This window comes from Protomyctophum bolini (genome assembly GCF_963924005.1).
Source record: "Protomyctophum bolini genome assembly, chromosome: 7".
NCBI classification, from domain to species: Eukaryota; Metazoa; Chordata; class Actinopteri; order Myctophiformes; family Myctophidae; genus Protomyctophum; species Protomyctophum bolini.
Window position 1 is genome coordinate 3,306,419 of NC_137868.1, and position 72,089 is coordinate 3,378,507.

The 72,089-nt window shown below is 45.4% G+C and overlaps 2 protein-coding genes across 2 annotated transcripts; one reads left to right on the forward strand and one right to left on the reverse strand.

Annotated features, from left to right (window-relative positions):
- The first annotated feature begins 900 nt into the window (after positions 1 to 900).
- Positions 901 to 39,279, forward strand: LOC308317962 (uncharacterized protein). Its single transcript, XM_080767308.1, has 18 exons — positions 901 to 1,131; positions 7,276 to 7,500; positions 11,353 to 11,490; positions 15,557 to 15,608; positions 17,509 to 17,581; positions 17,916 to 18,049; positions 18,401 to 18,438; positions 18,611 to 18,781; positions 21,168 to 21,280; positions 23,689 to 23,980; positions 25,368 to 25,535; positions 26,750 to 26,843; positions 28,266 to 28,306; positions 29,726 to 29,836; positions 30,307 to 30,701; positions 34,191 to 34,580; positions 34,898 to 35,076; positions 37,066 to 39,279. The coding sequence occupies exons 1-18, from the start codon at positions 1,032 to 1,034 to the stop codon at positions 37,142 to 37,144; spliced, it is 2,793 nt and encodes a 930-aa protein (XP_080623434.1). The 5' UTR covers positions 901 to 1,031; the 3' UTR covers positions 37,145 to 39,279.
- Positions 39,280 to 50,785: 11,506 nt separating this feature from the next.
- On the reverse strand, positions 50,786 to 65,190 carry hcst (hematopoietic cell signal transducer). Its single transcript, XM_080768508.1, has 5 exons — positions 65,163 to 65,190; positions 62,280 to 62,352; positions 57,495 to 57,512; positions 51,627 to 51,758; positions 50,786 to 50,837 (listed from the first exon to the last, which is right to left on the reverse strand). Exons 2-5 carry the CDS (start codon positions 62,329 to 62,331, stop codon positions 50,794 to 50,796), a joined length of 246 nt encoding a protein of 81 aa, XP_080624634.1. The 5' UTR covers positions 62,332 to 62,352; positions 65,163 to 65,190; the 3' UTR covers positions 50,786 to 50,793.
- Positions 65,191 to 72,089: the final 6,899 nt, after the last annotated feature.

Genomic DNA, 72,089 nt, shown 5'->3' on the forward strand with positions numbered 1-72,089 from the left:
GGGTTGTCCAGTATTCAATTGAACATGGTGGACCCTGTTGTAAACAAGTGTAATGCTTAATTGGGTCGTCCACTCACAGTTAACAGTCTTTGTATTGAGTGTGTGCTTGAAATGTAATGTAATTGTAATTCTGAAAAACTGTTAATACATATTTCAATCAATCAATCAATTAATCAATCAGGTATACTAAATTTCACAATAAGCGTCTTTATTTCCTTTTATTTTCTGGAATTGTTTAGAGAAATAAAATAAAAAGGTTTAGCTCTGAAATGACGCAATTCTTTTTTGTGTGTTCTTCTATTATAATTATGTAAACATGGGAAATGTAGAAAATAAATATAAAAATCACACCCGTGTGAAGTGATCGGGGGCGCTCTTTTCATCTACGTCATCATCAACTCAATCTGGCCAATCATTAGTCTTTTAATATGTGTGTTACTGTTTACACAAACACTCAAAACTGGCCATGCATTAGCCTATATCAACGGCATTCAGTGTTCAAAATCAAATCAAATCTAAATCAAAAATAAAATAAGAATTGAATGTGACCGTGAGCCTACAAAATGGCCCCAAATATGGCCCCAAAATGGCCCCAAATATGGTCCCAAAATGGCCCCATATGGGTCCGCGACCCCTGCTTTGGGAACCAGTGCATTTTCACCAGCCCAGCTGAGCTGAGAGTCACCAGAGTCCCCGCCCCCCCACGTGACCCACCCCCCACCGGCGCTGCCCAAATATGGGAATGGAACGCGTGAAGAAAATGTGTGACTGACACGCGGGAGCAGCCAATCACAGCGCACAGCGGCATGTGGGCCGCGAAAGCCAATCACAGGCCAGCATGGGGGCAAGGAAGGAGCAACTTCTTGGGAGAGAGAAGAGATTCAAGAGCAACAACTTCTCTTCACTTCAGTGTGTGTGCGTGTGTGTGTGCGTGCATGGAGTCGTGCGTGTGAGCCAGAGGCGCGCACCTTGCGTCCAGGATAAAACCAATAACACTATTACATTATTTATTGGTGCATTTGTGTTCATTTATGATGGTGACGCACGCGCAGCAACAACACGAAGGTGTCACTGTGTGGATTCTCCTGCGTGTGTTTTCTACCGTAATGACCGTGGTCCACGGACAGCAGGGTAAGAAGATTCAATTAAAGATGTGGTGTTTATTCATTATAATGTATTGTAGCCTATATACCAACCACTTATTCTAGGTTCTCAAACGTATTATTATTTTTTTGTGTATTTTCCCGAAGCCTATATCCCTTAACTCAGAGAGAGTGCACACATGTTAAACTCTAGAAAGTGTAGCAAAATGTCATTTTGTTAGAAATTGTTACACAGATGTTTCAGACCCGTATGAAGGGTCCATTTGGTTCCATGTGTTACACTCTCAGAGTTACATACCTGTAAGGGTCCATTTGGTTCCATGTGTTACACTCTCAGAGTTACAGACCTGTAAGAGTCCATTTGGTTCCATGTGTTGTTACACTCTCAGAGTTACAGACCTGTAAGGGTCCATTTGGTTCCATCATGTGTTTTACACTCTCAGAGTCACAGACCTGTAAGGGTCCATTTGGTTCCATGTGTTGTTACACTCTCAGAGTTACAGACCTGTAAGGGTCCATTTGGTTCCATGTGTTTTACACTCTCAGAGTTACAGACCTGTAAGGGTCCATTTGGTTCCATCATGTGTTTTACACTCTCAGAGTCACAGACCTGTAAGGGTCCATTTGGTTCCATGTGTTGTTACACTCTCAGAGTTACAGACCTGTAAGGGTCCATTTGGTTCCATGTGTTGTTACACTCTCAGAGTTACAGACCTGTAAGGGTCCATTTGGTTCCATGTGTTGCACTCTCAGAGTTACAGACCTGTAAGGGTCCATTTGGTTCCATGTGTTGTTACACTCTCAGAGTCACAGACCTGTAAGGGTCCATTTGGTTCCATGTGTTACACTCTCAGAGTCACAGACCTGTAAGGGTCCATTTGGTTCCATGTGTTACACTCTCAGAGTTACAGACCTGTAAGGGTCCATTTGGTTCCATGTGTTACACTCTCAGAGTCACAGACCTGTAAGGGTCCATTTGGTTCCATGTGTTACACTCTCAGAGTTACAGACCTGTAAGGGTCCATTTGGTTCCATGTGTTGTTACACTCTCAGAGTTACAGACCTGTAAGGGTCCATTTGGTTCCATGTGTTGTTACACTCTCAGAGTTACAGACCTGTAAGGGTCCATTTGGTTCCATGTGTTGTTACACTCTCAGAGTTACAGACCTGTAAGGGTCCATTTGGTTCCATGTGTTGCACTCTCAGAGTTACAGACCTGTAAGGGTCCATTTGGTTCCATGTGTTGCACTCTCAGAGTTACAGACCTGTAAGGGTCCATTTGGTTCCATGTGTTACACTCTCAGAGTTACAGACCTGTAAGGGTCCATTTGGAACCCCCCCCTTAAAAAAATAGCAGATCTACAAGCTCGTAGATCTGCTATTTTCTTTGTGCTAAAAAGTTGCTAAACCTCCTTCTGGACAAATTTCTGACTTTTTGCAGCATCGCGGTTGTACAATATTACAGTATTAATCTGAACTTTGCGTGCTGAGTTTGTTAGGAACAGTAAAGGCCCTAGAAGACTATACAACAGTAAAGGCCCTAGACTACATTAGATCATTATTGACATGGTTTGCAAAATCGGGGGATAAAGTAAAAAAAAAAGAAGAAAAAAAAAGAGAGAAAAGAGGCGTTAAAATTGTAACCGCGATGCTGCATAAAGTCAGAAATTAGAGCTGCTATTTTTCTATTTTAAATTGTGAAAATGTGGCGCAGATTTTTGAACTATGTATCTTTTTTTTTCATTTTTAACCCATTCTGACCTGCACCCATTTTGGTGTTAGCATCATGTTATGCTTTAGCTATTGAAAAATAGCAGATCTACAAGCTCATATCGCGCCACCGAGTGGCGCGATACGAGCTTGTAGGTCTGCTATTTTTGAAAAATCGAAGAGCGACTGACATTTTTAGAATCTGATCTCAGGTCAGAATGGGTTAATCAGACCAGTGTGTGTCCAGTGGAAACCTCGTATGAATCTGATCTCAGGTCAGAATGGGTTAAGATTTGTTTTGGGGCTTTTTATATGCCTTTTTTTGAAAGTGGGCGTTTTCAGCATAAAAGCTCCCTCATCATGCTTGGCACTCTATAGCGCCTTTATTCTGAAAGATTCAGCGGCACCAGAAGTTTAATTTAACAAAAAAAAAAAAAATCACACCCATGTGAAGTGAGGGGCGCTAATAATATTAAAGTCAATAGAGGAGGCGAGAGGTCCTGAAAGGTTGACGCGTGCTGCAACAACTCCGTCTGCAGTGTTGGTTTAGGGCAGATTCATGGTATGGGACCCCCAGAAGAGGCTCTAGCAGTGATTCTCGACCCGTTTAATTTCAAGGACCCCCAGTTGGACATGCATTAGTCTACGGACCCCCCATTTAATGGCATTTCAATCTCTGGGGACCCCCAATTTATATTGTAAAATCAATGTTATTTGAACTCAGAGAGTGTATACACATGGAACCAAATGGATCCATTTGGTTCCATGTGTTACACTCTCTGAGGTCCCCGGACCCCACTTTGGGAACCACTGTTGTATACTGTGTTGTACTGTACTCAATACAACCCAGTAACTCAATAATAGTTTAATTAGTTAGCCCATTCTGACCGGGCACCCATTTTGGTGTTAGCATCATGTTATGCTTTAGCTATTGAAAAATAGCAGATCTACAAGCTCATATCGCGCCACCGAGTGGCGCGATACGAGCTTGTAGGTCTGCTATTTTTGAAAAATCGAAGAACGACTGACATTTTTAGAATCTGATCTCAGGTCAGAATGGGTTAATCAGACCATTGTGTGTCCAGTGGAAACCTGGTATGAATCTGATCTCAGGTCAGAATGGGTTAGAGAGCTGGCTGGCTGTCTCCTCTCCTCCTCTCCTCTCCTCTCCTCTCCTCTCCTCTCCTCTCCTCTCCTCTCCTCTCCTCTCCTCTCCTCTCCTCTCCCCTCCCCTCCTCTCCTCCCCTCTCCTCTCCTCCTCTCCTCCTCGCCCGCTGCTACCAGGCAGGAATGTGACAGCCCGATGCCCCTCAGACCCCAGTGTGGGGGGGGGTGTCCCCCCACCGGAAGGTGACACAGATCCGTGCTCCGTTGCCCGCGGTGACAGCGCGTTGCTGTGGCATTTCCATGGAATCCTCATGGGGGACACTGTGTGTGTGTGTGTGTGTGTGTGTGTGCGTGCGTGTGTGTGTGTGTGCGTGTGTGTGTGTGTGTGTGCTGGGGGGAATCTAGTCTGTGAGATTGCAGAGTACTTAGAGAGTCTAGTTTTAGAGTTCTACCCGACCCGACCTGTCTGTCTGTCTGTCTGTCTGTCTGTCTGTCTGTCTGTCTGTCTGTCTGTCTGTCTGTCTGTCTGTCTGTCTGTCTGTGTGCCGAAACCAGCTGATCTACAAGCTACAAAGTCAAAGTCGTCGTACGAGCTTGTAGATCAGCTGTTTTGACATTGATTTGTCTCACACGTTCTAGTTCTGTGCCGTGCCGCGCTCGGGATTCATTTGACTAGAACTTAAATGTTCATATTGAATACTTTTACGTTTTAATTCACTGACACAAAAAAAACAAAAAACCCCCTAAGCTATGATGACTAAAACTGTGGGCTATAAATATAACAATTTTGACAAAACAAACTATACACAAAAAATGTCAAGTCATTTCATTCTTGGTTGTGTGCGGGTGTCACTCTCCAAAACGCGTTGTGAGCTTGTAGATCGGCTATTTTACAGCTGGCATTTCAGCGTCAACTACGGTGCATGGGCCAAAAATGCACTTTTAGTCGACTATACATCAACTGTACATTATATTAATTCAGTTAACTAAAACCAAAACATGGTCGAGATGACCAAAAACCGAGATGACTAAAAAAACCGGAATCTAAATCAACAGGCTTGATATACACCGATTTGGTTGATTTCCTTCAGGGAAGGTGTGTGTGGAGCATTTCTCGGAATACCTCGAGCGTTTTCCCGGTGGGTTGTTTTTATTAGCGGAATTCTCTGTAGCGTGTTTAACCTCTGTGGCGGACATGACCCATCACGTCTGCGTGTGTGTGTGTGTGTGTGTGTGTGTGTGTGTGCGTGTGCGTGTGCGTGTGCGTGTGCGTGTGCGTGTGCGTGTGCGTGTGCGTGTGCGTGTGCGTGTGTGTGTGTGTGTGTGTGTGATGAATGGTGTTCCTCAGGGATCTGACTCAATGTCCCTTCAGAATGTAAAGTAAACTGTTGAGTCAAGGTTGACCTCACAGGGCGAGAAAACACTCTTAATATCGACCTACGTGGTCGGTTAAGACTGGGGTTAGGGTTATAGTGACCTACGTGGCCGGTTAAGACTGAGGTTAGGGTTACAGTGACCTACGTGGCTGGTTAAGACTGAGTTTTGGGTTATTGTGAAAATGTAGCGCAAATCTTTGAATATATATTCTTTCAGAGAGAACGTTTTTAACTCAAATCTTTGAATATATATTCTTTCAGAGAGAACGTTTTTAACTCAAATATTTGAACATATATTCTTTCAGAGAGAACGTTTTTAACTCAAATCTTTGAACATATATTCTTTCAGAGGGAACGTTTTTAACTCAAATCTTTGAACATATATTCTTTCAGAGGGAACGTTTTTAACTCAAATCTTTGAATATATATTCTTTCAGAGAGAACGTTTTTAACTCAAATATTTGAACATATATTCTTTCAGAGAGAACGTTTTTAACTCAAATCTTTGAACATATATTCTTTCAGAGGGAACGTTTTTAACTCAAATCTCTGCTTCTGGGGGGGGGGTCCTTGAAACAACATATTTTCCGATGGGGGTCGGAGGCCAGATACATACATACTAATTTTGGGGGTCCTTGACATGAAAATGTTTGAGAACCATGCACTCACATAATAGGAACATAGAAACATGAGAACCACTCACATAATAGGAACTCACGGACGGACGGACGGACAGACAGACAGAGAAAAAGATTAGAATAGAAAAAAGAAAAAGAAGAACAGACAGAGGGACAGACAGACAGACGGACATAGGGACAGACAGACAGAGGGACAGACAGACAGAGGGACAGACAGACAGACGGACATAGGGACAGACAGACAGAGGGAGGTGTGAGGACATCCTTGTCTGAATTTTGTTTTGGGTCATGTGGTGGTCATGAACCTCAGACTGTAAACACAGCCTGCGTTGCTATGCTCTCTCTCTCTCTCACACACACACACACACACACACACACACACACACACACACACACACACACAGACACACACACACAGAGCGGAGGCAGTGAAACCACAGTCTAAGTCCTAAACACTCCACTTATCCTGATAACATCACCGATGAGGAGGAGGAGGAGGAGGAGGCCTCCACTGTGGTCAATTAATTACCACCCTGTGTGTGCGTCTGTCTGTCTGTCTGTCTGTCTGTCTGTCTGTCTGTCTGCGTGTGTGTGTGTGTGTGCGTGTGTGTGTGCGTGCATGCGTGTGTGTGTGTGTGCGTGCGTATGTGTGTGCGTGTGTGCGTGGATGTTTTAGTCCTTGGTGTTCACATTCTCATGGACTCTGTCTCGTCTCTGTCTTTCTTTTTAGGGGTCAATATTAGAGCTGTCCCCGACTAAGGATTTGTATAGCCCAATATTGGTTGGTGAACATGGACTGAGAGGCTCGTCATTAGCCAGATTGAGCCACGGCAAATGAGATTGAGATTCTGGAGTCTTATCAGGCCAGCGCACTGTTAGCGATTCAAGTCACAGGCAGTGGCACATTGCCACACAGGCAGACACACTCCACATGCACAGTGGAGATTGATTAAAAACAGTCAGAAAGCATGTTCAAATGTGTTTATGACCCCCCACAGACCTTTAGTGGAACAATACGATAATATTTTGTATTTTTCTTTTTTTGGTGAACATCGACTGAGAGGTGGTCAGTCGACTGAGACCCGTTCCGATCGATTAGTCGACTATTGGACTAATCGAGGTCAGCCCTATAGTCAATATACATTTTATCCACTTACTTTTGTAAAAAAAAAAAGGGTTAGGAATGAATTCCCCTTTTTAAGCTGATCAATGACTACATTGTAAATTGTTGACGTGGACTCGCTTTGGGTGAACTCGACCACAACACTGTCCCAGAGGCCAGTGTCTGTTTTTTTTTTTTTTTTTCATTCATTCATTCATTCATTCCTTCCTTCCTTCCAGGCTCTGGCTGTGGACACACGGTCCTGGGCCCTCGAAGCGGTACCTTGGCGAGCCAGAACTACCCGGGCACCTACCCGTCGGACGCCCGCTGCGCGTGGCGCCTGCGGGTGCCCGCGGGCCGCACGCTGCGCCTGCTGTTCGGAGACTTCGACGTGGAGAGCAGCCCCGACTGCGGCACGGCGGGCTCTCTGACGCTCACGGCCGCCGACGGCACCACGGTCCTGGGTAAGAGAACCCTGAGTGGTACCACCATGGGTCAGAGTCCTGAGTGGTACCACCACAGCCCTGGGTCAGAGTCCTGAGTGGTACCACCACAGCCCTGGGTAAGAATCCTGAGTGGTACCACAGCCCTGGGTCAGAGTCCTGAGTGGTACCACCACAGCCCTGGGTCAGAGTCCTGGGTGGTACCACCACAGCCCTGGGTCAGAGTCCTGGGTGGTACCACCACAGCCCTGGGTCAGAGTCCTGGGTGGTACCACCACAGCCCTGGGTCAGAGTCCTGAGTGGTACCATCACAGTCCTGGGTCAGAGTCCTGAGTGGTACCACCACAGTCCTGGGTCAGAGTCCTGAGTGGTACCACCATGGGTAAGAGTCCTGAGCGGTACCGTTGTTGTTTTCGTCGACTAAAACTTAAGACGAAAAATGTTCGTTGACTATACCCTGTTTTTTTCCACTGACGAAAACTAAATGGAAACTAAATGAAAACTAAATGGAAACTAAATTAAAACTAATCTATGATGACTAAAACCGAGACAAAATATAATGACGATTTTCCGTCTACAAATAAAAACTGGACTAAAATGTTAGGAAGGGACTAGTGGAGAAGAGATCCAGTACAAGTCATTTTACGGCTGAACGTATGGAATCATATAGCTTCAAATTGACATAGTGGTTAATCTTTTCAGAAGATTTGAGTTAAAAAAAAAACGTTTGCTCTGAAAGAATATATATATTTTTTTTCCACGATTTAAAAACAAAATGGCAGATCTACGAGCTTGTAGATCTGCTATTTTTGAAAAAGGATCACAATCTGTTATCGGGAGCCCGGAGCACCCCTAATGTGACGATGTGTGAACGCACGCACACACACACACACACACACACACTTGCTTGCTTGCTTGTGGTTGTCCATCGTGTCTGATGATGACCATCTTCTCCTATCTGTGAGTCCTCTGGTGGCTGTATAGTCCGATCCTGGATCCGCAGTCACGGTTGCAGACCAGGCATATGAAAGCGGTACTGGAAGCGGTACTGGGGGGAACAGGGGTGGCTTTGCGGGCATGCCTCTTTGCACGCTTTGCTGCACGGTGTTGTGTGCGCTGGCTCTCTATATGCTGCACTCCCTGTGCGGAGCGAGAGCGCCAGAGGTCGCGACAGGATGCGAGTTCCTCTAGTGAAGAGGGGTTGATCTGGCCTCTCTTCAGTGTGGTCTTAATTTGGTCTTTGAACCGCTTCTTCTGCCCACCGGCACTGCGTTGACCAAGATGTAATTGGCCGTAGAGGACTTTGCGTGGGAGTCTATGGCTGGGCATACGGATGACATGACCCAGCCACCTGAGTTGGTGTTGGTTCAGGATAGACTCCATGCTGCAGCTGCCTGCACGTTCCAACACCTCTGTGTGTGGCACTCTGTCCTTCCAGGTGATGCTGAGGATCTTCTGGAGACATCTGACATGGAAGGCCTCCAGGCTTCTGAGATGGTGGCTGTAGATGGTCCATGCCTCACATCCATACAGTAGTGTGGGGACGCAAACTGCTTTGTACACCAGCACTTTGGTGTGGAGATTGATGTCTCTGTTCAAAAACACCCTTCTCCGTAGACGACCAAAAGATGTTGAGGCTTGTTTAAGGCGGTTTTGGATCTCGTCATCCATTGTGCAGTTGTCAGCCATTATGCTTCCCAGATATTTAAAAGTGGGAACTGTAAGCAGTTGTTGCCCTCCTGCTGTGAAGGTTGTTGGTTGGCATGGGAGGTCAGCACTCAACTGACAGATGATCTCTGTTTTCTGGGTGTTGATCGTTAAGCCCATTCTGCTGTATGCAGTTACAGCTGCAGAGAGAGTGCTCTGTAGGGCCTCTGGTGTGTGGGCTACAAGGGCACAGTCATCGGCATACTGCAATTCAATGATGTTTTCAGAGGTCAGCTTGGTGGTTGCCTGTAACCTCCTGATGTTGAACAGGTTACCATCTAGCCTGAAGTCAATGGTGACTCCAGCCTGTTCCTCCATCATCCTGTGTAACAGTGTGGTAACACAGACCAGGAAGATGTTGAACATGACTGGGGCGAGCACACAGCCCTGCCTTACTCCAGTCTGTACACCAAAGGGCTCAGAACTGTGCCTGCCCACTACCACGCTGGCCATCATCCCGGAATGAAATTGTTCAAGGATGGTGAGAAACTTGGGTGGACATCCAAATGTCTTCAGCACTTGCCACAGCAGGTCCCTGTTTACTGTGTCAAATGCTTTTGAGAGGTCCAAGAATGCAATGAACAAGTCCTTGTGCTGCTCCCTGCATTTCTCCTGGAGTTGACGTGTGACAAAGATCATGTCGACTGTCCCTCTTTCCTTTCTGAAACCGCACTGTGATTCTGGTGTGACCCGTTCGGCTATTGTTGATGTGAGTCTGCGGAGCATGACCTTGGCTAGGACTTTACCAGCGATGGCCAACAAGGAGATACCCCTACTGTTGGAGCAGATGGATTTGTCTCCTTTGTTTTTGTAGATGGTCACAATGTTCGCATCTTTCCACTGTTGGGGGACACACTCTCGTCTCCACACTTCCAAGATGTAGAGATGCAGTGTCCTCATACAGAGGAAGCCTCCTTCCTTGAGGATTTCAGCTGGGATGTTTATTATTCTAAAAGGTATATATTTTTTTGTTTTTCGACCGCGTAGTGGAATGGCCTGACAGGTGCGGTTTCCTGTCCAGGCTCAGTGCTGAGTGGGCAATTTTTGGGCCACCTTTTCTAGGCCGTTCCCCGTTCGGGGTGAGCAGTGCGGTCCCTAAATAGGGGCTGCTCAGTCGCACAGGGGTCTGCCGGAAACAGCTGCCACTCAATCCCAGCTGCTAACGACCGTTGCCCTGTGCCGCTGACGTGCAGAGTTCCAACTAGAAGCTTCCAGCTCATTCAAACCTGCCCCCGTTGCTGGATACTCCAACGCCGCCAGACTTTGTGAAGTCGGAGACTCTGTTGCAGGAGAAAATACCTGCGCAATGATGGTTTTTAAAGTGGCATGAGGGGTGCGCGCCTCCCAACGCCACTAACTTGGTTGTAGAGGAGGTGGTTCCGATGGCAAGGGGGACCCTAGACGACCGGCACATCCACACAACTGCAGGAGGCTGCCGGAAATCCAGTTTATCGGAATACCGCCTTGAAGCTTGCCGCCATAGCTTGCTTTTCTGTCGGGGTGTGCTCCCTTAGCCTTTATTCCTCCCAGACTTACCCACAAGGCAGCGGGGCAGTGGTTGGTAGGTGCCAGGGCGTGTCCACTGGCTGTGTGGGCCTGCACACCATACCTCTGGGGACCACTGCAGCTCCGAGATCCCCTGCCGAGTTAGCCTGGGGCCGCAGAGCCCCAGTTACCGTGTGTGGCCACGTGGAGGCCTGGCAGGAGTCTTGGTGATGGAGAGGCTGTGTACTGGCAGGAGAAGACTGATGCACAAAGCTGCTTCTCCGTTCACCACAAGGGCTAGCCAGCGGCAGTCTGTAAGCGAGAGGTTAGCAAGCAGATGGGAAGTAGCCATGCAACCTTCCCACTAACTACAGTACTGCACTAGACGCATCACAACACCCTGTGTGTCTTTACACACACACACACACACACACACACGCACACACACACACACACCCACTGACAGAGGAGTAGAGGTCCAACAACACACATTTCAACAGCAAATGCACGTCTTCCAACCAGGTGTATCTAGTCGTATATCTGCAGGGCATGAAAGTTCTGCGCACACACACACACACACACACACACACACACACACACACACACACACACACACACACACACACGAATGCACGCACTTATCTCATCTTGTGTCACATGGTATTGTATCTCGTCTCCCAGGACCTCTGTGTGGACGGCTGGACGCCGCAGACAGGAACGTGACGCTGAGCCTCGGAGAGGTGACGGTGGTCTTCAGGTCAGGACCCCACCGCTCGGGACGAGGGTTCCTGCTGTCCTACGGCACTGACCAGCACCCAGGTAGCACCCCGTAGCACCCCGTAGCACCCCGTAGCACCCCGTAGCACCCCGTAGCACCCTGTAGCACCCTACAGCTGTAGCACCCTGTAGCACCCTGTAGCACCCCGTAGCACCCTGTAGCACCCATAGGCCAGCCGGGGCGCCTGATGGAGGGGAAAGGAACTGGTTGGAATAACGTGTTCCTTCCACGCGCTACGACGTCCAACCAGGGAAACTCCCCCCTGTCAGGTGTAAAGGAGCAACTTGGACCCTCAGGCATGAAGGAAGCATGAGTTCAAGTCCGTTGCTCTCCCCTTGTCCCCCATATATGGGGACTAGGTTGCTCTCCCCTTGTCCCCCATATATGGGGACTAGGTTGGTCTCCCCTTGTCCCCCATATATGGGGACTAGGTTGCTCTCCCCTTGTCCCCCATATATGGGGACTAGGTTGGTCTCCCCTTGTCCCCCATATATGGGGACTAGGTTGGTCTCCCCTTGTCCCCCATATATGGGGACTAGGTTGCTCTCCCCTTGTCCCCCATATATGGGGACTAGGTTGCTCTCCCCTTGTCCCCCATATATGGGGACTAGGTTGGTGGAGGGTGTGTAGAGCCCAGGATCACATTAGATGATCGACACAGGGGTGAAAAATGGGTTACAAAATCGTGGGATAAAAATTACAAAAAAAAGGACACATGTATACTAGGCTTTAGCGACGTCGTGCTGTGATGTCATCCGTGTCGCGACCATTATGTATACATGTCTGCCACACGCTCTGATTACATGTTTTTATTGGCGTGTTTTTTTCTGCTCACGCCGTCACGGAAGAAGAGCAGGAGGACTAGTCGGTGTTTAATGAACCCTTCTGCGTTTAGCGCGAGCTCTCACACACCGCGCTGAGCACGGCACGGGAGCACTCGTAAACAGTCATTACCGCTGAGTCCCTGTGTGTGTGTGTGTGTGTGTGTGTGTGTGTGTGCGTGTGTGTGTGTGGGTGCTCATTAGTCATTGACATGCATGCCGTGTGTGTGCGTGTGTGCGTGCGCATGTTTGCATGTTTGCATGAATTGTGTGAGCGCTCATTGACATGCACACTGCATTCAGCTCCTTGTCCCTCTGGGTTGAACATACACACACACACACACACACACACGCACGCACGCACACACGCACGCACGCACACACACACACGCACGCACTACACACAACTAAGCTATGGCGGCTAAAACTATGACTATACTACTACTACTACAACAAATGTTTGACAAACACATCGTTGCTGTCAGGGGGGGAAAACCACCTAACTCCATCTCGGGAATACATATACATCTCTAAAGAATAGGCCTGCTGGACCCGGTGTTGATTTAGTCGACTAAAACTAAAAAGACGAAGGCTGTCCGTCGACTCTCTTCATCCACTGACGGAAACTAAACGAAAACAGATAAAAACTAGACTAAAACGTTAGGAAGGGACTAGTGGACAAGAGATCCACTACGAAGGGACTAGTGGACAAGAGATCCAAGTATAAGTCATTTTAACCGTGGTTGCTGAAAGTAGCAGATCTACAAGCTCACAACGTGTCGCGCTGTGACACGTTGTGAGCTTGTAGATCGGCTATTTGCAACGTGTATTTGTGACGGCATTATATAAGGACCGCCGAAATACATTTTGGTCGACTAAATCAACTGTAAAATCACACCCGTCTGAAGTGAGTGGTGCTGTGCTGTGCTGTGCTGTACTGTACTGTGCTGTGCTGTACTGTACTGTACTGTACTGTAGGGAGGGAGGGAGGGGGGAGAGAGAGAGAGGGAGAGAGAGAGGGAGGGAGGGAGGCAGGGAGGGAGGGAGGGAGGGAGAGAGGGAGGGAGGGAGCCAGAGAGTCCTCTCCAGACACATAAATCGTCCCTCTGTTAAACATGACACGATGACACAACAGCCTTTCTATCGCCCCCCCTCACCCCCCCCCCCCCCCCTCCCCCTCCCCCCCCCCCCCACCACCCCCCCCACGCTGAACGCACACCAATAAGGCACAGACAGACGCTGACAAAGAACTTAGTCACATCTACACTGATGATGATGATGATGATGATGACGACCACTTGGGGCTTTACGGATGTACAAGCCTAGACGCTGTGTACAGCGCTGTGTCTGCTGGCGTAAGCGTGGCGCGTCATGTGTGTGTGTGTGTGTGTGTGTGTGTGTGTGCGCGTGTGTGTGTGTGTGTGTGTGTGTGTGTGTGTGTGCGCTACTCAGTGTCTCTGTGCTGTACTACTACTCGCGTGTGCGAGTGCAGATTGAGGAAACAGACGACCCGTCGTGTTGAGGGCATCTCTTATTGGTTCTCTAGTTGGGCTTAAAATGACTAAACTATTCAGGTTATAGGCTAGAGTTATATTTAACCCATTCTATACGGGAACCCATCTTAGCATTATGATATGCTTTAGCTATTGAAAAATAGCAGATCTACAAGCTCATAGCGCGCCACCGAGTGGCGCGCTACGAGCTTGTAGGTCTGCGATTTTTTGAAAAATCGAAGAGCGACTGACTATAGAAGACATTTTTTTAATCTGATCTCGGGTCAGAATGGGAAACTGTCAGGATGTATAGAAGACATTTTTAGAATCTGATCTCAGGTCAGAATGGGAAACTGTCAGGGTGTAGAGAAGACATTTTTAGAATCTGATCTCGGGTCAGAATGGGAAACTGTCAGGATGTATAGAAGACATTTTTAGAATCTGATCTCGGGTCAGAATGGAAAACTGTCAGGATGTATAGAAGACATTTTTAGAATCTGATCTCAGGTCAGAATGGAAAACTGTCAGGATGTAGAAGACATTTTTAGAATCTGATCTCAGGTCAGAATGGAAAACTGTCAGGATGTATAGAAGACATTTTTAGAATCTGATCTCGGGTCAGAATGGGAAACTGTCAGGGTGTAGAGAAGACATTTTTAGAATCTGATCTCGGGTCAGAAATTAGAATGGGAAACTGCCAGGATGTATAGAAGACATTTTTAGAATCTGATCTCGGGTCAGAATGGGAAACTGTCAGGATGTATAGAAGACATTTTTAGAATCTGATCTCGGGTCAGAAATTAGAATGGGAAACTGTCAGGGTGTATAGAAGACCTTTTTTAGAATCTGATCTCGGGTCAGAATGGGTTAGACGTCAGTTTAGTTTAGTGTATTGTGCGTGCTCGTGGGTGCGTGCGTTTGAAAGCCTGGGCCACGTACAGTACTATACACTGACCACGTACAGTACTGTACACTGACCACCCAGACGTTTTCTTTAGAGATCAAAGAAAAACTCCACTCCAACTCATACAGTATTAATATACCGAGCTACGAGCTTTGTAGGTTCTGCTATTTTTTTTGAAAAATCGTTAAAAATGTGACGCAGATCAGTTTGAATATATAATATTCATTCAAAGTGAATGTTTTTAACTCGGGTCTGAATGGGTTAAAAAGATTCAAATAAAGAACTACAATTATTTCTGAAGGTTTGACATCACATTCTCTAACATGTGCCCCCCCTCTCTCTCTCTCTCTCTCTCTGTCTCTCTCTGTCTCTGTCTCTGTCTCTGTCTCTGTCTCTGTCTCTGTCTCTGTCTCTGTCTCTGTCTCTGTCTCTGTCTCTGTCTCTGTCTCTCTGTCTCTGTCTCTCTCTCTCTCTCTCTCTCTCTCTCTCTGTCTCTCTCTGTCTCTGTCTCTGTCTCTCTCTCTATCTCTCTCTCTCTCTATCTCTCTCTCTCTCTCTCTCTCTCTCTCTGTCTCTGTCTCTGTCTCTGTCTCTCTCTCTCTCTCTGTCTCTGTCTCTCTCTGTCTCTCTCTCTGTCTCTGTCTCTGTCTCTCTCTGTCTCTCTCTCTGTCTCTCTGTCTCTCTCTCTCTCTCTCTCTCTCTCTCTCTCTCTCTCTCTCTCTCTCTCTCTCTCTCTCTCTCTCTCTCTCTCTCTCTCTCTCTCTCTCTCTCTCTCTCTCTCTCTCTCTCTCTCTCTCTCTCTCTCTCTCTCTCTCTGTCTCTCTCTCTGTCTCTCTGTCTCTCTCTCTCTCTCTCTCTCTCTCTCTCTCTCTCTCTCTCTCTCTCTCAGATCTCATCTCCTGTCTGCATCGAGGATCACATTTCATTCCGCAGCACTTCAGGTGAGTCGGTCCACACACGGTCTGTAGTCCACTTCTAAGTGTTCTGATGGGGGGGGTTGTGTTCTGATGGGTGGTTGTGTTGTGTTCTGATGGGTGGTTGTGTTCTGATGGGTGGTTGTGTTGTGTTCTGATGGGTGGTTGTGTTCTGATGGGTGGTTGTGTTGTGTTCTGATGGGTGGTTGTGTTCTGATGGGTGGTTGTGTTGTGTTCTGATGGGTGGTTGTGTTCTGATGGGTGGTTGTGTTGTGTTCTGATGGGTGGTTGTGTTCTGATGGGTGGTTGTGTTGTGTTCTGATGGGTGGTTGTGTTCTGATGGGTGGTTGTGTTGTGTTCTGATGGGTGGTTGTGTTCTGATGGGTGGTTGTGTTGTGTTCTGATGGGTGGTTGTGTTGTGTTCTGATGGGTGGTTGTGTTCTGATGGGGGGGTTGTGTTCTGATGGGTGGTTGTGTTCTGATGGGTGGTTGTGTTCTGATGGGGGGTTGTGTTCTGATGGGTGGTTGTGTTGTGTTCTGATGGGTGGTTGTGTTCTGATGGGTGGTTGTGTTGTGTTCTGATGGGTGGTTGTGTTCTGATGGGTGGTTGTGTTGTGTTCTGATGGGTGGTTGTGTTCTGATGGGTGGTTGTGTTCTGATGGGTGGTTGTGTTGTGTTCTGATGGGTGGTTGTGTTGTGTTCTGATGGGTGGTTGTGTTCTGATGGGGGGGTTGTGTTCTGATGGGTGGTTGTGTTCTGATGGGTGGTTGTGTTCTGATGGGTGGTTGTGTTCTGATGGGTGGTTGTGTTCTGATGGGTGGCTGTGTTCTGATGGGGGGTTGTGTTCTGATGGGTGGTTGTGTTCTGATGGGTGTGTACTGACCCTCAGCTACTTGTTTCCAGTGTGTACTGACTCCCAGCTACTTGTTTCCAGCCTGTACTGACTCCCAGCTACTTGTTTCCAGTGTGTACTGACTCTCAGCTACTTGTTTCCAGTGTGTACTGACTCTCAGCTACTTGTTTCCAGCCTGTACTGACTCTCAGCTACTTGTTTCCAGCCTGTACTGACTCTCAGCTACTTGTTTCCAGCCTGTACTGACTCTCAGCTACTTGTTTCCAGCCTGTACTGACTCTCAGCTACTTGTTTCCAGTGTGTACTGACTCTCAGCTACTTGTTTCCAGTGTGTACTGACTCTCAGCTACTTGTTTCCAGTGTGTACTGACTCTCCGCTACTTGTTTCCAGTGTGTACTGACTCTCAGCTACTTGTTTCCAGCCTGTACTGACTCTCAGCTACTTGTTTCCAGCCTGTACTGACTCTCAGCTACTTGTTTCCAGCCTGTACTGACTCTCAGCTACTTGTTTCCAGCCTGTACTGACTCTCAGCTACTTGTTTCCAGCCTGTACTGACTCTCAGCTACTTGTTTCCAGTGTGTACTGACTCTCAGCTACTTGTTTCCAGCCTGTACTGACTCTCAGCTACTTGTTTCCAGTGTGTACTGACTCTCCGCTACTTGTTTCCAGTGTGTACTGACTCTCAGCTACTTGTTTCCAGCCTGTACTGACTCTCAGCTACTTGTTTCCAGCCTGTACTGACTCTCAGCTACTTGTTTCCAGCCTGTACTGACTCTCAGCTACTTGTTTCCAGCCTGTACTGACTCTCAGCTACTTGTTTCCAGCCTGTACTGACTCTCAGCTACTTGTTTCCAGTGTGTACTGACTCTCAGCTACTTGTTTCCAGTGTGTACTGACTCTCAGCTACTTGTTTCCAGTGTGTACTGACTCTCAGCTACTTGTTTCCAGCCTGTACTGACTCTCAGCTACTTGTTTCCAGTGTGTACTGACTCTCAGCTACTTGTTTCCAGCCTGTACTGACTCTCAGCTACTTTGTTTCCAGTGTGTACTGACTCTCCGCTACTTGTTTCCAGCGTGTACTGCCCGGCCGGCTGCCGTAGCGTGAGCGGTGACATCTGGGGCCACTCGGAGCAAGGCTACAGAGACGTGAGCGCCATTTAAACCCCTTTTTGGTGCTTAAAAGCATCATGTTATGCTTTAGCTATTGAAAAACAGCAGATCTACAAGCTCATAGCGCGGCACTATGAGCTTGTAGATCTGCTGTTTTTTTGAGAAACCGTGAAAATGTGCCTCAAATCTTTGAATATATATTATTACAGATTCTACAGCAGGTCGTTTCGAGGAAGCAACCTGATTGGTCGAAACGGCTTCTAACGGCTTTCTATAGGCGTCGGTCCACTAATTGAATCATTCTGTCCAATCAGACGTCTCCGCTGTGCAAAGGCGTCGGCCCACTAATTGAATCATTCTGTCCAATCAGACGTCTCCGCTGTGCAAGGCGGCGGTCCACGCCGGCGTCACGGCGGACAGCGCGGGAGGTGGCGTCACCGTCAGCCGGGGGCGGAGCCTGACCAGATACGAGGCGGCCTTCGCCAACGGGATCCTGTCCAAGATGTACGTACCTGTGTGTGTGTGTGTGTGTGTGTGCGTGTGCGTGTGCGTGTGCGTGTGCGCGTGCGTGTGTAGGTAATGTAGGCCTAACCCAGGTAATGTAATGTAGGCCTAATGCGTCACTCTGAAAGTTTAACCCCTTCTGGTGTTTTAAACATTATGTGGTATAATTTAGCTATTGAAAAATAGCAGATCCACAAGTGGTAAACACAAACATTGGAGACGAAGGTGAGGACGCAAATTGTGATTGGCCGGAAATAGATGATGTATGTATGATGATGTATGTTGATAAGAGAGCGCCCCTCACTTCACACGGGTGTGATTATTATTATTTTTTTCTATGTTTTTTGTCAGGGGATCACTGTCAGAAAAGAAGCTGCTCTTCAAAAAAGGTACAACTGATCACAGAAAACTGATCACACAGATGTTTCCTGTGTGATTATTTCAAATGCAAACATGCTAGTGTGGTGATAGAGTTCTGTGATTCTCTCTCTCTCTCTCTCTCTCTCTCTCTCTGTCTCTCTCTCCCCATCCCCATCCCCCCCCCCCCCCCCCCTCCATCAGAATGCAACAGCGAGCTGCCCGCCTCCGGTCGGAACGGCTCCTCTCCTCCCTGGGAGGGGACGGGTGCGACGCGACACCGCTCCCCCCAGAACACTGACTCCAGTGCTCGGTTCCCCCCCGGGCAGACGGAGGGCACGGTGCTGGAGCTAGCAGAGAAATACATCATAACAGGTTATTAAAAATGTTAACATATTATTGCATATTGGCAGCTTTAATATTTTAGTCTTTTAGTCTTAGTCCTAATGCAATGTTACTTATGCCAGAAAGGATTTATTCTTTTGAACAAAACACCATTTAGCCGTAGTCCAAAGGCCTACTCATAGTCTGGATTTTCGGTGGTAAGGTGACCACCTCTCCGGTGGTGAGGTGACCACCGCTCTGGTGGTGAGCTGACCACCGGAGCTGAAATAACGTTGAGCGGTGGTGAGTAAAAACAGAGAGAAGGGCTGGAGCGGTGGCGGTGGTTTGCTCTTCACCGCGGCTCAGTGACGTCATGTTGTATAGTTCCAGACTGTAAATCCAGACCATGTATATGAGCCTTAATGTTAACAATGTTAATTATGCCAGAAAGGCATTAATTTATTTTGAACAACACAACATTTAGCCGTATAGTCTAAACGCTCCACACATCCCAAACTCTTCTCCCTTCTGGCTCCAAAACTATGAAATGAACGTCCCACTGCAGTCAGAACTGCAGACTCACTCCCTAACCTTCCGCCGTAGTCTGAAAACCCACCTCTTCAGACTCCGCCTTAGCCCGTAGCACTTGCCCTATAGCCACGACGACCTTACAATTTACAATTTAGGCATTTAGCAGACGCTCTTAATCCAGAGCGACTTACATTAAGCAAGAACAAAAAAAAGTCTACAGAAATGCTATCTAAGGGGGTGGGGTAAGTGCTATGGGCCATGATGGAGTCTGAAAAGGTGGGTTTTCAGACTACGACCTTACAGGCGTATGCAAAGGCTCAACTTATGTAACTTAGAGAGCATTGTATGTAGGGCTGCGAATCTTTAGGTGTCCCACGATTCGATTCGATTCCGATTCTTGGGGTGACGATTCGATTCAAAAACGATCTTTTCGATTTTTCCGATTCTCGATTCAAAAAAGAATTAAAGAAATTAAAAACAATTAAATAGAATTTTACAAATTTTACTTTTTAAAATGTACTCTGCTTTCATGCCAGGAGTCTTCTGGCATGAAAGCAGAGTACATTTAGTAAAAAGCTTGTATAATTGTAAAGGTTTTATCAACTGAATGATTTAAACACACAAAGGTTAAATCCAAGAGTAAGAACATTTCTCATTGATTTAGCTTGCACACATTTGAACCAGTACAAAAGTTACAAAATCTCTTCTCACTCAATACCAGAACAATACATTAGTATTAAAACAGGTGTAAAATAAATACAATTGGCAGGCTTAGCTTAGCTGGTAGTAAATGCACTATGCAGAAACCCATAGATTCTGAATCGGACGGCATTAGAATCGCGATTCTAACTCGAATCGATTTTTTTTGACAGGCCTAATTGTATGTACAGTAATCACTGCTAGAGCCGTGAAAATCCTCCTTTATCGGGGTCACTGGCATACGTTTTCAAACGGGGGGGTCCGTGGCCAAATAAATGTTGATTTATTGGTGTTTTGGCAAGAAAAAGTTTGGGAACCACTGTTTTTTTTTATTTCTATGTATTCATTAGATCCCCATTAGCTTACTGTGAAACACAGCAGCTACTCGTCCTGGGGTCTTAAACATATCATCATTACAACATCTCTCTTCCATAATCATTACACACACATTTACATACAACATTCATCCAACACAACAATACAACACAAAACAACTCATGATCCGTCTACTACATTTGATAGCTAGCTCCACAGTACAATTAAATCTTCAACATATATAATGATAATATAGTAAATATACATTATAATGGTATATATATATATATATATATATATATATATATATATATATATATATATATAGCTCATATGCATCTCCTTCACAGCTCTTGAGTGAACAAAAACAACTTATCAGCTTCTTCTTCTTAAAACTCATATAGTTTTCCTCGTGAATAAAAGTCATAAAGGTAAAGATGCCACCATTGCTCTGTAATGGACTGTTCTTTGTTTGTTTAACCCATTCTGACCTGAGATCAGATTCTAAAAAATGTCTTCTACATTCCTGACAGTTTTCATTCTGACCTGAGATCAGATTCTAAAAAATGTCTTCTTTGTCAGTCGCTCTTCGATTTTTCAAAAATAGCAGACCTACAAGCTCGTAGCGCGCCACTCGGTGGCGCGCTATGAGCTTGTAGATCTGCTATTTTTTCAATAGCTAACACCAAAATGGGTTAACATTAGTTGTACGCGAAGGCAGCATAAAACGACCCTCTAGTGATGACTACAGAGTAAAATAATGATGTGTGTATCTGAGATAAATTATTATAAATTATAGCTGGGGTTTTATTTGTGATGATGTTTTGTTTGCGCAAGTAATAATCCAACCTACTTTTTACACTAGATCATTGTTCATGTGGTTTCTATGCAGGCGTAATAACGGAGGGTTCAGAAGACTTCTACGTCGAGTCCTACAGTCTTCAGTTCAGCAAAGACAGAAAGACCTGGAAGGTCTACAAAGACGCCCCCAGTAAAGAAACCAAGGTAGTCGGACATGTTGTTTCCATCCGTCCATCTTCAACCGCTTATCCGTAGTCGGGTCGCAGGGGGGGAACAGCTCCACCAGAGAGCTCCAGACTTCCCTCTCCTCCAAAGCAACATTATAGTGACTTCCTCCTGGGGGGGATCCCGAGACGTTCCAAGGCCAGTGAGTCGATGTGTTTCCTCCATCTGGTCCTTGGTCTGCCCCGGGGGTCTCCTCCCAGTGGGACGTGGTCCTTGGTCTGCCCCCCGGGGGTCTCCTCCCAGTGGGACGTGGTCCTTGGTCTGCCCCGGGGGTCTCCTCCCAGTGGGACGTGGTCCTTGGTCTGCCCCCCGGGGTCTCCTCCCAGTGGGACGTGGTCCTTGGTCTGCCCCGGGGGTCTCCTCCCAGTGGGACGTGGTCCTTGGTCTGCCCCCCGGGGTCTCCTCCCAGTCGGACGTGGTCCTTAGTCTGCCCCGGGGGTCTCCTCCCAGTGGGACGTGGTCCTTGGTCTGCCCCGGGGGTCTCCTCCCAGTGGGACGTGGTCCTTGGTCTGCCCCGGGGGTCTCCTCCCAGTGGGACGTGGTCCTTGGTCTGCCCAGGGGTTCTCCTCCCAGTGGGACGTGGTCCTTGGTCTGCCCCGGGGGTCTCCTCCCAGTGGGATGTGGTCCTTGGTCTGCCCCGGGGTCTCCTCCCAGTGGGACGGACGTGGTCCTTGGTCTGCCCCCCGGGGTCTCCTCCCAGTGGGACGTGGTCCTTGGTCTGCCCCGGGGTCTCCTCCCAGTGGGACGTGGTCCTTGGTCTGCCCCCCGGGGTCCCCTCCCAGTGGGACGTGGTCCTTGGTCTGCCCCGGGGGTCTCCTCCCAGTGGGACGTGGTCCTTGGTCTGCCCCCCGGGGTCTCCTCCCAGTGGGACGTGGTCCTTGGTCTGCCCCGGGGTCTCCTCCCAGTGGGACGTGGTCCTTGGTCTGCCCCGGGGGTCTCCTCCCAGTGGGACGTGGTCCTTGGTCTGCCCCGGGGTCTCCTCCCAGTGGGACGGACGTGGTCCTTGGTCTGCCCCTCGGGGTCTCCTCCCAGTGGGACGTGGTCCTTGGTCTGCCCCGGGGGTCTCCTCCCAGTGGGACGTGGTCCTTGGTCTGCCCCGGGGTCTCCTCCCAGTGGGACGGACGTGGTCCTTGGTCTGCCCCGGGGGTCTCCTCCCAGTGGGACGGACGTGGTCCTTGGTCTGCCCCCCGGGGTCTCCTCCCAGTGGGACGTGGTCCTTGGTCTGCCCCGGGGGTCTCCTCCCAGTGGGACGTGGTCCTTGGTCTGCCCCGGGGGTCTCCTCCCAGTGGGACGTGGTCCTTGGTCTGCCCCCCGGGGGTCTCCTCCCAGTGGGACGTGGTCCTTGGTCTGCCCCCCGGGGGTCTCCTCCCAGGTCAGTCACAAAAACCGTGGGATTAAGAAACGACAAAACAAAAAAAAATAGCATCCTGAGATTGTGTAATAGTCGTCGGGCTACGTGAGACTGCTTTGACACCAACTCCACTCCCTGAGACAGTTACACCTCTTTTGTACACACACACGTGTGTGTGTGTGTGTGTGTGTGTGTGTGTGTGTGTGTGTGTGTTTGTGTGTGTGTGTGCGCGTGTTTTTATGAGGATCGTATACTCTGTGAATGAGTAACTTCACCTTTGCGTTGTTCCCCCAGTCTTCATTTTGACAGCATTGTTTTTGTTATAGTCTTTTTTCTCACGCGTTGTGAGCTTTTGTAGATCTGCTATTTTCAGCATGCAATCGAGTGCATGACTAAAACTAAAACATGACTAAAACTAAATTATTAATTAATCGAGTGCATGACTAAAACTAAATTATTCCTCCAAAGACCATGACAAAAAAAAATGTGTCGTCAAAATAACCTCCCTCTGTCGCCTCACAGCTAGAAGGTCCTGGGTTCGATTCCCGCTCGGGGCACTGTGGGTGCTGGCGGCGTGTTTCCTCCTCCGCGTCATCAGTGCCCATAGCCGAAGGCCGGGGTTGGCGAAAGGGCCTTTCTGTGAGGAGTTTGCATGTTCTCCCCGTGCCCCCTATAGGGTAGATACCCTCACAAAACAACATGCAGTAATCCTGGTCTCTAAACTGCCTCCCCCTGGCCAGCCGGGGCGCCTGATGGAGGGGAAAGGAACTGGTTGGAATAACGTGTTCCTTCCACGCGCTACGTCCAACCAGGGAAACTCCCCCCTGTCAGGTGTAAAGGAGCAACTTGGACACTCAGGCATGAAGGAAGCATGAGTTAAGTCCGTTGCTCTCCCCAGGTTGGTGGAGGGTGTGTAGAGCCCAGGATCACAGTAGATGATTGACACAGGGGTGAAAAATGGGTTACAAAATCGTGGGATAAAAAATATTAAAAAAAATAATAATAATAACCTCCCTCCTGGTTTTCCTCCCTGCAGGTGTTTGAGGCCCACGCCGACGGCCACCAGAGGGCGCTCAACAGCCTGTTCCCTCCGGTGGTGGCTCGCTTCGTGCGCTTGCAGCCGCTGGGGGCGTGGCGCGGCGGAGGCGCGGCGGGGGGCGTGGCAGGGGGCGGCGGCCCGCTGCGCCTCCTCCACGCCACGCTGCTGGGCTGCCCCCCCCCCGCCGCGGCGGGCAGGCGTGCCCCGCCCCCAAGTGGGGACACGCCCCCTCTGACCACCACCACCACCAGGGCCAGGGCCACGCCCCCCGGGCCGCGCTCTGCAGGGGGTGAGCAACATGTATTATATTATTAAATGCTAACATGGATTTGTACTGTGACCTGCTGGCCTATGGGACGTTGTATTACACATCATGTACTGTGACCTGCCGGCCTATGGGACGTTGTATTACACATCATGTACTGTGACCTGCCGGCCTATGGGACGTTGTATTACACATCATGTACTGTGACCTGCCGGCCTATGGGACGTTGTATTACACATCCTGTACTGTGACCTGCTGGCCTATGGGACGTTGTATACACATCCTGTGTTGTGTCTTATTGTCTGTGTTTCCAGACTAATAACCGTCCTGTGTTGTGTCTTATTGTCTGTGTTTCCAGGATAATAACCATCCTGTGTTGTGTCTTATTGTCTGTGTTTCCAGACTAATAACCGTCCTGTGTTGTGTCTTATTGTCTGTGTTTCCAGACTAATAACCGTCCTGTGTTGTGTCTTATTGTCTGTGTTTCCAGACTAATAACCGTCCTGTGTTGTGTCTTATTGTCTGTGTTTCCAGACTAATAACCATCCTGTGTTGTGTCTTATTGTCTGTGTTCCCAGACTAATAACCATCCTGTGTTGTGTCTTATTGTCTGTGTTTCCAGACTAATAACCATCCTGTATTGTGTCTTGTCTATGTTTCCAGACTAATAACCATCCTGTATTGTGTCTTATTGTCTGTGTTTCCAGACTAATAACCATCATGTGTTGTGTCTTATTGTCTGTGTTTCCAGACTAATAACCATCCTGTATTGTGTCTTATTGTCTGTGTTTCCAGACTAATAACCATCCTGTGTTGTGTCTTATTGTCTGTGTTTCCAGACTAATAACCATCCTGTGTTGTGTCTTATTGTCTGTGTTCCCAGACTAATAACCATCCTGTGTTGTGTCTTATTGTCTGTGTTCCCAGACTAATAACCATCCTGTGTTGTGTCTTATTGTCTGTGTTTCCAGGATAATAACCATCCTGTGTTGTGTCTTATTGTCTGTGTTTCCAGACTAATAACCGTCCTGTGTTGTGTCTTATTGTCTGTGTTCCCAGACTAATAACCATCCTGTGTTGTGTCTTATTGTCTGTGTTTCCAGGATAATAACCATCCTGTGTTGTGTCTTATTGTCTGTGTTTCCAGACTAATAACCGTCCTGTGTTGTGTCTTATTGTCTGTGTTTCCAGACTAATAACCGTCCTGTGTTGTGTCTTATTGTCTGTGTTTCCAGACTAATAACCATCCTGTATTGTGTCTTATTGTCTGTGTTCCCAGACTAATACACATCCTGTATTGTGTCTTATTGTCTGTGTTTCCAGACTAATAACCATCCTGTATTGTGTCTTATTGTCTGTGTTCCCAGACTAATACACATCCTGTATTGTGTCTTATTGTCTGTGTTTCCAGACCCTCCTCCCGTCAGACGTAACTTCAGCACCACGGCGCTGCCCCCCCCCCACACCTCCCCCCCCACCTCCACCACCACCCCCCCGCTCACCGGGGGTCACCGGGGGGTCACCGTGGGTCACCGGGGGGTCACCGGGGGTCCCGTGGTGGTCAGAGACACCAGCCTCGGTATGGAATCCCTTTTCAACTCCAGTGGTTCTCAAATGTTGTTGATTCAGAGCACCTCTAGCTCTGTTCCATAGCTCTAATGCTCTGGTCCATAGCTCTAATGCTCTGGTCCATAGCTCTAATGCTACTGGTCCATAGCTCTAATGCTACTGGTCCATAGCTCTAATGCTCTGGTCCATAGCTCTAATGCTGCTCTGGTCCATAGCTCTAATGCTCTGGTCCATAGCTCTAATGCTGCTCTGATCCATAGCTCTAATGCTCTGGTCCATAGCTCTAATGCTCTGGTCCATAGCTCTAATGTTCTGGTCCATAGCTCTAATGCTCTCGTCCATAGCTCTAATGCTCTGGTCCATAGCTCTAATGCTCTGGTCCATAGCTCTAATGCTCTGGTCCATAGCTCTAATGATGCTCTGGTCCAGAGCTCTAATGCTACTGGTCCATAGCTCTAATGCTCTGGTCCATAGCTCTAATGCTCTGGTCCATAGCTCTAATGCTGCTCTGGTCCATAGCTCTAATGCTCTGGTCCATAGCTCTAATGCTCTGGTCCATAGCTCTAATGCTCTGGTCCATAGCTCTAATGCTGCTCTGGTCCATAGCTCTAATGCTCTGGTCCATAGCTCTAATGCTCTGGTCCATAGCTCTAATGCTCTGGTCCATAGCTCTAATGCTCTGGTCCATAGCTCTAATGCTACTGGTCCATAGCTCTAATGCTCTGGTCCATAGCTCTAATGCTACTGGTCCATATAGCTCTAATGCTCTGGTCCATAGCTCTAATGATGCTCTGGTCCATAGCTCTAATGCTCTGGTCCATAGCTCTAATGCTCTGGTCCATAGCTCTAATGCTGATTCCATAGCTCTAATGCTCTGATTCCATAGCTCTAATGCGTTTCATTTAGAGCTATTATGTTACTCTCAACTTCCGCCGCTCGCATGAATGCAGACCAGCCTCTCGTGTCTTTAGCGTAAACAAAAATAACGTTTTTGCTACTCACCAAAACAAAGGCGGGTTGTGTCATTCTGCGCTGTGATTGGCCGAGCATCGCATATAAGTGGCAGATAGGGGAGGGCGGGGATAGAGAGGGATAATTTCGCAACATCTTAATTAGAACAGTCGATGACTCACAGTTTCGCTCTGTTTCGCCTGCCGAGCGACTGATTATTGCGCTCTGATTGGTCAGCCTGTCGTGTGTGTGTGTCCCCCCCCACCCCCACAGGTTCCAGTCAGCCAATGGTAGTAGCCGTGGGCGTGGCCTTGGGGCTGGTCCTGTGCATCGGCTGTTTGCTGGCTGGAGTGTGGTGGAAGAGACGGTAAATCTCACCTCACACACAACATCTTTGATTCATAGTCAATCTCACCTCACACACAACATCTTTGATTCGTAGTCAATCTCACCTCACACACAACATCTTTGATTCATAGTCAATCTCACCTCACACACAACATCTTTGATTCAAAGTCAATCTCACCTCACACACAACATCTTTGATTCATATAGTCAATCTCACCTCACACACAACATCTTTGATTCATATAGTCAATCTCACCTCACACACAACATCTTTGATTCAAAGTCAATCTCACCTCACACACAACATCTTTGATTCATAGTCAATCTCACCTCACACACAACATCTTTGATTCATGGTCAATCTCACCTCACACACAACATCTTTGATTCATAGTCAATCTCACCTCACACACAACATCTTTGATTCAAAGTCAATCTCACCTCACACACAACATCTTTGATTCAAAGTCAATCTCACCTCACACACACAACATCTTTGATTCGTAGTCAATCTCACCTCACACACAACATCTTTGATTCAAAGTCAATCTCACCTCACACACAACATCTTTGATTCAAAGTCAATCTCACCTCACACACAACATCTTTGATTCATAGTCAATCTCACCTCACACACAACATCTTTGATTCATAGTCAATCTCACCTCACACACAACATCTTTGATTCAAAGTCAATCTCACCTCACACACACAACATCTTTGATTCGTAGTCAATCTCACCTCACACACAACATCTTTGATTCAAAGTCAATCTCACCTCACACACAACATCTTTGATTCAAAGTCAATCTCACCTCACACACAACATCTTTGATTCAAAGTCAATCTCACCTCACACACAACATCTTTGATTCATAGTCAATCTCACCTCACACACAACATCTTTGATTCATAGTCAATCTCACCTCACACACAACATCTTTGATTCAGACATGTACATATGAAATAAATGCTTAAACATGTAGCTATAGGTGTAATGTTAGAGACCACAGAAGACATGTAAATATGAAAAAAATGCTTAAACATGTAGCTATAGGTGTAATGTTAGAGACCACAGAAGACATGTAAATATTAAATAAATGCTTAAACATGTAGCTATAGGTGTAATGAAGACATGTCAGGGAAATGTAAGCACAGTCCCTTATACGCAGAGGAAGGCCATTCCATGATGCTACACAACCCTGTGTACTGAGAGGACATTCTGGCCCAATGTTGTTTGCCGGTGCGGCACTTCGCAGTCTCCTCGAGTGGTTGCTCTGGTACTGATTACCCTATCGGAATTCACTTAAGGGGGGCGGGCACAGACCTTGTATATGACCCGACCTGTTTGAATGATGAAGGTAGCATATATATAATTATATATGTATGAGCTACACACGTGGTTACATGACTAAATTACGCTGTCCCTTTCTCCATCCAGGAAGCAGGCTGCACACATCAAGAGCTACTCCTTAGCCAAAGGTAAACAAAACCAATACGCTGCATTCCAACGCTTTCACTTCCTACATTCCAAAGCGTGCGTGCTTGTGTGTGTGTGTGTGTGTGTGTGTGTGTGTGTGTGTGTGTGTGTGTGTGTGTGTGTGTGTGTGTGTGCGTGCTTGTGCGTGCATGCATGCATGCATGCGTGCGTGCGTGTGCATGCGTGCCAGGGCTTTAAGCAACTAGTCGACTATTCAACTAGGCCCAACATTATAGCTTAGAAATAAGCCGCGTATATAGGGCACGGTGGCACAGCCGGTATAGTGCTGTCGCCTCACAGCTAGAAAGGTCCTGGGTTCGATTCCCGCTGGGTGGCGCTGGGTGGCGTGTTCCCTCCTCCGCGCAGGGCTTAACGTTCTCAATCCTGGCGACTGATTTCAGTCCTGAGAATCTCATATAGGGGTCATTTGAGCCATTCAGGCCTGACCTTGACATTCTTCTAAATCCTCCAGTTTTCTGAAATAAATATTTTCACGATTTTTTTTTCAAAAATAGCAGACCTACAAGCTCGTAGAGCTTGTAGGTCTGCTATTTTTCAATAGCTAAATTATAACATAATGTTTAAAATCTGTTTTTGCAGATTTGCAAAAAAAAAACTTTTTCAGTCTTGGGATTGTTTTTGGCTTTAAGCCCGTGTCCCCTAGGGTAGGTACCCTCACATGTTCTCCCCGTGTCCCCTAGGGTAGGTACCCTCACATGTTCTCCCCGTGTCCCCTAGGGTAGGTACCCTCACATGTTCTCCCCGTGTCCCCTAGAGTATAGGTACCCTCACATGTTCTCCCCGTGTCCCCTAGGGTAGGTACCCTCACATGTTCTCCCCGTGTCCCCTAGGGTAGGTACCCTCACATGTTCTCCCCGTGTCCCCTAGGGTAGGTACCCTCACATGTTCTCCCCGTGTCCCCTAGGGTAGGTACCCTCACATGTTCTCCCCGTGTCCCCTAGAGTATAGGTACCCTCACATGTTCTCCCCGTGTCCCCTAGGGTATAGGTACCCTCACATGTTCTCCCCGTGTCCCCTAGGGTAGGTACCCTCACATGTTCTCCCCGTGTCCCCTAGGGTAGGTAGCCTCACATGTTCTCCCCGTGTCCCCTAGGGTAGGTAGCCTCACATGTTCTCCCCGTGTCCCCTAGGGTAGGTACCCTCACATGTTCTCCCCGTGTCCCCTAGGGTAGGTACCCTCACATGTTCTCCCCGTGTCCCCTAGGGTATAGGTACCCTCACATGTTCTCCCCGTGTCCCCTAGGGTAGGTACCCTCACATGTTCTCCCCGTGTCCCCTAGGGTATAGGTACCCTCACATGTTCTCACATCGTGTGTGTGTGTGTGTGTGTGTGTGTGTGTGTGTGTGTGTGTGTGTGTGTGTGTGTGTGTGTGTGTGTGCGTGTGCGTGTGCGTGCCCAGCTGTCTGTCAGAGTTTCCAGGGGAAGGGTCTCCCATCCTGCCCCCCCCACTCAGAGCTCATTTCCTATCCTCTGGAGCGAGGAGGGGTCCATGACAGCCCCCCTCTGAATGGTGAGCACACACACATACACACACACTGTATACACACACACACCCTCTCAATGGTAAGAATGCACAAACAAGCCAGCCTCATCTCACAGAACACACTCACTCTGGCTACACAGCAATACAAGAAAACAGCAGAATATTCTGTATAGTTCTGGGTCTGAGAGGCTGAACCTGCATGGTGCTGGTCCGACTCCCTGGTCCGCTCAGAGGCTGAATTCATTCATAATAAGTAACGGACCTCGATATGAAAAACATGCATCTTGATTATTCTATGAACCGACATATTACAAGATGAAGTTTTGTCATTGGTTCTAAATGTTTAGCTTTTTACAGATTCATCTTCGTTTAGTTTGCCCGAACCCACCCGGGGTATACCTCTGGACAGCCTCTCTCTCTCTCTCTCTCTCTATCTCTCTCTCTCTCTCTCTCTCTCTCTCTCTCTCCCCCCCCCCCCCCCCCCATCCTCATCATAGGAGACTCAAACATGAGCCAACTTCCATCTCTGACACGACCAGATCTGCAAGTGGATTGCTACCCAGGAATGGGCTTCCAACATACGAAGGCCCTACTAGAGAGGATACCGAGCAACACCACTGTAGCCTATTGCATCCTGTCGGTTGGGATAAACGAGAGAGGCCACGCTCCAAAACAAGCGCAGAGGGCATTGAGAGAGGCCATCGCAGCAGCACAGAACGCCTTCCCAACTGCAAGTATCCATGTCCCTTTAGTCAACTACTCAACTAATTTCTCAATAAAGGATAAGGATAACATGAGAGAGCTAAATCGCAATATTTTTACCTATAATTACCTCCCTAAATTGGATGACAGGGAGTTTAAAGTGGTTCCTGATAACGTACATTGGACAACAGAGACAGGCAAAGCAATGCTTGTAAATTGGCTTACTAGTTTAAACTTATAGACCCCATAAACCCAGAAAGGAGGGGGGGCAAGTCAAACATAATTAATCTGTCCCATTACTTCCAGCCAGATCAACACCAGACCGAACTGCTGGAAAAGGGACTTTCCTTTGTCCCGACACTGGATATCTATAAACAACAAACCAACAGGTTAAAGAAAGACCTTTCTCAGTATCACCGTAGATTGAAACTAGCTACACACTTTGGAATGGACCAAGGAACGGAGATACTGCCTTTTCGACCAAAATCAAGCTGGGAACCGTCTGAGAATTTAATCCCAAGCAGTCTTAAACGACTGATGCAGAAGGACATGAATACGGTAACACGCATACCAGGACACATTAAGGAAAAAGATAATCTCACAATAGAACAAACCAGGGCACTTAGGGAACTAATCAACAACAAACAAATCATTATCAAACCAGCAGACAAAGGCTCCTGCATAGTAATTATGGATCGACACCAATACCTTTTAGAAGGTGAGAGACAGCTCAACAATCAGGACCATTATAGGCAATTAGACCAACCCATTTACATGCAGACAGCTACGAAGGCCATAGCCATCATAAACAGTCTTAAGGACAAAAGGCACATAAACGCCAAACAACACCAATACTTAATAGGACAGGATAGCCCACGGGCTAGGATATTTTATCTTTTACCAAAAATACACAAAAGCCCGGATTCATGGACAATACCATATGAAATTCCACCCGGGAGACCAATTGTGTCGGACTGTGGCAGCGAGACGTATCAGACAGCAGAGTTTATTGAATATTTCCTGAACCCACTGTCGATAAAACACCCCAGTTTTATAAAAGACACTTACGATTTTGTGGACAAAATTAAAGCTATTAAAGTAGGAAAGGAGGCCCTTCTATTTTCAATAGATATAGACAGCCTCTACACAAACATTGAAACAGAATCAGGACTCCAAGCAGTCAGGGAAGTCTTTAGTAAATACCCAGACACAAGTCGACCAGAGGAGGAAATACTCCAATTACTAGACTTAAATCTAACCCAGAATGATTTTTCCTTTAACAACAAATTCTATTTACAAATCAAAGGCACGGCCATGGGAAAGAGATTTGCACCATCTTATGCAAACATTTACATGAGCATATGGGAACAGACCGCACTAGAAAAATGCAGACTTAAACCGACACATTACTATAGATTTCTAGATGATATATTTGGAATATGGGAACATAGCCAAGAAGAATTCCAGGAATTTATTGATGTTTTAAATAGCCATCATAGATCCATAACGATAAAATATGTGACACACACAGAAAGGATTGACTTTCTTGATGTAACAATCTTCAAGGGCCCAAACTTTAACACAAATGGGAAACTAGACTTAAAAGTATTCTTTAAAGAAACAGACACTCACGCCCTATTACACAAAACGTCATTCCACCCGACACACTCCTACACAGGAATAGTCAAATCACAACTACTAAGATTCCATAGGATTTGCACGCAAAGAAGTGATTTCAAAATAGCTTGTAAAACTCTATTTAATGCCCTCAGACTAAGAGGATACACTAGGACCTTCCTCCGGAAAGCCCAAAAAACCTTCTTAGAAATAAAAGTGCGAGATACAGGCCCCAAATTGGCCCTGATAACCAGTTATTCAACACAGAGCACACTAGCCAACAACAGAATAAAAAGGAATTTTGAGAACCGAACAGACGATCTTCTAAAAGATTATAAAATTATATCGGCCTACAGAAAAAATAAAAACCTTAAAGATTATCTAGTACACAGCAAGCTAAAAGAAATCAACACACCAGCACGCCAGGGACCAGAATACTTCAAACCCAAACAATTAGTAAAAAATAGAACCACAAAACGCGTCTTGGAGATTAAACAACAAATAACAGCCAGAACCAGCAACTGCATTTATTTAATCACATGTGAAAAATGTGGTTTACAATATGTCGGAGAGACAGGTAAAACAATAGGTACTAGGCTGGGACGACACAGATACAATATTAACAATGCCAAAAAGACAACCACAAGATTGGTGCAACATTTTATGGCGCACGGCATTGGAGCTCTAAAATGCGCTGGACTTCAACACAATCCTAACTGGACAGTAGGACAAAGACGTTTTAATGAAAAACAGTGGATTAAGAACCTCAACACGGATTTTCCTCGAGGCTTAAACATGCCTAAAATTAGATCTTGAACACTAAAAAACTTAAACTCAGGATTAAACTGGAGAAATCTAAAAGTGATTGGATCAGACTTCCTTCGGATACATGGCGAATGCATTTATTCCTTGCATTGTGCCTACACATGTCGCGACCTGCGGTCGCGACATGTGTAGGCACAGTGCACTGAAATCTTTTAATTCCCCCCCTCTCTCTCTCTCTCTCTCTCTCTCCCCGTGGGTCGTCCATTCTCCGGCCCCCTCGCTCGCCCATGGTCGCCCGGGGCGACCCACTGTAAACATTCCATTCTCCGAAAGAAAGACGACCTTTAATTGGAGGGAGAGGAGGGGGAGGGGGAGGAGGGGGGGGGGGGGCAGGGGGGGCGGGGGGACTGAGAGGTCCAGTGGCTATAAGACAATCAGAGCCCCTCACTCACTAAGCGCCTGTCTCTATAATTAACCCATTTTGGGCGTGAACCCATTTTTGGTGTTATTTACAGCATCATGTCGTGCTTTAGCTATTGAAAAATAGCAGACCTACAAGCTCGTAGCGCGCCACCGAGTGGCGCGCTACGAGCTTGTATAGGTCTGCTATTTTAGAAAAAAAATCGAAGAGCGACTGACATAGAAGACTTTTTTTTTTAAAATCTGATCTCGGGTCAGAATGGGTTAAAATAGCTCCCGCCCCGAGGTGCCCTTGGGGCTCACACGCGCGCGCACACACACACGCACACGCACACGCACACGCGCACACACACACACACACAGGACAAAGGACAGAGGACAGAGGACGACATCATGTCCAACTCTTTTACAGTCATGGAAGATTTTACACTCAAAGGACTGTTTCACTATGGAACAACTCCTCTCTCTCTCTCTCTCTCTCTCTCTGTCTCTGTTTCACTCTGTCTCTCTCTCTCTCTCTCTCTCTCTGTCTCTGTCTCTGTCTCTCTCTCTCTCTCTCTCTCTCTCTCTCTCTGTCTCTCTCTCTCTCGCTCTCTCTCTCTCTCTCTCTCTCTCTGTCTCTGTTTCACTCTGTCTCTCTCTCTCTCTCTGTCTCTGTCTCTGTCTCTCTCTCTCTCTCTGTCTCTCTCTCTGTCTCTCTCTCTGTCTCTCTCTCTCTCTCTCTCTCTGTCTCTCTCTCTCTCTCTCTCTCTCTCTCTCTCTCTCTGTCTCTCTCTCTCTCTCTGTCTCTGTTTCACTCTCTCTCTCTCTCTCTCTCTCTGTCTCTGTCTCTGTCTCTCTCTCTCTCTCTCTCTCCCCCTCCCCAGACTACGCAGAGCCCGACATGGCGTCCGTGGTCTCCATGGCTACAGCAGCGGCGTCGGGGGGCAGACGGTGGCGTCGACGTTCCGCCCCGCCCCCCCACCGGGGGGGGAGGAGGAGGGGGGGGAGGGGGAGGAGGAGGAGGAGGAGGGGGGGGGGCTACACCACGCCCTTCTTCTTCCCCTTCAGCCACTACGACAGCCCGTCGCCGGCGGCCTCCTGCCGGCGGCGGGCTGCCGCCGGCGTCCTACCGCCGCCGCCGCCGGGCCTACCCGACTACGCCGAGCCCCTCCCCCCCGAGCCCGAGTACGCCACGCCCTTCTGCGAGCTGCCGCCGGCCCCCGAGCCCCCGCCCCAAAACACCGCCGCAGCGCACGGGAAACGTAACAACACGAACACCCACCAGGTAAAGGCCATTATTAAATAATTATAGGCCATTAATTATTATGGTAAATGGTGCATTTATACATCTATCTGGGTTTCCGAGGCTAGCTTTTTGGGTCGGGAACCCCCTTTTGGTGTTTTAAACATCATGTTATAATTTAGCTATTGAAAAATAGCAGATCTACAAGCTCGTAGCGCACCACCGAGTGGCGCGCTACGAGCTTGTAGGTCTGCTATTTTTTGAAAAATCGTGAAAATATTTATTTCAGAAAAGAAGATTTTTTTTATTTATTTTGAGGTCGGGCCTAAATGAGTTAAATGTTGCCATGGTGTCCACAGGCCCACCACCACCACCACCAGGGACATCCAGTAGGTGGCGCCAGCGGGACGGCATCGACGTCGGCCCACCCCCCGTCGTACGACTGTCCCGCGCACCGCGCGCTCTCCAACGGATACTGCACGCCGTCCGTGCACAGCCACGCTCACAGCCACGCCCACAGCACCGCGTCCACGCCGAGGTCAGAATAGTTCTAACCCCCTTTCAGGAGGACGGGTCGGGAACCCCCTTTTTGGGGTTTTAAAACCCATTCTGACCTGAGATCAGATTCTAAAGATGTCTTCTATACATCCTGACAGTTTTCAATTCTGACCTGAGATCAGATTCTAAAAATGTCTTCTACATCCTGACAGTTTTCCATTCTGACCTGAGATCAGATTCTAAAAAATGTCTTCTACATCCTGACAGTTTTCAATTCTGACCTGAGATCAGATTCTAAAAATGTCTTCTACGTCCTGACAGTTTTCAATTCTGACCTGAGATCAGATTCTAAAAAATGTCTTCTACATCCTGACAGTTTTCAATTCTGACCTGAGATCAGATTCTAAAAAATGTCTTCTACATCCTGACAGTTTTCAATTCTGACCTGAGATCAGATTCTAAAAATGTCTTCTACGTCCTGACAGTTTTCAATTCTGACCTGAGATCAGATTCTAAAAATGTCTTCTATACATCCTGACAGTTTTCCATTCTGACCTGAGATCAGATTCTAAAAATGTCTTCTATACATCCTGACAGTTTTCCATTCTGACCTGAGATCAGATTCTAAAAATGTCTTCTATACATCCTGACAGTTTTCCATTCTGACCTGAGATCAGATTCTAAAAATGTCTTCTACATCCTGACAGTTTTCCATTCTGACCTGAGATCAGATTCTAAAAATGTCTTCTATACATCCTGACAGTTTTCCATTCTGACCTGAGATCAGATTCTAAAAATGTCTTCTATACATCCTGACAGTTTTCCATTCTGACCTGAGATCAGATTCTAAAAATGTCTTCTATACATCCTGACAGTTTTCAATTCTGACCTGAGATCAGATTCTAAAAATGTCTTCTATGTCCTGACAGTTTTCCATTCTGACCTGAGATCAGATTCTAAAAATGTCTTCTATACATCCTGACAGTTTTCCATTCTGACCTGAGATCAGATTCTAAAAATGTCTTCTATATCCTGACAGTTTTCCATTCTGACCTGAGATCAGATTCTAAAAATGTCTTCTATACATCCTGACAGTTTTCCATTCTGACCTGAGATCAGATTCTAAAAATGTCTTCTATACATCCTGACAGTTTTCCATTCTGACCTGAGATCTGCTATTTTTCAATAGCTAAAGCATAACATATGTTATACTTTCGGCTATTGAAAAATAGCAGATCTACAAGCTCGTAACGCCGCACCGAGTGGCGCGCTACGAGCTTGTATATCTGCTTTTATTTTATTTTTATTTATTTTATTCATAAGAATGTGTCGCAAAGCTTTGAATATTATATTCTTTCACATTGAACCTTTTTAACTCAAATATTTGCGTCTGGAGGCGGGAGGGTGTCAAATAGAGATAATTCTGGGGGTCCAATTGACATGAAAAAGGTTGAGCAGAACCACTGACATAGAAACATAGGGTTTTTCAGAAAACTGTCAGGATTTAGAAGACTTTGTAGAATATAGTTAGTGTCAGGTCTAAATGGGTTAATAGTTGAGCTTTAGTTCATTTTGAAAGCTATTGAAAAAAAAAGCAGATCTACAAGTTCATTATCGTGACAGGAGTGGCACGCTACAATCTTGTAGATCTGCTATTTTTTTTTTAATCATGCAGGCGCACATCTTTGAATATACATTCTTTCAGAGCGAACGTTTATAACTCAAATCTTTGCTTCTGGGGAGGGGAGGGGGGGTCCCTGGAACAACATCGGGGTCCGGGGGCCAACTACATATAATTCCGGGGGTCCTTGACATAAAAATGTTTGAGAACCATAGGGGTTAGATTTAGAGGTTAGATTTAGGGGTTAGATAGGGGTTAGAGTTAGGTAGAACATAGAAACATAGGGGTTCTTTTTTTTTCAGAGATTTATTTGTAGAATCCTCCTCGGGTCCAAATGGGTCTAAATGTTAATTAGTGTTCGCTACGTCGTTACTTTCCGTTAACTGTAATAACCTTCGTCGTCCACAGCCACGCCCACAGCCGCCGCGGTGAAGGCGGTGGCGCTCAAGCCTGTCCGCCCAGCGCCATCTACGCCGAGCCCCAGTGACGGACCGGAGCGCTGGAACGCCACGGGACGGGACAGGGAGGAAAGGTCGCCTCCCCCCCCCCCCCCCCCCCCACCCACCCGCACGAACACAGACGGACGAACTAAAGGACTCTCTTGTTTTCAGAGCCAAGGTCGGCCAGCGCTGTGGACTTAGAGCGCCCCCCTGTGGACTGGACCATATGGGACACAGAACTGAACTTAGAGCGCCCCCCTGTGGACTGGACGATATGGGACACAGAACTGAACTTAGAGCGCCCCCCTGTGGACTGGACGATATGGGACACAGAACTGAACTTAGAGCGCCCCCCTGTGGACTGGACGATATGGGACACAGAACTGTGTCGTTCTTTTTGTTTAGTTTAGTTTTTTTTAATCTAATCCCTACTAATGACGACGGACGGACGACGCAGAGGGACTCGTACGTTGGCGTTGTGTTGTCTCGTTAAAACCCGGTCTATGCCGAATCCGCGACTTCTCGGGGGGAAAAACCACCTTTTGCCAAAACAAGAAATCTGGCTTGTTTGTTTAAATGTCATTTTAATCCAGAGTTAATAGTATTTTATTGAACGTTTTCTAACTAGCATCCGTGGCTAGCCTCCAGGTGGCATCCGGGTTGTGACGTCGTCGAATATCCACAATCGTCCTTGCACGCGCGTGTGTGTGTGTGCGCGCTCAGCCGCACACACACACACACGCAATCCAAAGCATTTTTTTAGGGCCCGGATTGAGATAAAGGACCATGTTTACAGCTCAATATACAACTCTAATCCGACCTCGCCGAGTGGGAAACCATTGTTGACATGTTGAGATGACGCTCTGGACACATAGCTGCCGTCACAAAATGTGATGAGGTCAGCACATTTGGGCACAAGTGGCCGAATTTAGCCCCAAGGGGTGTTTTTTTTTCCTGCAAAACTAATGCTTGGAAACCGAATACCGAATATCCGAACATGATTAATATTATATATTATCTTTTTTTTTCCTACCATTGCTGTCATGGCCGTACCTTTAAAGCTATACCTGATTTATGGCAAAATAAATGGTTATGGTAAAACTTAACTTAAATAATAATCACTGTTTATGTGTCCATAAAACATTTATTCAGCTCTTTTGAATGCATTAATTGCATACACTATTCGGTGATATATTTTCTGCCTATTCAGGCCAAAACCGAATAGGGCCGAAAATGCTTTTTTTTAGCCCATTTTCTGGCGAATATTTTCCGCGGCCGAATATTCGTTGCATCACTACATGGAATGGGTTCAATATCGTGAAACCCCTACAGTTTGACACATGCTACTTAACCCATTCTGACCTGAGATCAGATTCATACGAGGTTTCCACTGGTCAACACACTGGTCTGATTAATCCCATTCTGACCTGAGATCAGATTCATACGAGGTTTCCACTGGACACACACTGGTCTGATGAACCCATTCTGACCTGAGATCAGATTCATACGAGGTTTCCACTGGACACACACTGGTCTGATTAACCCATTCTGACCTGAGATCAGATTCTAAAAATGTCAGTCGTTCTTCGATTTTTCAAAGCTATGAGCTTGTAGATCTGCTATTTTTAAATAGCTAAAGCATAACATGATGCTAACACAGAAATGGGTTCCCGTTCAGAATGGGTTAAAGTATAATGACATTTTGAACATGTTGCCTTATATTGGTTGTTGATGGTACAGCAGCTGTCAAAACCTCCCTTATATAGGGTGGTTGAATAGAAAAATGAAAAATGTTTTTCGGCTATCCAGCCTTAATCAGGCTGAAGGCTGGAGTAGCCGATCTACGTATATCGACATGTTGTGAGCTTGTGGATTGGCTATTTGAAACTATTCCAAAATATTTTCTTTAAATAGTATAGAAGTTGTACAGTATTTAAGGGGTGTAATCAATGCATGCACTGGCGAAAATAGAGGGTCCTAATTAAGAGCGTAACAAAAAGGACAAAAAGTCAGGCCACGACGTCACGTCAGTCACCCTATTAAAGCATGGCCCAAGAAGCCATTCAGTGTTCCAGAGATTTCAGAAGCGCCAGATCTAACTGGAACTAAATGCTATAAGCCTAGCTTGTAGACCAGACAGAAAGACCTATAGTCGGAGAGATCCATTCAGAAGATATACATAACAATAATGATATAATAATAACAACAATAATAAATATATAATCATGTATAAAAAGTGGTACACGCATCCAGATACCGCGGGGCTCAAGCCTATAGACAGACTCCCACCCACAAACCCACCAGCCCTTGATTGACAGCTGCCTATATCAATATATATATATATATATATATTTATATAGGGAATGGTCTCTACATAATATTGTTTGCACACTGTGTGTACTGTACGATACTGTACGACGTGACAAAAGGACTGAAGCTACGGTATACAGTACGTCTGAGACCTGGTTTATTAAGCCATTCTGACCTGAGATCAGATTCATACGAGGTTTCCACTGGACACACACTGGTCTGATGAACCCATTCTGACCTGAGATCAGATTCTTCGAATTCTTCAAAAATAGCAGACCTACAAGCTCGTATCGCGCCACTCGGTGGCGCGATATGAGCTTGTAGATCTGCTATTTTTCAATAGGTAAAGCATAACATGATGCTAACACCAAAATGGGTGCCCGGTCAGAATGGGTTAAGCCATTTCGGGCGGGAACCCCTTTTGGTGTTTTAACTAAGCATTATGTTATACTTTAGCTATTTCTGCTATTTTTGAAAAGTCTTGAAAATGTGTCGCAAATTTGGAATATATATATATATTCTTTCAGAGCGAACGTTTTTAACTCAAATCTTTGCTTCTGGGGGGGTCCCTGCTGGAACAACATGTTTTCAGATGGGCGTCGGAGGCCAAATACGTATAATTTTTGGGGTCCTTAATTGGCATGAAATAGTTTGAGAACCACTGACACAGAAACGTAAGCAATAAGCCACGAGAGGTCTCAGGTTACCGGGTATATTTTACACTGGCTGGGGGGCGTAGGCAGAGCCGAGGCAACATCATGACATCATGAGGGTCTAGAGATCTACCTCCACACTCTCCTATCTGACATCATGAGGGTCTAGAGCAGTGATACTCAACCTCAGGCCCGCGGGCCACATCAGGCCCGCGGGACCATTATGACTGGCCCACCAATGAAAATCTAAAAAAAAGAAGAAAAAAAATCTGGAAAATGAAATAGAAATAAATAAATCTGAATGAAGTTATCTTTAATTACATTATTATAAGTAATACTATTAGAGTTGTACTATTACTCGAACGAAAATAAAAGCTTGGGGGGGGGGGGGAGATGCAATGCAAATGAAAGACATATACTGTGTATACCTATTCCCTGACATAATTTTATAGCTAAACGGACAGAATTCTATTTTATTTGAATGATGAAACCCAGCTGCCATTCCTCCATTAATAGTTGGAAATGGAAATGGAAATTGCGGAAATTGCGGAAATTGTGGAAATTGCGGAAATGGAAATTGCGGAAATTGTGGAAATGGAAAATGCGGAAATTGCGGAAATGCGGAAATGGAAATTGCGGAAATTGCGGAAATGGTAATTGCGGAAATTGCGGAAATGGTGGAAATGGAAATTGCGGAAATGGAAATTGAGGAAATTGCGGAAATGGAAATTGCGGAAATGGTAATTGCGGAAATTGCTCTTCACTTATAGCTATCTATTTTCAGGTAGATTGTTTTATTTTACTCAGTCAGCCATATCACTACTCATTTTTTTTCATGAAAAAGGTCATAGCTGGGTAATCTATTTTCAGGCAAATTGTGTTTATTGTATTTTATTTCCTACTCAGCCATAACAATTTATTTTCTGTTAACCAACTTGCTGGCTGGCAGGCAGGCAGACAGCTACTCATAGACAGGCAGACAGACAGCTACTCATGGAGAATTGGACAGGCAGGCAGACAGCTACTCATAGACAGGCAGAGAATTGAACAGGCAGGCAGTCAGACAGCTACTCATAGACAGGCAGACAGACAGCTATACTCATGGAGAATTGGACAGGCAGGCAGACAGCTACTCATGGACAATTGGACAGGCAGGAAGGCAGACAGCTACTCATAGACAGGCAGACAGACAGCTACTCATGGACAATTGGACAGGCAGGAAGGCAGACAGCTACTCATGGACAATTGGACAGGCAGGAAGGCAGACAGCTACTCAGAGACAGGCAGACAGACAGCTACTCATGGACAATTAGGCAGGCAGGCAGACAGCTACTCATAGACAGGCAGACAGACAGCTACTCATGGACAATTAGGCAGGCAGACAGCTACTCAGACAGGCAGACAGACAGCTACTCATGGACAATTGGACAGGCAGGCAGACAGACAGCTACTCATAGACAGGCAGGCAGACAGCTACTCATAGACAGGCAGACAGTAAGACAGCTACTCATTGACAGACAGACAAATAACTACTCATGGACAGACAGACAGACAGGCAGGCAGGCAGGCAGGCAAAGAGCTACTCATGTTATGTTATTATGTTATTATAACAGCTACTCATGTTATGTGCAATAATTTGTGCAGTTATGGAAACAGCTCTTTGTGTTTATGCAAGAAAATGTAACACATTTATTTATTTACATATTGTGTGCATGCACATTGTACTTTGATACATTTTGCGAAAATAAAGCAATTGAAAGAGAGAAGTTATCAAGTATCATTCATGTTGTAATTTTATCTACTGGCCCCTGGCCCCTTGCCATTTTTGTAATGTGGCCCACAGGTAAATCTATTTGAGTATCCCTGGTCTAGAGATCTACAGAGTTGGAATCCACGACGTCACCGGTGACGTTTACGTTGCCGACGTTTTATAAGAGCGACGGGCGCCGCTTGGCGCTCAGAACTGAACGCCTTGCCCCGATGAAGAACTGAACCCTGGAATTGAGCCTCCAGAAGAAGAAGAACTGAAGAAGAAGAACTGAACCATGGAAGCCACGAGCAGCCCGAAGACGGGCGCCGCCCAACAGGTGCAGCAAACGCAGTCCTCCAAGATGCCGCCGCACCTCCGCAAGGGCAGCCTCCTGCCGGAGGCCCAGTGGAAGAGCATCCAGCGCCAGCGGAGCCCGCGGCTCTCCAAGAGCCAGTGGCTGGTGGTCCACGGCGAGGCGGCCCGCGAGGAGATCCTCCGGGAGATCCAGAGGCAGCGGGAGCTCCTGGAGAAGGAGAGCCGGCGCCAGAAGAAGCTCCTGGAGAAGAGGATCCGAGAGGAGCAGCAGCAGCGACATCGGGAGGAGGACGAGGACGACGAGGAGGAGGAGTACGAGGAGTATTACGAGGAGGACGAGGAGGAGGAGCAGTCGGAGGAGGAGGAGGAGGAGGAGGAGGAACGGCGGGTTTCTGCTGTGGGCGGCCAGGCCGGGAGCGGGAAGGACCGCTTCTCTCCGGAAGGGGAGAAGGAAGAGGCGCGCGGCGGACGGGCGCGCCTCACGGACCTGACGGAGAGCATGAAGCACGGGAGGATCCACTTGGAGCCGCCCGCGAAGAAGAAGCTGTCCCCGATGGACGAGGCCAGAGACAAGATCGGCAAGGCCTTCAGGAAGCACGAGGCCATGAGGAAGTACAAGTTCGACCCGGAAGACGACTTTATATTCCAGAAGAGGCTTTGGGAAAAGGAGTACCTCTATAAAAAGCCTTGGCTTGTGGAAGAACTGCTCCTGAAATCCCTTTAGACGAGAGAGAGAGAGAGAGCCAGGGTCTCGGGAGGCATGGTGGCACGTTGTGACGTGTCACACCGCCAGTTCACCGCCCATGCTAACGTCATACTGTCGATAGGTAAGGCTAGTAGTAAAGATTATAGCTAAGGATTTATTTGGTTTCGTTTTCAACTCTCTAGTGAGTTAGCGGGGATCTGCTAGCTTCGGTAGCATGTTGCGATGTGTAACACCGGCACTCGAATGCTAACCTTACCGTTGATAAGGTAAGGCTACATTAAGGACAGCTAAAGATTTATTTGGTTCTGTTTTCAGCTCTTATAGTGGGTTAGTGTGGGTTAGTGCGCTACGTCCGTTTGGGTACTCGGTAATCTGCTGCGTTTAGTAATCCCCCAACATTTATTATTTCCAGATGAACATCCTCATAGTTTAACTCTACGCTGCTGTCCTTCAGACAGCAAAGCCCTGCTTGTTTGTTATTCCTTAATTTATTTTATCTATGGATTTTTATTCTCGTTATCGCAATGTATTATATTGTTTTGTTTCGACTACCTTTTAACCTGGTTGTTAAGATTTTTTTTTAACCCCTACAATCCATTGTTTACCAGGGAAGCTTACGAGGGCGAACTGCAGCACTGAAACTCTGGCGGAAAGAATATATTCAAAGGTTTGTGCCACATTTTCACGATTTTTCTAAAATCGCTAACAGTGATGTAAATAGGTTTTCAATGTAATGAGTCCCGGGATGCAGGGATGGTCTTTTAGATGAGTCCCAGGGAGGTTTAGGCCTATAAATTATGGTTTTATTCAATTGCAATCTACCGGTACGTATAGGCGTACAGTTTATAATGAAATCATTGATTTGTCCACTGCTTCCCCTTGCTCAATCAGAACATGTAGTACACCTGTGTGTTGATACGCTCCCTCTTAACAATTAAATCAAAATGCATGTTGTCGTCCAGGCTGCGCTCCGCTCAGCGCTCGTCTCTGAGCAAGATGGCGGCGCCCGCCTGTGTATGTTTTTATGACAAACTATAGTGGTTCTACAACGACTCCTACGTGGATTTTACCTACACTTTTTAAAGTGTATACTTAAGTATACACTTTTTAGGTGTTTTTGCTATAGAATTAATCTATAGCGAAAACACCTAAAAAGTGTAGGTAAAATCAGCATAGACCCGTTATCAACATTCATTATTTATTATTATCAACATTCATTATGTGATGAGGTCATCACCGACAGTATGAAGGCCATACTGGGCCCTGGTTGGTTAAACGGCCCGATAAGCCGTGAAATACACCCATACAACATATTGTGAGGTCCGCGTCCAAAAAATAACACCCGAGACTCGCTCTGTCTGGACTCACCTTCTATACTCACAGCTAAATGTCCAAAAATGTGTGTGTGTGTGTGTGTGTGTGTGTGTCCGTGTGTGCGAACACGCAGCTAGATATACGTGCAAAAAGTAACAATTAAACGCGTACAATAAAAAAAGCAACAATAAGCTTTCGCTTTAAGCATTAACTCTAACCCTATAAGAGCCATGGCTCGCCATGTCATGTGTATCATACAACAAAATCCTACAAACCTTTTATACAATTGTGTCAATAACTAACTAGCTAACTAAGTAACTAGCTTGCTTTAACTAACTAACTAATGCATGACTCCATACGCGATCTGAAGTTAAAAGGAGCAGTTCATCCAAAAAGGTTACTTATGTTCTATCAGTTACACGCCCCGTGAAGCCTCGGGCTCACAGAGATTCTTTGTATTCTGTCGCATTCCCGAGACAATCACAATCGTCAATATTATTAGTCCATTATCACCGTCTCGGGACCGCGACAAAAACTAACAAAAAATGTATCTCGAGGCTGCGTGGGGGTGTGTCTAATTGATGAAACAAGGGTGAACTTCAGAAAACATAAAATATGCGTATATGCGATATAATGTGGAAAGGGGCTTCCGTGGCCCAACTGGCAGCGTGCAGCCGTGCACGACATCTATATAGTTCTGCTGACCCGGTCGGTCCGGTTCGGCAGTTTGCCCAATGAGTCCCCCGACAGACAGACAGACAGACAGACTAGCCTCCTACACGGCGACCGGGGCTTAAACGGCGCCCGCCTGCTTCTTCCTGAGCTGCCTGAAACAGGGCCTGTGCACGGGCACGGTGGACGTGAGGAAGCGCTTCTCCTTGTCGTTGTTCCTGAAGTCCTTGTTGATGCGCCCGATGGGCTCCATGGCGGGCCCGCAGCCGCCGCCGATGCCCTCGCGCGCCGCCTTGCAGATGGGGAAGGCGTTGCGCTTGTTGCCCATGGAGGCCTTCTCGATCAGCAGGCCCGCGTACTGCTGGAACTGCATCTCCTCCTCCAGCTCCAGGCGCCGCAGCCGCTCCTCGAAGTCGCTCTCCTCCTTCCGCTGCTGCGTGTCGCGGATCAGCTTCTCCTCGATCTGCCGCACCAGCTGCAGCCGGCGGCCCTCCTTCAGCGCCTCCAGCTGCTGCTTGCTGAAGGACACGCCCGACTGCTTCCCCGTCAGCGCAGACTCCTGGGACATCAGCTTCTCCACCATGGCCGGGTCCACCTTGGTGCGCTCGCGCTGCTGCTCCGTGACGATGAGCTTCAGCATGGCCTTCTTCCGCCACTCCAGCTCCTGCAGCTCCTTCTCGAAGGCCCGCTGGCCCCGCGTGAGCCGCTGCTCCTCCAGCTGGTCCTGCGAGGCCTTCAGCTCGTCGTGGACCGTGTTCCGGATGGTCTGGAACTCCCGGAACATCTCGGCCTCCATGTCGTTCCACAGGTTCATCTTGAACTCCCGCGAGGAGATCTGGGTCTTCCTCAGGGCCTCCGCCTTCTTCTCGTCGCGCTTGTCCCGCTGGCGGAGGCGCTCCTTCATGTCCAGCTGCGCTCCCCAGCCCTTCATCACCTCGGTCAGCAGCAGCCCGCTGTGCAGGGCGCGCACGCGGTCCGTCTGGCAGAACTGCTGCGCCTGGGCGTTCTCCAGGGTCTCGCGGTGGTCCCGCTGGTCCTGCGTCAGGCCGGCGTCCTCCTGCAGGGACTTGCGTATCTCCTCGTCCTGGGCCCTCCGGGCCGGCAGCTTGGCCTCCGGCCCCTCCGGCGCCCTCGCCTTGTACTCGCCGTCCTCGTCCCGCGAGCCGCCGTTCCGCGCCTCCAGCCGCGCCTCGGCCACGGCCGCCTTCTTCTCCTCGCAGCGGGCGAGGAGCTCGCGCTCCTCCTCCTCGATCCTCTGCAGCCGGAGGCGCGCCCTCTCCCGCTTCAGGGCGGCGCGCTCCTCCGCCAAAGCCTGCTCCCGCGTCTCCTTGGCCTCCAGCGCCTCTCGCCTCTGGACGGCCCTGGCGTTGGACTGCCGCTTCTTCCTCTCACGTTCCCGTTCCATTTCTCTCTCCCTCTCCGCGATGATGTTGATCTGGGTCGACCGGCCTTTGAGCATGAGCCACTCGGCGTGGGACAGGACGGGGTGGGTCATCTGCCGGATCCTCTTCCACTGCTCCTTGGGCAGAAACGTGAACGAGCGTAGGTGTGGTGGAAGGTGCCCCCCGGTCCTCCGACCGTAGGCCGAGTCGTACGTCGTGTTCATGTTTCTCCGGTGCTTCGGGTTCTTCCGTCCTATCTAATGGTGTGTGTTCATGGTTCTGTGGGGTTCCTATCTAACGGCTGTTCCCTTTTGTTTGAAGTGTCGAAACGGTTGAGCCGGCCTTATGAGGGAGCGAATGAGGCCCGCGTAAAGGTCCACACATCACCGGTGACGTCACACGCTGTTCCCAAATGTAGTGTCTGATTCACTGATATATATATCTATATAATAAGTGGTTTTCAACCCCTTTTCGTACCAAGGTCCATTATTTATTCAGCTTTCAAAACCACCATTTGATGACATTAATTAAAGCCCCTCAGACCCAAAACTATAAAGAATATTATTTTGTTATCGTGGACGATTTTGTCCAGAATTCCTGCTTAAGTAAAGTGGATGTTTAACAATAATTTAACACTTCCGTTCGTAGTCGTCAGGCCGGAAGCCCCAAACCGGAATCAGAATTACCCCCCAAATAATTCCCTGCATCATAATTTTAGCTATTTAACACTGTTACTGAACACACTCTATAGCAATGATTACTGTCACAATATAGAGCTATTTAACACTGTTACTGAACACACACTATAGCAATGATTACTGTTACAATATAGAGCTATTTAACACTGTTACTGAACACACACTATAGCAATGATTACTGTCACAATATAGAGCTATTTAACACTGTTACTGAACACACACTATAGCAATGATTACTGTCACAATATAGAGCTATTTAACACTGTTACTGAACACACTCTATAGCAATGATTACTGTCACAATATAGAGCTATTTAACACTGTTACTGAACACACACTATAGCAATGATTACTGTCACAATATAGAGCTATTTAACACTGTTACTGAACACACACTATAGCAATGATTACTGTCACAATATAGAGCTATTTAACACTGTTACTGAGAACACACACTATAGCAATGATTACTGTCACAATATAGAGCTATTTAACACTGTTACTGAACACACACTATAGCAATGATTACTGTCACAATATAGAGCTATTTAACACTGTTACTGAGAACACACACTATAGCAATGATTACTGTCACAATATAGAGCTATTTAACAATGTTACTGAACACACTCTATAGCAATGATTACTGTCACAATATAGAGCTATTTAACACTGTTACTGAACACACTCTATAGCAATGATTACTGTCACAATATAGAGCTATTTAACACTGTTACTGAACACACTCTATAGCAATGATTACTGTCACAATATAGAGCTATTTAACACTGTTACTGAACACACACTATAGCAATGATTACTGTCACAATATAGAGCTATTTAACACCGTTACTGAACACACTCTATAGCAATGATTACTGTCACAATATAGAGCTATTTAACACTGTTACGGAACACACTCTATAGCAATGATTACTGTCACAATATAGAGCTATTTAACACTGTTAGTGAACACACTCTATAGCAATGATTACTGTCACAATATAGAGCTATTTAACACTGTTACTGAATACACACTATAGCAATGATTACTGTCACAATATAGAGCTATTTAACACTGTTACTGAATACACACTATAGCAATGATTACTGTCACAATATAGAGCTATTTAACACCGTTACTGAACACACTCTATAGCAATGATTACTGTCACAATATAGAGCTATTTAACACCGTTACTGAACACACACTATAGCAATGATTACTGTCACAATATAGAGCTATTTAACACCGTTACTGAATACACACTATAGCAATGATTACTGTCACAATATAGAGCTATTTAACACTGTTACTGAACACACACTCTAGCAATGATTACTGTCACACTATAGAGCTATTTAACACTGTTACTGAGAACACACACTATAGCAATGATTACTGTCACAATATAGAGCTATTTAACACTGTTACTGAACACACACTCTAGCAATGATTACTGTCACACTATAGAGCTATTTAACACTGTTACTGAGAACACACACTATAGCAATGATTACTGTCACAATATAGAGCTATTTAACACCGTTACTGAACACACACTATAGCAATGATTACTGTCACAATATAGAGCTATTTAACACTGTTACTGAACACACACTATAGCAATGATTACTGTCACACTATAGAGCTATTTAACACTATTACTGAACACACACTATAGCAATGATTACTGTCACAATATAGAGCTATTTAACACCGTTACTGAACACACACTATAGCAATGATTACTGTCACAATATAGAGCTATTTAACACCGTTACTGAACACACACTATAGCAATGATTACTGTCACAATATAGAGCGATTTAACACTGTTACTGAACACACACTATAGCAATGATTACTGTCACAATATAGAGCTATTTAACACCGTTACTGAACACACACTCTAGCAATGATTACTGTCACAATATAGAGCTATTTAACACTGTTACTGAGAACACACACTATAGCAATGATTACTGTCACAATATAGAGCTATTTAACACTGTTACTGAGAACACACACTATAGCAATGATTACTGTCACAATATAGAGCTATTTAACACTGTTACTGAGAACACACACTATAGCAATGATTACTGTCACAATATAGAGCTATTTAACACTGTTACTGAGAACACACACTATAGCAATGATTACTGTCACAATATAGAGCTATTTAACACTGTTACTGAGAACACACTATAGCAATGATTACTGTCACAATATAGAGCTATTTAACACCGTTACTGAACACACTCTATAGCAATGATTACTGTTATAATATAGAGCTATTTAACACTGTTACTGAACACACACTATAGCAATGATTACTGTCACAATATAGAGCTATTTAACACCGTTACTGAACACACTCTATAGCAATGATTACTGTTATAATATAGAGCTATTTAACACCGTTACTGAACACACTCTATAGCAATGATTACTGTCACAATATAGAGCTATTTAACACCGTTACTGAACACACTCTATAGCAATGATTACTGTTATAATATAGAGCTATTTAACACCGTTACTGAACACACTCTATAGCAATGATTACTGTTATAATATAGAGCTATTTAACAATAACCTATAGTTTCATCATGTAATGGGTGAGAGTGATACAATAAACAACAAACAAACATCCAGTATAAGCAACATTACAACTAAAACGACAAGACAATATTAATATACGTAGTCTCACCACAAGATGGCAGTGCTGTGAAGACATTATGTGGCCTATGCAGTGTTTTCAACCATCTTCATATCAAGGTCCAATATTTATTCAGCATTTGAGCCACGGAACCACCATTTGACGATATTTAGCCTCTCGGACCCATTTGAGCCACGGAACCACCATCTGATGATATTTAGCCTCTCGGACCCATTTGAGCCACGGAACCACCATCTGATGATATTTAGCCTCTCGGACCCATTTGAGCCACGGAACCACCATCTGATGACGATATTTAGCCTCTCGGACCCATTTGAGCCACGGAACCACCATTTGACGATATTTAGCCTCTCAGACCCATTTGAGCCACGGAACCACCATCTGATGATATTTAGCCTCTCGGACCCATTTGAGCCACGGAACCACCATCTGATGATATTTAGCCTCTCGGACCCATTTGAGCCACGGAACCACCATTTGACGATATTTAGCCTCTCGGACCCATTTGAGCCACGGAACCACCATCTGATGACGATATTTAGCCTCTCGGACCCATTTGAGCCACGGAACCACCATTTGACGATATTTAGCCTCTCGGACCCATTTGAGCCACGGAACCACCATTTGACGATATTTAGCCTCTCGGACCCATTTGAGCCACGGAACCACCATTTGACGATATTTAGCCCTTTATGTATATGTTTATTCGTCAAAGAAATATTGAACCAATGAAAAGTAGTACAATTGGACAAAACCTCTTAACTCCATTGGCCCCTCAAACTGTCTGCTATAAAGCAACTATAACTCCACTACCTATCCCCCATTTTTAATTTACTGAAACATTAGTTAGGTGGTTTCTCCCCAACAGCAGAGAATTGATACATAACTGTGAGTGAGAAGTTGCATTGCAGGTGGTCAGGTGTTTTTTTAGGTGGTCAGGTGTTTTAAGGTGGTCAGCAGGTGTAGTTAGGGTGGGCAGGTGTTGTTAATCCAAAGCAATCCACTTTATTTATATAGCACATTTCACAACGCAAGGTTTACAGAGTGCTGTACAGAAAGTTAAAAGCTAAATACACTATATAGCTAATACAAAAGACACCAACAAAAACCACACATTACAACAAGGCACAAAAAAACACAGTACAGGTGGGTCTTAAGGCCAGATTTAAAAGTCTCGATTAAGGTGGTCAGCAGGTGTTTTTAAGGTGGTCAGGTCTTGCAGTTGGCTCTGACGTTCATATACACCTCATTAGCTGTAGGACGCACGCACGCACACACACACACACACACACACACACACACACACACACACACACACACACACAGATGATTACTTTCACTGGTTATCATAAACGTTGTGGAGTATGCAATGTTTATTGCCTCATAGGAGGCCTGTGGGCAGTTCATAGTTAGGCAGACATGTTAAAATATAATAAAGGGTTTCTGAACTGCCCACAGCCCTCCTATGAGACACAGAGTATAGAGCGTCTCAGTCCCGCCCCCTACCAGGGCCCAGTCCCTCCCCCTACCAGGGCCCAGTCCCGCCCCCTACCAGGGCCCAGTCCCGCCCCCTACCAGGGCCCAGTCCCTCCCCCTACCAGGGCCCAGTCCCTCCCCCCTACCAGGGCCCATTCCCGCCCCCTACCAGGGCCCATAGTCCTGCCCCCTACCAGGGCCCATTCCCGCCCCATACCAGGGCCCAGGAAATGATTCTCCGTTCATTTTCCTCATTGACATTTCAAAAAGTATTTATTTAAAGACCTTTACGCCGCGGACAAAGACGACTCTTGTCGTGACAAATCATGACAACAAACACAATTATTTGCGCCGAACAAATTATTAGAAAGAAGAAAAAAACGGCAGGTTACAACACTTTTTTTTGTTGTTTTTCTTATTATTTGTTTGGTCCAAAATATTGTGTTTGTTGTCATGAGCTTTCACGACTCCAGTTGGCTTTGTCCGCGGCGTAACCGTCTTTAAATAAATACCCTTTGAAATGTCTATATGGGAAAAATAAGGCCCTTATGGTAAGCAGTCCTTACCACTGTCGTTCCTCTGGCGCCTCCTAGTGGCCCACTGGTAGGTGGCGATGACGATGACGATGGTCAACAGGATGTCCGCACCGACGATGCCAGCGATGGTGGCGGGTTCTATCCTGTAGCACCGCCCACTGTCTGCACACACACACACACACGCACACGCACACACACACGCACGCACACACACACACACACACACACACACACACACAATTCAATTCAATTCAAAGGGCTTTATTGGCACGAGAAAACATACGTTTACATTGCCAAAGCAGAAAGAACAATACAACAATACAGCAATACAATCAAAACAAAAATTATGTACTTTGAAGGTCAGAATCTTCAATAGATCAACTTCTGTGTACCAAGATAACTCGATGCAGGTATAGTGCAGGAATATACACAATTATTAGTCTTTAGGGTGGTTGTGTTCCATTTGATATCCTTCTCCTATCACAGCAACTCACAAATCTTGCTGCTGTGTTTGCACATTGTTGTACTTCGCCCAGCAGATATGGGAGTTTTTTGTCATTGGTCATGTTTTCAAAATCTCCGTGTGTGGTTGTAATCTGTGGGAAGTATGTGTCTCTGATGTCTTGGTACAATGGGCAGATGGTTAGGAAGTGTAGCTCGGTTTCCACTTCGTTTAGTGTGCAGTGGGTGCATAGTCTGTCTTCTCTCGGGATACAGGTCTGCCTATGACGGCCTTTCTCGATCGCGAGACTGTGCTCACTGAGTCTGTACCTAGTTAAGATTTTTCTTTGTTTTGGGTCGGTCACGGTGCTCAGGTATTCTGCCACTGTGTATTCTCTGTTTAGGGCCAGATAGCATTCTAGTTTACTCTGCTTTTGTGTTGCTTCTTTCCAATGTGTCAGATAGTTTTCCCTTTGCTGTTTTATAATTTGGTTTAGTCCAATGGGTTTTCTATCTCGTGGCTCTGTTTGTGTTTGTGCCCGGAGTTCCAGGGCCAGCTGGCTGAGGGGGCATCTCTCTAGAGTTTCACTGTGTGTGAGTGCCTTGTTATGGAGTGCATCTAGGTCACTTTCTTTTAGGTGGTTGTAGAACTTAAGTGCTCTCTTTTTTATTTTGATTATGAGTGGGTATCGTCCTAATTCTGCCCTGCATGCATTATTTGATGTTTTTCGCTGGGTACGGAGAATGGATTTGCAGAATTCTGTGTGTAGGGTCTCGGTTTGGTGTTTATCCCATTTTTCCAGGTCATGGTTTGCTAATGGTCCCCAGATCTCGCAACCATAGAGGGAAATTGGTTCTATCACCGAGTCCAGTATTTTAAGCCAGGTTTTAATTGGGATGTCTATTTTGATGTTTCTTTTGATGGCATAGAATGCCCTTCTTGCCTTGTCTCTCAGGTCCTTTACAGCTTGGTTGTAGTTCCCTGTGCTGCTGATGTTTAGGCCAAGGTAGGTATAGTTTTTAGTTTGTTCTAGTGGGATTGTATTTAGGAAAAATTGGTGGTTTTGGCGGCTGGGCCTTTTTTGAAATATCATGATTTTAGTCTTGGTTAGGTTCACTGTCAGGGCCCATGTCTGGGAGAATTTGTGTAGGAGATCAAGTTGCTGCTGTAGTCCTTCCTTGGTTGGGGACAGCAGCAGCAGGTCATCTGCGTAAAGTAAGCATTTGATTTCTGTGTTTGCCAAGGGGATGCCTGGAGCTGTAGACTGTTCTAACGTTTTTGCTAATTCGTTGATATATATGTTGAAGAGTGTTGGACTCAGGCTGCATCCCTGTCTAACACCACGGCTCTGGGGGAAAAAGTCTGTGTGCTTTTCGCCTATTCTAACTGCGCATTTGTTGTTGGTGTACATTGATTTTATGATGTCATAGGTTTTTCCCCCAATGCCACTTTCCAACAGTTTGTACATCAGACCCTCATGCCAAATTGAATCGAATGCTTTTTTGAAGTCGACAAAGCAGGAGAAAATTTTGCTTTTGTTTTTGTTTATTTGGTTGTCAATTAGGGTGTTGAGAGTGTAAATGTGGTCTGTTGTGCGATATTTTGGTAGAAAGCCAATTTGTGATTTGCTCAGGACGTTGCTTTCTGTGAGGAAATTTAGAATTCTGTGGTTGAGGATCATGCAGAGGATTTTTCCGAGGTTGCTGTTTACACAAATCCCGCGGTAGTTATTTGGGTCATATTTGTCTCCAGTTTTGTGGAGTGGCGTTATTAGCCCTTGATTCCATGTGCTGGGGAAAATCCCAGAACTGAGCACAATATTTAGGAGTTTTAATATGGCCAGTTGGAATTTGAGGTCGGTGAATTTTATCATTTCATTTAGAATTCCGTCTGCCCCACAGGCCTTCTTGGTTTTAAGTGTTTTTATTTTGTCTTGTAGTTCTTTTAGGTTGATTTGGGAATCTAGTGGATTCTGGTAGTCTTTTATGGCTGACTCTAGGTTTTGTAGTTTATCTTTTATTTGTTTTTGTTCTTTGTTCTTCTCGATTGGGCCGAAGAGGCTTGAAAAATGATTTACCCATACATCTCCATTTTGGATGGGTAATTCGTCCTGTTTTAGCTTATTAAGTCTGTTCCAGTTTTCCCAGAAGCTGTTTGTCTGTATGGAATCCTCAATGTCTTGCAATTGGTTTCTAACGTGTTGGTCTCTTTTTTCTCTTACTGTGTTCTTGTATTGTTTCAGTGTTTCCCCATATTGGAGACGTGTGTTGTGGTTGTCTGGGTCTCTGTGTTTTTGGTTTGATAGTTTCCTTAATTTTTTCCTGAGATTCTTGCAGTCATTATCGTACCATTTGTCATTCTCAACATTTTTTCTGGCTTTCTTGTTTGATACTTTTAGGTTTGCTAGTGAGGCTGTAAGTTCGAATATATAATTGAGGCCTTCTACTGCCCTGTTTACACTTTCACTGTTTTCTTCAAAGGTTTTTTCTAGGAACTGGTCCAGTTGTGATTGGACTTGTTTTTGTCTAATAGCATTTTGGAAGGCTTCTGCGCTATGTTCCTTCCATTTGTAACGTTTTCTTATATTGTGTAGTTTGTTTGGCGTTTGTTCTTTGTGTCTGTGTGTTGATCTGTTTAGATAGGCTGTGGTTCTGTTGTGGTCTGACAGGGGTGTTTGCGGGCTGACTGTGAAAGCTCTGAAAGATGCCAGGTTCATGTCAGTGATAAAGTAATCTACCGTGCTGTTTCCCAGGGATGAGCTGCATGTATATCTACCGAATGAGTCCCCTCGGAGTCTACCGTTAACGATGTACAGACCCAGTGAGCGACAGAGCTGTAGTAGTTGTGACCCATGTTTGTTTGTAGTTTTGTCGTGGTTGAATCTTGGGGGACATGTTGGGGAGCTGATGTTTTCCCCTCCTGGTAAGTGTTTGTTTCACACACACACACACACACACACACACACACACACACACACACTTACTTGCTTGCTTAACCCATTCTGACCGGGCACCCATTTTGGTGTTAGCATCATGTTATGCTTTACCTATTGAAAAATAGCAGATCTACAAGCTCATATCGCGCCACCGAGTGGCGCGATACGAGCTTGTAGGTCTGCTATTTTTGAAAAATTCGAAGAACGACTGAAATTTTTAGAATCTGATCTCAGGTCAGAATGGGTTAATCAGACCAGTGTGTGTCCCGTGGAAACCTCGTATGAATCTGATCTCAGGTCAGAATGGGTTAAGGTACGCACGCACGTGTATGCACGCACGAACATGTGGCGGTTCTGGACAACTGTGTACCCTGCACGGTTGTCCCCCCCAGCACCAGGATAGCCCCTTGAGATGCAGCATCTCATCTTAGAGGGGGACCCGTAACATGCAGACCAAGATACACAAGACAGTACAGTACACAGATATACAGACAATATACAAATACATACATAAATAAATGCACAGACACCCACCCCACCAACCACCGCAGCATCAGCTGTTAACCCTCTAGCACCCAGAGTTGCTTTTTAGCAACAAATTTAATTTAATTAATTACTAAATTATTATTTTTTTTTTCTGTTCTTTTTTCACCTAAACGACTCATCAGTGATGTTCATTGCAATGCCATTTCAATGCAATTGGTCATGATATTTGCATATAAACACCCCCCACAGAGGCTGAAATTCACACAAATAAAAAAATGTCTGGACTTGAACATTTTTTTTACCTAAGACTTTTGACCTTTACCCTAATTAAAAGTAGGTAAAATAATTGTAATATATGTTTTTTTGTGATCATTAGAATGTCTAGAACATGTTTTATTCATTATTGTGAAAGATATCCCCCAAATGTAAATTATTAATTTATTATATTATTATTATATAATTATTATATAATTATTATAAAATTTTCATCAAACTTTATTTTTTTTATTTTTTTTAACATATTTTTTAGTGTCAGTCCTAGTAGTAGAAAGTAGTAGTAAGGTTGAAATCTATTTTTTGCAAGTAGAAATTAATGCGGGTGTTAGAGGGTTAAAGCAACAGAGGAATGAAAGTGCAAATACTGTACGTCAATAATAACATTATTATTATTATTATTATTATTATTATTAATACTGTACGTCGGTGAATGAAGTCCTAAAGCGACTTGGATCTATACCAGATAGAGGAAGATTATTCCTTTCTTTCAATCATTTTATTTTTTCATTTTTGCACAAACTGATACATGACTCACATATTAGGATTGATTTTAAAATTATTTTACTTGTCTATAAAGCTCTCATTGGTCTCGTACCTTCCTACCTACATGACTGCCTGCCTAAATATGTCCCAAACCGCCCCCTAAGGTCTTCCACTGCTGGCCTGCTCGCTTTGCCAAAAAAAAAAAAGGCAACTAAAAAATACGGGGAAGCAGCTTTTTGCTTCTACGGGCCGACGGCGTGGAACAAGCTCCCACTGTACCTTCGACAGGCAGCCTCTGTAGACATTTTTAAAGCTCAGCTCAAGACCCACTTATACAACATTGCTTTTAATTGATCTTTTATTTTTTATTTTTGTTATTCATGTCCTCACTGTATTGCATTACTGCTTGTTTTTTAATGTCGTTGCCTTGCTTTTCTTTTATTCTCCATTTTTCTGTAAAGCACTTTGAGCTGCATTTCATGTCATGAAAGGTGCTATACAAATAAAGTTTTATTATTATTATTATTATTATTATTATTATATACATACACAGACTAACCGACATACCTACATACATTATACATACATACATACGTCCATACATCATCTTCTTCTTACTACTTATATAATTATTCATGTAGTCTTAGAAATCTTAAAGCCTTTGTTCTTAACATGAATATTTCCTTAATTTGCCAAACCTCTTGATAATATTTCTGCGTATTCTACTCCCCTGTATTCCACATGGGCCTTTTGTGTTCAATGTTTGTGTTTACACACCTTTGTGTTCAATGTTTGTGTTTACACACTTTTGTCTTCAATGTTTGTGTTTACACACTTTTGTGTTCAATGTTTGTGTTTACACACCTTTGTGTTCAATGTTTGTGTTTACACACTTTTGTCTTCAATGTTTGTGTTTACACACTTTTGTGTTCAATGTTTGTGTTTACACACTTTTGTGTTCAATGTTTGTGTTTACACACCTTTGTGTTCAATGTTCGTGTTTACACACTTTTGTCTTCAATGTTTGTGTTTACACACTTTTGTCCTCAATGTTTATGTTTACACACTTTTGTCCTCAATGTTTGTGTTTACACAAACACTCAAAGCTGGACATATAGGGGGCTAGCACCCTAATATAAACAATAGCAGATCTGTAAGGGAGTTTATACATCTGCTATCTGCTAGCAAACACCAACGAATAGCCTACACAACAATATAACATCGCTAAAATCTAAAATGACTAAATGTGAATTAAAAAATTAACTTGCTACTGTACCTGCGTCAGCTGCAATACCTAGAGGAGAAAACACAAACAACAACATCAACTGTAAAACACATTTACACCTGAGGCGGATTCTACGAAATTATATAAGATTCTTCTAAAACAGTTCACTGAAAAACTGTTATAAGTGCTGCTCAGACCTTTTCATGACAAGGAATACTGTATGTTCATGGCCTATCTCAGAATAACATGTTGTTTTACTGTAACTGTATGTTCATGGCCTATCTCAGAATAACATGTTGTTTTACTGTAACTGTATGTTCATGGCCTATCTCAGAATAACATGTTGTTTTACTGTAACTGTATATTCATGGCCTATCTCAGAATAACATGTTGTTTTACTGTAACTGTATGTTCATGGCCTATCTCAGAATAACATGTTGTTTTACTGTAACTGTATGTTCTTGGCCTAGCTCAGAATAACATGTTGTTTTACTGTAACTGTATGTTCATGGCCTATCTCAGAATAACATGTTGTTTTACTGTAACTGTATGTTCATGGCCTATCTCAGAATAACATGTTGTTTTACTGTAACTGTATGTTCTTGGCCTATCTCAGAATAACATGTTGTTTTACTGTAACTGTATGTTCTTGGCCTATCTCAGAATAACATGTTGTTTTACTGTAACTGTATGTTCATGGCCTATCTCAGAATAACCTGATACTGTAAATGATACTGTATATGTTCATGGCCAATATCTCAGAGTAATATGTTGGTTTTTGAATTGCCAACCAATGTGCTGTATTTATATAGGCTTATAGGGCCCTGCATTATCACCATGGTACTTTACCCATATCCCTAAACGCAGGGCCAGATCTACCAAAATATGGGCACTTTGGGCACATGCCCAGGGGCCCTTGGCATCAAGGGGCCCTCCACGGTGGGCAAAACAAAATAAAAATATATATTTTTTGCTCCACAATATTGTCATCCAATTTTTCATTATCCAATTTGAATCAAATAAATGTGTAAAAAAGAGTCGAAATGAGTGTTTTATTGTCGGGTGCATTGCATGCTGCTGTCAGTGCTGGAATGCGCTGCTACACTGAGGCTGCCTAGTGCCTGGCTATTATATATTGGCTGTTCAATTGCTTTCAATTAAAAGGTGGGTGGGCCCATGGTGGGCTGTGTGTGACTGGTTTAGGTTAGGTCAGGTGACAGGTACGTGACGTGATTCTGGTTCCGTAGTGAATGTGCTAAAATCAAAGCAAGCAGCCGGTAGCAGCAGCCAGGATAAATAATAAAATTAACGGTAAACAAGAGCCTAGTAGTACCACAAGTGGGCACGCATGACAAAAGAGCAACAAAAAAAAAGGCAGAAAAGGACGTAAGAAAAGCCGCGGTAATACAAAATGTACCACGGATAACTTCAAAAAAGCTGCTCAACAAAGTGAAGAAGACGGTGGGAATACAGAGGACAACAATAAGGCGAGCAGCAGCTGCAAAACCCACTCGCCACTCGCCAGCGCCAGCCACAGCCTGGATGTGGATGATCATCACCTGGAAACTTCAGCAGCTACAAGCAGCAACAACCCTTACCCAGCTCAACGACAACCAGATGATGACAATAATAATAATGCTATTAGTGACAACAACGAAGAGGAAGACCAATGCGCTGCGGCTGAACGCGGCGATAATAAAACTCCCAGGCGTCGTTCCCTGATGTTTGTATTGCCCTCAGTCAGGCTGTGTCTGTGTCAAACTGCGAGGGAGAGAGAGGTCCTTTTCAAAACTAAAAAACGCATCAAAAATGAACCCAGAAGTTCCACCATGACTCAAGGAGGACTGTCAGCGCTGTCTTTAATGTCCTTGGAGTCCGACATGGTGAGGCCGGGACATGGATTTTGATGACATCGGAGTTCTCACACAAGAAATCACGAAAGAAGAGAAGAACTTCTAAAGGTAAGAATAATTTTAAGCTTTAATAGCTGTCTGTGCAATAAGCAGTGTGCAGTACAGTACAGTACAGCAGCAGTGTTTTGTTTTCCTGTGTGTTTGATGTTTGTCTGCTGTGTGTGCAATGCATGTGATTATTGGTTTATATTGTGCATAAATAACGTGCTGGCAGGCCTATGGAACATGCATGATCATCAATGGGTATAGGCTAGAGATAAGGCTAACTGGCAACTGCTGCTAGAATGACATTCAGGACCATGGCCAGTGCTTGCTTTTTGATGAATTGAACATGGTGGACCCTCTTGTAAACAAGTGTAATGCTTAATTGGGTCGTCCATTCACAGTTAACACTTAAGCCTTTGTATTGAGTTTGTGCTTGAAATGTACTGTAATCCTGCAAACTATTTATTAACAGTGTTAATACATATTTTCAATCAATCAATCAAGCTTTATTCAGTTTATTGTGTGTTTGGCTCATTGGCTGTTTGGCTAGGCAAGGACAGGCAGACATACACATACAGTGTATATGTCATGGTTAGTGGTTAGTCCGGTTTCTTTTTAGGCTGTTTGCTTTTTGTGGTTTTAACCCATTCTGAACGGGAACCCATTTTGGTGTGTCGTGTATAGCTATTGAAAAATAGCAGATCTACAAGCTCATAGCGCGCGCTACGAGCTTGTAGGTCTGCTATTTTTGAAAAATCGAAGAACGACTGACATTTTTATAGAATCTGATCTCAGGTCAGAATGGGTTAATCAGACCAGTGTGTGTCCAGTGGAAACCTCGTATGAATCTGATCTCAGGTCAGAATGGGTTAAGTTACAGCTTGTAACCTTGGTCCCTTAATTTCTATGTGCCCATTAAAGCAATCCAATCCCCAAATAAGAAGAAGAGAGCGTCTGAGAAGAGAGAGAGAGAGATGCTGATACATTTGAGACTTTTGAGTGCACTCTAATGAACATTACAAATGTTGAAATTGAAAAAAATAAATCAGACTATTTGAAATAGTATAGTTGATTTGCCCTTTATTAATTAATTGAGAAATACACTGGCACTGGTGACTGGCTCATGAATTATTAACTAAATAATTTGCTATGTGGGTCAAATTAAAATGTATTTGTTACTGCCTGGCTGTCACTCTGTAACCTGACTGTGAGGCGCCTGCCAGCCTCACAATCGGCCAAAAATAATGCCCAAAACAGTCAGTGTTTTCCCGGCAGCGCGTGCATGGGGCCCTTTGAAGCGTCAGTGCCCAGGGGCCCTCAGAGGTGTTAATCCGGGCCTGCCTAAAACGTCATTGGTTAGCTGGTTATGTGTGCGCTGGTTATGTGTGCACGGTGCGTGTGTGTGTGTGTGCGTGTGTGCGTGTGTGTGTGTGTGTGTGTGTGTGCGTGTGCGTGTGCGTGCGTGTGCGTGTGTGTGTGTGTGTGCGTGCGCGCGTTTTCAGTAACAACGGTTCTGCAAAGTTATACGTTTCCGCCTGAACCAACACTATTGTGGTTTCCTGTTTCCTGCATGCAGAGACCACCCTATACACCAATAACACGCTGTGTGTGTGTGTGTGTGTGTGTGTGTGTGTGTGTGTGTGTGTGTGTGTGTGTGTGTGTGTGTGCGTGTGCGTGCGTGCGTGCGTGCGTGTGTGTGTGCGTGTGAGGGGTTAATTTATGTGGCACAGAAAGCGAAACTTCACAGTGTTTCATCTCCACCAAAGGCCAGTTAGTTGACTGTAACTGTACTCTGTGTATATGAACGATTGAACGTGAAGTTACATTATTTCAAAGAGGATAAAAAAAAAACATATAGCCTACAAAGTGAAAAGTGCACATTACTGTTAGACGTCACAGCCCCTGTGGTTGGCCTACTACTAGGGCCCGGGTGTATTCCTGTAGACCTATCCTATGCATTTGGCTTCCCACGGGTTCTGAGGTGCTGATCAGGTGCATTAGGATCACCTGGCCAGTGTTCCCAAGGTGTACTATATAAATGGCTGGGCGTTGGCCAGGCTCAGGGCTGTATTTTGCGTGTCTTAAGTATACCAGGTCCTATTCCCTATAACTTGAGTAAACTAAAGACCTGGAGGCCGTGATCAATAATGCTCTTTGGCCACTCAGAATAGCCAAATGGCATTGATGATCACGCCTCCAGGTCTTTAGTTTACTCAAGTTATAGGGAATAAGACCTGGTACTTAAGACACGCAAAACACAGCCCTCAGTCTCTCTCTCCTTCCATGAGAGCAGCAGCATCTTTGCACCGTTCAACACCCCCACACTACACCCACCACACACCCACTCACTGACGCTACTGATCTACTGAATACCACACACCCCACTTAGTACGTTAGTATTGTTTGACGCATATTAAGTTGTTTAAGTTGTAAATAAACATTGGGTTTGTGCACTTTTAAACAGCCGTGTGTCTTCCTCCTTTGTTATGGCCCAAGAGCCATAGGTCATAACAATAGATTTATATAATTATGTGGATTTATGGAACCATAAGACAGTCGTGGCGTTTTGTGACTCATCCATTTGGCTGTTGTTTTCCTTTATAACTCTAAGATATCTTATTATGATATTATGATTATTTTTGGGGGCTTTAGTTTTCAACCTTTTTCACATCAAGGACCATTATTTCATTTTTTTAGTATTTTTCCGGGTTCATTTGAGCCTGGGACCGCCATTTGATGACATTTAGCCTCTCAGATCCAAGACTTAAAATATATGCATGTGGTCGTCTGATTAGACGGGTAACTCACAGCAGACAGACAGACAGACAGACAGACAGACAGACAGACAGACAGGTAACTCACAGCAGACAGACAGACAGACAGACAGGTAACTCACAGCAGACAGACAGACGGACAGACAGACAGACAGGTAACTCACAGCAGACAGACAGCAGCAGCAGCAGTGAGATCTTCACATGGTTTCCTGTCATGGCGTCTCTGTTTCCTCCGACCTGGAAAGGAAAGTTATGGTTTATTGTGTTGTTGTTTTTATTGTGTTGTTGTTCTCTGATGGTTTATTGTGTTGTTGTTTTTATTGTGTTGTTGTTCTCTGATGGTTTATTGTGTTGTTGTTTTTATTGTGTTGTTGTTCTCTGATGGTTTATTGTGTTGTTGTTTTTATTGTGTTGTTGTTCTCTGATGGTTTATTGTGTTGTTGTTCTCTGATGGTTTATTGTGTTGTTTTCTGATGGTTTCCTTTATATAGGATGCGATGTGCATTCTCTTGAATATATACCGAGTGCTGCGCTACGAGCTTGTAGATCTGCTATTTTTTTAAATGGTGAAAATGTGTGCAAATCTATGAATAGAGGGTATATATACGTGTGACATCATCATCATACCCGGAAGTTATGCGAGAACGCCTACGGAGTGACACAAAACTATATATTTATGGCCTTGACAGCCCATTCATCCAAACAGAAAAGTCATATTTGATTGCATGAAATGCCTTTAAACAACATTAAATTGACTTTGTCACTCACTTTCCCACTCGATCAGCCATTGAGTTTATGCATGTGCATATTTATATATATATTCATTCAGAGCGAGCATTTTTAACTCAAATCTTTGCTCAAATCGACTCACAAACATGAGGTTTTTCAGAAAACTGTCAGGATTTAGAAGGCATTTTGTAGAATATCCTTTCTCAGGTCTAAATGGCTTAACCCATTCTGACCTGAGATCAGATTCATACGAGGTTTCCACTGGACACACACACTGGTCTGATGAACCCATTCTGACCTGAGATCAGATTAAAAAAATGTCAGTCGTTCTGTCGATTTTTCAAAAATAGCAGACCTACAAGCTCGTAGCGCGCCACTCGGTGGCGCGCTACGAGCTTGTAGATCTGCTGTTTTTCAATAGCTAAAGCATAACATGATGCCAATAACACGCTGTGTGTGTGTGTGTGTGTGTGTGTGTGTGTGTGTGTGTGTGTGTGTGTGTGTGTGTGTGTGTGTGTGTGTGTGTGTGTGTGTGTGTGTGTGTGTGTGTGTGTGTGTGTGTGTGTGTGTGTGTGTGTGTGTGTGTGTGTGCGCGTGTGAGGGGACACCAAAATGGGTTCCCGTTCAGAATGGGTTAAAGCAGAATTCCATACTAAAAGGCTTTCTTACCTTTCTTTGTAGTCGTTACGTCCCCACCAAAGAGGTCCAGGTGTTATTTTGTGCAAAAGCTCCTTATTGGCTATTTCCCCTACCATAAGCCCTAAATGAATTGCATTGAATTGAATGGGAATTGAATGGGGCCATGGGGTGTTGTGCTAATTCGCTTATTTCCATCGCTCAAAATTATAATTTCTTTGTATATATTATATCCTCTCTTCATAATGTAAATAATATCCCAAGCCGCACACTTTACTACTTATTTCGATGTAAATAAGCGAACTAGCACAACACCCCATAGCCCCATTCAATTCCCATTCAATGCAATGCAATTCATTGAGGGCTTGTGGTATAGGGAAAATAGCCAATAAGGAGTTTTTGCACAAAAAAAACACCTGGACCTCTTTGGTGGGGACGTAACGACTACAGAGAAAGATAAGAAAGCATTCTAGCATGGAATTCTCCTTTAAGGTTCCTCATAGGCTCAGACTCAGTTGGGCAAGACAGCTTTCTCTCTCTCTCTCAGCCCAACGTCGTGGAATGAACACTCTTTCAACCCCCTGCCATCCTTTGACCTCAGTTCAAAGGAATTATGTGCTCTTTTTATCACAGTGATTGCTCCTGCTTCAATTGATTTATTTCATTGACTGGTGGTTCTGCATAAAGTTCCTTTGTAATTTATCCTGATAATGTAATAATGTTGTGTTGGATGTATTGTTTTTTTTTACTGTATTGTGTGTATTGTATAAGTAACCTCTACATATTGTATTGGAACCTGAGCTGAATGAGGGCTGCTTGCCCTCAACTGTATTTCCGAGTATAATTAACCCATTCTGACCATTCTAACCCATTTTGGTGTCGGCATCATGTTATGCTTTAGCTATTGAAAAATAGCAGATCTACAAGCTCATAGCGCGCCACCGAGTGGCGCGCTACGAGCTTGTAGGTCTGCTATTTTTGAAAAAGTCGAACGACCGACATTTTTTAGAATCTGATCTCGGGTCAGAATGGGTTCATCAGACCAGTGTTTCATTCTTTCTTTCTTTCATCATATTTACACAGGTTTAAGAATCCACTCAGTATAACAAACTTTAATGTTGTTTATGATCACAATATACATTTCTTTCCTTAAACCACACCAGCCTGACATAAAGGGAGACACCACATAATTAACACATTAAAACCTTTCCTTAAACCACACCAGCCTGACATAAAGGGAGACACCACATAATTAACACATTAAATATACATTTCTTTCCTTAAACCACACCAGGCTGACATAAAGGGAGACACCACATAATTAACACATTAAAACCTTTCCTTAAACCACACCAGGCTGACATAAAGGGAGACACCACATAATTAACACATTAAAACCTAATTCTACAACCAGGTCTTTTATATCCAATCTCTTTTGTGCAACACTTTGAGATTTGTGTCAAATAAGAAAACAAAACGTATTAATAATATATGATTATTATGTTATGTTATGCTTTAGCTATTGAAAAATAGCAGATCTACAGGTCTGTAGGTCTGCTATTTTTGAAAAATCGAAGAACGACTGACATAGAAACATAGCTTTTTCAGAAAACTGTCAGGATGTAGAAGACAATTTTAGAATCTGATCTCAAGTCAGAATGAGTTAAAAGTAATCATCTTACCGTGTAGTATGTGTATGTAGACGATGAGTGTGGAACGCTTCTGTCTATGAGTGAACTACACTGAACAGTCATACTGACTTCCTGACCCCATACAGCCTGGCCCCTCCCTCCACAGTGACTGACAGGCAGGGACACAGATCCCAACCAATCAGGAGAGAGATAGAGAGAGAAGGCATTCATCAGCTTCGATTTTGAGGTCCATTTTAGTCTGTATTATTTAATGTTTTTTTCTTTTCTTTCATCGCTTCGACTTTCATGACAGTCTAACGTTCATTAGAAGGACAATATCAGTCACCAGAAGCAGAGACGTGTGTTTTCAACTATAGTCTAACGTTCATTAGAAGGACAATATCAGTCACCAGAAGCAGAGACGTGTGTTTTCAACCAGTCTAACGTTCATTAGAAGGACAATATCAGTCACCAGAAGCAGAGACGTGTGTTTTCAACTATAGTCTAACGTTCATTAGAAGGACAATATCAGCCACCAGAAGCAGAGACGTGTGTTTTCAACCAGTCTAACGTTCATTAGAAGGACAATATCAGTCACCAGAAGCAGAGACGTGTGTTTTCAACCAGTCTAACGTTCATTAGAAGGACAATATCAGTCACCAGAAGCAGAAACGTGTGTTTTCAACCAGTCTAACGTTCATTAGAAGGACAATATCAGTCACCAGAAGGAGAGACGTGTGTTTTCAACCAGTCTAACGTTCATTAGAAGGACAATATCAGTCACCAGAAGCAGAGACGTGTGTTTTCAACCAGTCTAACGTTCATTAGAAGGACAATATCAGTCACCAGAAGCAGAAACCTAACCTCAGTAAAGCATATACCTAAACCTAACCTCAGTAAAACTAACGCAGTGGCCGGGGGGGGGGGGGGGGGGGGGCGTTTCCAAGAACCCGAATGCGAAACGAATACCATATTAGCAAGGAGGACAGTGGGTGAAAAAAAAAAAAAAAATGAGTTAGAAAAATCGTGGGATAAAAATTGAGATAATAAAAACAAAGATGACAAAGTATAGACTATAGGAACACGTTCAGATGACGTAGTAGGAGTCGTTGTCGTCGATGTAGGGCAGCTGTGTCTCCCAGCACAGCTGGGCCAGCGCCTGAGCCACGATGTTCTCCGACATCTTCTGGGCCTCCACGTCCAGAAGCTCCACGCACAGCTCCACCACGCACCAGCTGTCCTCAATCGGCTCCTCCGATTGGTGCTCAATCAGGTCCTCTTCATCCGATTGGTCTTCAATCAGGTCCTCTTCATCCGATTGGTTCTCAATCAGGTCCTCTTCATCTGATTGGTCCTCAGTCAGGTCCTCTTCATCCGATTGGGCCTCAATCTGGTCCTCTTCATTCGATTGGTCCTCAATCAGGTCCTCTTCATCCGATTGGTTCTCAATCAGGTCCTCTTCCTCTGATTGGTCCTCAATCAGGTCCTCTTCATCGATGGGTGGGTCTTCAGGGAGGAGACACGCCTCGCCTCTCGTCTCCACGGAGCTAGGACACGCCGCCTCCTCCGTCTGTCCCTGGAACCGTCCACTGTCCACTCTGTGGTTTGTCTGTCTGTCCTGCATCCCCTGGTCCGTCTGTCTGTCCACTCTCTGGTCCAATGGGGAACACGGCCAGCATGTTGACTGAATGTTGCCCATGTTTACGGGCAGGCAGGCGGGCAGGAGGGCGGGCGGGCGGGCGGGCGGGCGATGTGCAGAGCGACGTCTCAAATATCCAACAGCTTCCACACCTGTGAAAAGAAACGGCATGTTCGGGGATGTGTTGGGAGTTGAATTGATTACATGAAACCATCACTGTTAGCTTGACCAGCTGGTATAGAGGGGAGGGTATAGCCTTTTATTTACGTTCGCTACGGCTCAAAACATTAATCAGACCCAGTGTGTGTCCAGTGGAAACCTCGTATGAATCTGATCTCAGGTCAGTCGGGGGTTTCAATGTTTGTAAACGGATCAGTCTGTAAAGCTGCGTCCTGTAAACGCATGTGATTCGTTCATTCTTCACATTCTACACATTCTCCCCCCCCCCTCCCCTGACCCATCTCCATTCTAAAGTTCACTGGAGACCGGCCTATAGTTGTAACCCGCCACGGGTTAGTTTTAACCAGCCACGCATGTCGGGAGCCACAGTGAACTAACTAACGCCTGTCGTATATACTGCTATAGTATAATTACGTCTAACGTCGGCCATGCCCGATGTGACGTCACTGTCCTATACTGTATATACAGTAGGATGGATTTCAGACCTGTCAATCATCTATAGTGACGTCAGCCATTTATGACGTGTATCGATGACTTCCATCGTGACATTAATGTTACATTATTTAGAGAACATGTCATGGTGACAAGAAAGAAAATGCTCAGCAAAACAGTACTCTCTCTCTCTCTCTCTCTCTCTCTCTCTCTCTCTCTCTCTCTCTACTATACTGCATGTATAGTATACAGTATTCTATGCATAACAAATGTAACTGTATACACACATTCTATACGGTTTGTATAAAGTATATGAAGTGAGTGTTAAAAACCCTACCGTCTGCTGTGCAGCCTCTCAGCCCTGTATGCTGTATGTCAACATGTTTGACACACAAACAAGTTTAACACAACACGCACGCACACACATTCAAACCATAGGCCTATGTCATATAGGAATGTGGCAGGACAACTGATCAGCCATGTGTCTGCCTGTCTGCCTGCCTACCTGCCTGTCTGTCTGTCTGTCTGTCTGTCTGTCTGTCTGTCTGTCTGTCTGTCTGTCTGTCTGTCTGTCTGTCTGTCTGTCTGTCTGTCTGTCTGCCTGCCTGCCTGCCTGCCTGTCTGTCTGTCTGCCTGCCTGTCTTACATCTCTCAAGATAGATAGATTCAGCTACATTGTATTTGTTTGTCATAACTTCTCAGATTTGTGTTTGAGACAAACTGCAGTGTTCACCCTATGACCCACCACCCCCCTCGTGTGGTGGGACTGTGTTAATGCACGTGTTTCTATCAGCTCAACATCATGTTGTCGGTGTTGATTTTGACAGCAGATTTTGATTTAGTTGAAGTCACATATTTCAGTCGTCTGATGTTTTGTTTTGGTGTCTAGTTATAGTCCCTAAATATCATAAGATTTTTTGTCAACTAATTAATCCACAGTTGATTACTTGACTAAATGTATTTTGGTGGGCCTTGATGGCGTTGTAACGAAATGACTGCTTTTAGACTGAGAAACACAGTTTGTTATCACTACCCCCAGAGTTAGTGTTACTGCTTTTAGACTGAGAAACACAGTTTGTTATCACTACCCCCAGAGTTAGTGTTACTGCTTTTAGACTGAGAAACACAGTTTGTTATCACTACCCCCAGAGTTAGTGTTACTGCTTTTAGACTGAGAAACACTGTTTGTTATCACTACCCCCAGAGTTAGTGTTACTGTTGAAGCGTTCTCGAGCAAGACTCTGAACCCCTAATTGCTCCCAATGAGCAGTAGTTATTGTTATTGTTATTATTATTATTATTATTATAATTGTTATTATTAGTATTATTATTTAAATACAATTATTCTATAGGCCTACCCAGTACATTCTACGTACATAATATGCAACGTTTAGAATGCCCTTCTCTTCTTTGCCACCGGATGGCGCCACATCTCGTGAAATGTGTGTACAACTTTGACATGCAGATAAAAGTTCACAGGCAGCAGCAGACTGGAATAATGTAGGCTGAAGAGAAGATAAACACACGCATGCACAAACGCACACACACACACACACACACACACACACACACACACACACACACACACACACACACACACATACACTCACACGCACGCACACATCAAAGCCGAGTCATATGACCAACAGCAGGGCAGGCAGGCAGTTATATAGCTGAACATTTGAACAACACTGGAGTCTGTTTCACAGAGAGAGTTCAGTCACTCTGGAGAACAACTTTCAGCTGAGAGAGAGAGAGACAGAGAGAGAGAGAGACTCTTTTTCTTGTGTTGTTTTTACAGAAGGTTTTGTTTTGGGCTACAAAAGGCGCATTCAGAAAGGATATAGCGTGTGGTTGGCAGTGTAGTCTTCATCCGACCGCCTCCTGCGTCTCACTGGCAGTGATGGGATTATAGGTTTATAGCTGTTCATTTTGTTGACTGAAAAGACTCGGACTAAAAAGACTACTTAAATGCTTTTTTTTTTACCCCCTTTTTAGTCGACTATTAAGACTAGACTATAGGCTATTTTCAGAGGACTAAAACAGGCCTTAAAGCTGGATGGACGTGTGTTTTTCAAAAGACCAAATCAGAATGTCCTGTTCAAGTTAAGACTAAAGAGTAAAGGAAAGGTTTTTGATATTTGTAGTCGACTACGTCTAGACTAAGAGTCTTGGTCTTAGACGGTGGGTCAGTTATAGTCTCAGAGTTATAGGTTTCTGACCTTATATACAAGTTAGTTTATGCACAGAACAAACAATGTGTGCTTTAACTCTCATCTTAGTTGAATACGAACGAGGCTGGGCAATTATGTTTTAGTTTGTTTTCTGGCAGTGTTTTTGTTTTTGTTGACGAAATACCAAAGTCCAAGATGTTTTTAGTCGACTAAGGTCGAGACTAAGAAGACTAAATCGTTTAAATCGCCTAAAACAGCTGTGATTTAAACCTCTGTGATGTGACGATGGAGGGGAACCACAGGACGATGGAGGGGAACCACAGGACGATGGAGGGGAACCACAGGACGATGGAGGGGAACCACAGGACGATGGAGGGGAACCACAGGACGATGGAGGGGAACCACAGGACGATGGAGGGGAACCACAGGACACGGCGCCGAAGGCAGAGGAAGGGAACGAGAGCCAACGATGTCAGGAAGACGTCCATTTCTCCAGATGTCACCGGACGGATGATTGACAGGACGTCAACAGATGGACAGTTGATTGACAGGACGTCAACAGATGGACAGATGATTGACAGGGCGTCAACATATGGACAGTTGATTGACAGGACGTCAACAGATGGACAGATGATTGACAGGGCGTCAACAGATGGACAGTTGATTGACAGGACGTCAACAGATGGACAGATGATTGACAGGGTGTCAACAGATGGACAGATGATTGACAGGGCATCAATGTTGTCATCAGTGACGGTCAGTGTTGCCAAGTCTGCTGATTCCAAGCTTGTGTTTTCTGTAAAGTTGCTTATGTTGTATGTGTACATTTTTACGTTTTAACTTTTTAAAAAAAATGATTTTTGGGACCTTTTCTGCCTTTATTGAAAGTAGATTGACAGGAAATGGGGAGGTTCCCAGTTGGAACCCTGTGGGCACCCCCAGAGTTAGTGTCGAAGTGTCCTTGAGCAAGACTCTGAACCCCTGATTGCTCCTGATGACGTGCTGGTTGGTGTAAATAGAAAATGCTCGATTAGAACCCGGCTCGATATTATAAGCCTGATCAATAAAGTGCTCATTATCAATAAAACATGACGATCTCCATCCCTATAGGCGGTGGTCAGCGGTGCGTCTCCGCCCCCTGGTGGTGGGAGTGGACAGAGGAGGCTGGCGGTGGTCAGCGGTCCCTCTCCGCCCCCTGGTGGTGGGAGTGGACAGAGGAGGCTGGCGGTGGTCAGCGGTGCGTCTCCGCCCCCTGGTGGTGGAAGTGGACACAGGAGGCTGGCGGTGGTCAGCGGTCCCTCTCCGCCCCCTGGTGGTGGAAGTGGACACAGGAGGCTGGCGGTGGTCAGCGGTGCGTCTCCGCCCCCTGGTGGTGGAAGTGGACACAGGAGGCTGGCGGTGGTCAGCGGTGCGTCTCCGCCCCGCACAGGTCTCAGCCTTACGGGGGTGATGGATGGCGAGGGCCGCGTGGACGAGTCCAGGCTGAGGATGCACATCTTCAAAAACGGTCAGTCAGTCAGTCAGCCAGTCAGCCAGTCAGCCAGCCAGTCAGTCAGTCAGTCAGTCAGCCAGTCAGCCAGCCAGCCAGTCAGCCAGCCAGCCAGCCAGGCAGCCAGCCAGCCAGCCAGTCAGTCAGTCAGTCAGTCAGCCAGTCAGCCAGCCAGCCAGTCAGCCAGCCAGCCAGCCAGCCAGTCAGCCAGCCAGCCAGCCAGGCAGCCAGCCAGCCAGCCAGGCAGTCAGCCAGCCAGCCAGCCAGTCAGTCAGTCAGTCAGCCAGTCAGTCAGTCAGTCAGTCAGTCAAACCAACCTGACCAAAACACGCAGAGTGAAAATAAGCCTATATCAGGCCCTGTCTGCAGGGCCTGCCCCAAAGTTATTAGTACAGCCGCGCCCGCGTTAGCTGACTCCTCATGCATTGAAGGAAGCATGAGGTCAGTCCGGTGCTCTCCCCAGGTTGGCAGAGGAAGTGGAGGAAGCGCCCAGGATTACATTAGATAATTGACACTGGGTGAAAAAAATGTGTTCCAAAATCGTGGGATAAAATAAATAATTAAAAATAAAATAGTCTTAAGGGACTAGTCTGGATAAGAGATAAAGGGCTGTATTTTGCGTGTCTTAAGTACCAGGTCTTATTCCCTAACTTGAGTAAACTAAAGACCTGGAGGCGTGATCAATGCCATTTGGCTATTCTGAGTGGCCAAAGAGCATTGATCACGCCTCCAGGTCTTTAGTTTACTCAAGTTAGGGAATAAGACCTGGTACTTAAGACACGCAAAATACAGCCCCAAGTTTCATGCTATAGGTTGCATTCTGAAAATAGCCGATCTGCAAGCTCACAACGCGTCACGCTCTGACACGTTGTGAGCTTGTAGGTCGGCTATTTTGAGCATGCGATCAAAGTATAAAATCCAGCTACTACGACGGCATCAAGGCCCGCCAAAACACATTTTAGTCGACTAAATCAACAAGATGTAGTCGACTAACACTAGACTATAACACTAAAACTTTTCAGATGACATATAGAATGTCACCAAAAGTAAATGCATTTTATTAA

Excerpts from the sequence above, each read along its gene's own strand:
- LOC308317962 (XM_080767308.1), top strand. The coding sequence starts at position 1,032 with ATGATGGTGACGCACGCGCAGCAACAACACGAAGGTGTCACTGTGTGG. Across the intron at positions 1,132-7,275 it reads CGTGGTCCACGGACAGCAGG|GCTCTGGCTGTGGACACACG; the intron begins GTAAGAAGATTC and ends CCTTCCTTCCAG. Across the intron at positions 25,536-26,749 it reads GGTCAGAGACACCAGCCTCG|GTTCCAGTCAGCCAATGGTA; the intron begins GTATGGAATCCC and ends CCACCCCCACAG.
- hcst (XM_080768508.1), bottom strand. The coding sequence starts at position 62,331 with ATGACAGGAAACCATGTGAAGATCTCACTGCTGCTGCTGCTGTCTGTC. Across the intron at positions 50,838-51,626 it reads GCGCCAGAGGAACGACAGTG|CTAATGAGGTGTATATGAAC; the intron begins GTAAGGACTGCT and ends TGCGTCCTACAG.